Source organism: Cetorhinus maximus, unplaced genomic scaffold, assembly GCF_964194155.1.
Source record: "Cetorhinus maximus unplaced genomic scaffold, sCetMax3.hap1.1 HAP1_SCAFFOLD_480, whole genome shotgun sequence".
Classification (NCBI taxonomy): domain Eukaryota; kingdom Metazoa; phylum Chordata; class Chondrichthyes; order Lamniformes; family Cetorhinidae; genus Cetorhinus; species Cetorhinus maximus.
In genome coordinates this window covers 138776-191189 of record NW_027596422.1, presented here as the reverse complement: position 1 = coordinate 191189, position 52414 = coordinate 138776, and the positions used below count along the sequence as shown (strand labels likewise).

The following is a 52414-nucleotide window of genomic DNA, read 5'->3' as shown; positions in this document are numbered from 1 at the left end:
CGAGGGGTCTATACACTTCCCAGCCCCAAAGAGCGTCCTTCACCGAGTTAATGATCCTCCCGCATAGTTGATGTTTGTCTTGGTGTGTGTCCCTGGGAAGAGCCCGTAGAGCACAGAGTCCTGTGTCACAGAACTGCTCAGGATGAACCTCGACAGAAACCACTGCACCTCTCCCCAGACCTTCTTTGCAAAGGCACAATCCACCAGGAGGTGAACAACGGTCTCTTCCCCACCACAGCCACCTCGAGGGCAACATGCAGAGGGGGTGAGACTCCTGGCGTGTAGGAAGGATCTGACGGGGAGGGCCTTTCTCACCACCAGCCAAGCTACGTCTTGGTGCTTGTTGGAAAGTTCTGGCGATGAGGCATTCTGCTAAATGACCTTGACAGTCTGCTCGGGGAACCATCCCACAGGATCCACCCTCTCCTTTTCCCTCAGGGCCTCTAGGACGTTACGTGCTGACCACTGCCTGATGGACTTGTGGTCATAGGTGTTTTTCTGCATAAATTTTTCCACCAGGGACAGGTGGTACGGCACGGTCCAACTACTTGGAGCGTTCCGCGGCAGCGTGGCCAGACCCATCCTTCGCAACACCGGGGACAGGTAGAACCTCAGCACGTAGTGACACTTGGTGTTTGCGTACTGAGGGTCTACGCACCGCTTGATGCAGCCACACACAAAGGTGGCCCATCAGTATGAGGGCGATGTTGAGCACGTTTTTTCCCCCTTTGTCTAGAGGCTTGTACATCGCGTCCCTGCGGATTGTTGCTGTGTCAGCAGCAGCAGCAGCAGCAGAGAGCTGGCTTAAAATGTCGTGAGGCGAAAGGTGCAGCTGAGAGAGTGTTTGAGAGGTGTATTTGCAAGTGAAAGATGTTTTTGTAAGAGTGAGGTAGAGTGTTTGTGAGATTAGAGTGCTGTCTGTGAGTGTAGGTTGAGTGTGCGTGTTTTTTTGTGAGTAGCTGCTGCGGGCGGGCGGGTGGGTGAGTGAGAGAGAGAAAGAAAGAAAGAAAGTTGTGTTTTAGAACATGTACACGTTGAAAATTAAAGAAAGCAAATGTTTGTAAGAAAACTATTTTTTGTATTGAAAATCCCCTGGAAAGGGAGGGGGTGCACCGTTCCCAGAGATACTGCAATACCAGGTCGATGCGTGGAGTGGACGGAGCAAGCCCCTATTCCATCTCCCTGCTCCAAAAATCAATTTAATATATGGTCCCCAGATAAGGGACGTATCAGATATTAAACTGATAAGAACAGATACTTTTTTTTTTGCAAAAATATACTTAATTCATAAAATATCTTCAATCACATTCCAAACCATTCCAAAAACACCATTACAAGGGTACAATCCAGTTCAACTTTTACAAAATGTATCACCAGGTGCATCAGTACAAACAATATTACAATCATTTACAGCCTTTCATTTTGAGCTGTACAGCCCGAGGGGATTTAAACAGTTCCCAGTCCCTCGGTGCACTGTTGCAGAAAGGTCTTAGACAGCGACCCTTCCCCATTGCGCCTTTGCGGCAGCTGCCCCAAGCTTTAGTGCATCCCTCAGCACGTAGTCCTGGACTTTGGATTGTTCCAGTCCGCAACACTCGGTCGGGGACAACTCTTTGTGCTGGAAGACCAACAAGTTTCGGGCAGACCAAAGCGCGTCTTTCACCGAGTTGATGATCCTCCAACTGCAGTTGATTTTTGTCTCGGTGTGTGTCCCTGGGAACAGCCCGTAGAGCACAGAGTCCTGTGTCACAGAACTGCTCGGGATGAACCTCGACAGCAACCACTGCATCTCTCTCCAGACCTTCTTTGCAAAGGCACAATCCACCAGGAGGTGAACAGCGGTCTCTTCCCCACCACAGCCACCTCGAGGGCAACGTGCAGAGGGGGTGAGACTCCTGGCATGTAGGAAGGATCTGACGGGGAGGGCCTTTCTCACCACCAGCCAAGCCACGTCTTGGTACTTGTTGGAAAGTTCTGGCGATGAGGCATTCTGCCAAATGACTTTGACAGTCTGCTCGGGGAACCATCCCACAGGGTCCACCCTCTCCTTTTCCCTCAGGGCCTCTAAGAAGTTACGTGCTGACCACTGCCTGATAGACTTGTGGTCAAAGGTGTTTTTCTGCATAAATTTTTCCACCAGGGACAGGTGGTACGGCACGGTCCAACTACTTGGAGCGTTCCGCGGCAGCGTGGCCAGACCCATCCTTCGCAACACCGGGGACAGGTAGAACCTCAGCATGTAGTGACACTTGGTGTTTGCGTACTGACGGTCTACGCACCGCTTGATGCAGCCACACACAAAGGTGGCCATCAGTATGAGGGCGATGTTGGGCATGTTTTTTCCCCCTTTATCTAGAGGCTTGTACATCGCGTCCCTGCGGACACGATCCATTTTTGACCTCCAGATAAAGCGGAAGATGGCTCGAGTGATCGCCACCACGCAGGAGTCTGGAATGGGCCAGACCTGCGCCACGTACAGCAACAGCGAGAGTGCCTCACACCTGATGACCAGGTTCTTACCCGCAATGGAGAGGGAGCGTCGCTCCCACATGCCCAGTTTCCTTTTCACCATAGACACTCATTCCTTCCAGTTTCTAACGCATGCCCTGGTCCCTCCGAACCATATCCCCAGCACCTTCAGGCCGTCAGCCCTGACGGTGAAGGGGACAAAGGATCGGTCAGCCCAGTTCCCAAAGAACATGGCCTCGCTCTTCCCATGATTTACCTTGGCTCCCGAGGCCAGTTCGAACTGGTCGCAGACGTGCATCAGTCTGCGCACCGACAGCGGATCCGAGCAGAAGACGGCGACATCGTCCATGTACAGGGAGGCTTTGACCTGAGTGCCTCCACTGCCTGGGATCATCACTCCTCTTATGCCCGGATCCTTCCTGATGGACTCGGCAAAGGGTTCTATGCAACACACGAAGAGAACAGGCGAGAGAGGACAGCCCTGCCTGACCTCAGATTTAATCGGAAAGCGATCTGTTTCCCACCCATTGATTGAGACTGCGCTACTGATGTTAGTGTAGAGCAGTTGGATCCAATTTCGAATTCCCTCCCCAAACCCCATTTTGGAGAGCACATCCACCATGTAGGTGTGCGATATTCTGTCAAAGGCCTTCTCCTGATCCAAGCTGATGAGGCAGGTATCCACACCCCTGTCCTGTACATAGGCAATCGTATCCCTGAGCAGCGCCAGGCTGTCAGAGATCTTCCTGCCTGGCACAGTGCAGGTCTGGTCAGGGTGGATCACCAATTCCAGAGCGGATTTGACCCGATTGGCGATGACCTTGGACAGAATCTTATAGTCCACATTCAACAGTGAAATGGGTCGCCAATTTCTAATTTCCTCCCTTTCCCCCTTGTGCTTGTAGATGAGGGTGATGATGCCTTTCCTCATGGATTCTGACATACTACCGGCCAGGAGCATACTCTCGTACACTCCTAGCAGGTCTGGGCCGATCAAGTCCCACAGAGCCGAATACAACTCCGCCGGCAAGCCGTCGCTTCCGGGAGTTTTACTCTTCTCGAAGGACTCAAGGGCCTTAGTCAGTTCATCAGGAGTTAGCGGTTTGTCCAGGCTCTCCCGCTTACTGTCGTCTAAGACCTCCGTGATAGAGGACAGGAAGGACTGGGAGGCCGTGCTGTCCGTGGGCTTCACGCCATACAATCCGGCATAAAAGGATTTGCTGATCCTCAAAATGTCCGACCGTGATGACTTTACTGAGCCGTCTTCTTCCTTCAGGCTGCTGATCACAGAGCTCTCTCTGTGTACCTTTTTGAAGAAGAAACGTGAGCACGTCTCATCCTGCTCCATAGAACGGATTCTGGAACGGAAGATGATCTTGGAGGCCTCCGAGGCAAAGTGCGAGGCTTGCTGGCTCTTCACCTCTTGGAGTTCCTCCTTGACATCGACCCCCATCGACTGCAGCCGGAGCAGATTTTGCATGTTTTTCTGGAGTCGGGACACTTCCCTCTGTTCCTTTCTAGCTTTCTGGGTGTCTTTGAGGATGAAAAACCTCTTGATGTTTCCCTTGATCGCTTCCCACCAGTGTGTCAGGGACTCAAAGAGGGGTTTCACGGTTCTCCAACCTTTGTAATCCCTCTTGAGCTCCTCAATGTTCTCTGGGGTCAGCAGTTGCACATTTAGCTTCCATGCCCCCCTGCCCACCCTCAGGTCCTTCTCCAAGTGGCAGTCCGCCAGTAGGAGGCAGTGGTCAGAGAAAAACACCGGCTTGACGTCGGTGGATCTGACTGTGAATGCACGGGACACAAACAGGAAGTCTATCCTGGAACGAATGGACCCGTCTGGCTGCGACCAGGTGTATCTACGCTGCGCTCTGTCTGCAGGGTTGCTGAAGACATCGTGCAGCTTGGCATCCTTAACTGTTTCCATCAGGGATCTGGACGTAGCGTCCAATCTGCTGTCGGCCCTGCTGTATCGTCCAGCTGCATCGATGATGCAGTTAAAGTCACCGCCCAGAATGACCGGCCTGGAGGTCGCCAGCAGCAGTGGGAGCTGCTGAAAAACCTCCAGCCGCTCAGCCCCTCGTGCCGGGCCATACACGTTAATTAACCGGAGTGGAGCATTCTTGTACATTACGTCTGCTACGAGGAGGCGCCCGCCCACCACCTCCTTAACCTCGGAAACGGTGAAGTTGCCTCCCCGCAGCAGTATACCCAGGCCGGAGGAACGAGAGCCGTTTCCGTCCGACCAGATCGATGGCCCATGGGACCACCATCGTGACCATTGCCTGTAGGAGCTGAGGTGCGGTATCGCACACTCCTGCAGAAACAACAGGTCAGCTTTGACCTTGGTAAAGTAGTCCAAGGTCGCAACACATCGCGTAGTAGATTTAATGCTACGCACATTTATGGATACAATCTTTAAACCCATTTTAAGCCGTTTATTCTCCTACCAAACCCGTTGTCTCTGAGAGTCCCAGACCTTTAGTCTGCTCCTTCATACCCATTGTGAGCTCAAATTGCTTCACTTTGGATGGGCTGAGGTAGTTCTCCTTGGCAGTGTTCTGCTCAGGTGGCATCTGGGGGTTCGCGTAGAGAGCGGGTTTTGAGATGACCTTTGCCGGAGAAGCTTCTCCAAAACTCACCCCCTCTGGGGTGTTGCTGTTCTCGGCTTCCTGGTACGGCACGGTCCAACTACTTGGAGCGTTCCGTGGCAGCGTGGTCAGACCTATCCTTCGCAACACCGGGGACAGGTAAACCCTCAGCACGTAGTGACACTTAGTGTTTGCGTACCGAGGGTCTGCACCCAGCTTGATGCAGCCACACAGAAAGGTGGCCATCAGGATGAGGGCGATGTTGGGCACGTTGTTCCCCCTTTATATAGAGGTTTGTACATTGTGTCCCTGCAAACCTGATACCTTTCCAACCTCCAGATAAAGTGTAAGATGGCTCGGGGAATCACCACCACGCAGGAGTGAGGAATGAGCCAGATGTGTGCGAAAGAGCGCAGAAATCTCCAAGGCACAGAGCTGCCTGAGGGAAATTAATTTAAGTTTTAAACATGTAAATAAAGAAATTAAAACATTTTAAAACCTGTCCCCTCATGTGTCACATGAGTTGGGGCACATCAATGAATTTTTTAAAAAATTTTTACTCAATTTTTAAACACTTCATGAAGCCTCATCCCGCCTGTGGATTAGCAATAATACTGTGACGGGTGAATTTCTGGAGTGTGTACGAGATGGTGTTTTAGGCCAGCATGTCGAGGACCCAACTAGGGAACAGGCCCTAGATTTGGTATTGTGCAATGAGAAGGGGGTAATTAATAACCTTGTTGTACAGGGTCCTTTAGGGAACAGTGAGTATAACATAACAGAATTCTTCATTAGGCTGGAAAGTGAAGTAGTCCGACCTTGGATTTCCAAAAAGCATTTGATAGGGTGCCACATCAAAATATATCACATTTACAGGTTCCCCTAATCCACATTACTGGTCAAAGTACTCTCATAAATTAGTCAAACATAATATCCCTTTCACAAAACCATGTTGTCTCTGCCTAATTGTAATCAGATTGACCAGCAGCAGAAGTTCCATTCTCACCTCGTTAAGGCTGCCCCCAGCAAATCATCATTGTGGGGCAACCCTTTTTAATGTCAGCAAACTGCTGACAAACTTGTGAACCAGCAGTGGCGGGGCGCGAGCAATATGACCCCATGTATAATTCAGCCCATAAGAACATAAGAAATAGAAGCAAGAGTAGGCCATTTGGTCCCTCAAGCCTGCTCTACCATTTAGTAAAATCATGGCCTTAACTCCACTACTCCGCCTGCTTCCATTAACCATTGATTACCTTGTAGATCAAAAATCTGTAACTCAGCCTTAAATATGTTCAATGACCAAACCTCCCCTGCTCATTGGGGTAGAGATCTCCAAAGATTAACATCCCTAAGAGAGGAGCCTGCTCATCTCCATTTTAAATGGGAGACCCCTTATTTTGAACCTGTGATTCCTAATTGTACATTTCCCACAGAAAAACATCCTCTCAGCCTCCACACTGTCAAGCCCCTTCAGAATTTTATATGTTTCAATAAGGTCAACTCTCATTCTTCTGAATTCTAATGAGTAGAATCCCAACCTGCTCAATCTTTCCTCATCCTAGGAATCAACGAGTGAACTTCCCTGAACGACCTCAATGCAAGTGTTTCCATCCTTAAATAAGGAGACCAAAACTGTACACCGTATTCTAGGTGTGATCACACCAATGCCCTGTACAGTTATAAGAAAATTTCCTGACTTTTATTTGGGATCAATGGCAATTGGAAGTCCAGTCCAATGCAGGGTAGCCCCTCTGGTTTTCCCACCAGACCAAAACCAAGTCTCAGTTATTGCTCTAATCTCCAAAATACATTGAGCTAACTTTCTGATTGTAATGCTGACAGTAATCTGTTTTTAACATATAGCTTACTGCCAGGCCATGCAATTATTTTTTATTATGTTCAGGGCAGTCGGTAAATATACTGGTTGTTGTTGTGATACATTATCCCTCCTTCTCCTCCTAAATTTCTCAAGTCTTTAAAACAGTGGAAGTTACAGTTTTCTCAGTTACATTTGTTTGTTGCCCTTTAGAACAAAACTGTTCATGTTTCCAATGAGATGCTGAAGCATACTGCCAGAAAGCTTGGGTCAGTATCTCTAAAACTCTGCACAGCTCAGCTCATCCTGCATCTCCTGATCATGAGCTGTCTGTGAATGATTCTAATTGCAAAAAGGAATAGAGTGATGAATGGCTGAGACTCACTCCTTTGTTTATTCTTTCACAGGAAGTGGCCATCACTGGCTAGGCCAGCATTTATTGTCCATCCCTAATTGTCCTTGAGAAGGTGGTGGTGAGCTGCCTTCTTGAACCGCTGGAGTTCCTGTGTATCCACAGTGCTGTTAGGGAGGGAGTTCCAGGCTTTTGACCCAGTAATAGTGAAGGAACAGTGATATATTTCCCAGTCAGGATGGTGTGTGGCTTGAAGGGGAACTTGCAGATGGTGGTGTCCCCATGCACCTGCCGCCCTTGTCCATCTAGGAGGTAGAAGTTGCAGGTTTGGAAGGTGCTACCCTGCTGTTAGAAAAGCTGTTAAATGTTCTTACAACATTGTTGTCTCAGGAATTACTAGAGATGAGGTGTTTCTCAAAAAACTTTTTTGCTCTTCTCAAAGACTTTTAAAACACTTGATAAAACCTCATCCCACCCGTGGCTGAGGTTTTGTGAAAAATGCGAAGGCTGCCTGGGCTCTTCGCCTGCTCGACAACCTTAAAGTTGGATGGGCAGCTCAGCTAATTGAATTAATTACTATTTCAATGGCCTTAATAGGCCTTTGACAGTTCGGCGGGTGCCACACGAGGGGGCATATTTTAAACATTTTTATTTCCCTTTATTTAAATTTACAAATGTCAAACTGATCTCCCTGAGATCTCTGTGCCTCAGGGAGATCTCTGCGTTCTTTCGCGTGCATGTGGGGAAGAGCACAGGGAACGACTCAGGGAATCCCCCACTCCCTCCCCCGCACAGGGAACGACTCAGGGAATCCCCCACCCCCTCCCCGCACAGGGAACGACTCAGGGAATCCCCCACCCCCTCCCCACACAGGGAACGACTCAGGGAATCCCCCACCCCCTCCCCACACAGGGAACAACTCAGGGAATCCCCCACCCCCTCCCCGCACAGGGAACGACTCAGGGAATCCCCCACCCCCTCCCCACACAGGGAACGACTCAGGGAATCCCCCACCCCCTCCCCACACAGGGAACGACTCAGGGAATCCCCCACCCACTCCCCGCACAGGGAACAACTCAGGGAATCCCTCACCCCCACCCCCTGCACAGGGAACAACTCAGGGAATCCCTCCCCATCCCCACCCCCTCCCCGCACAGGGAACGACTCAGTGAATCCCCCCCACCCTTAATTGGCCCACCCACATAAAATGGCAACTCGCCCCCAACAAATAATAATGGATCTTTCTAATGGTGATCAGAGAAACAATGAGCGGGACATCCATCGATGTTTGTCCCCCTGTTGGAGCCACTGTCCTGAGTCATGGGAGAAACTCCATTTCCTGACCACTGTTTCCATCCCTGGCATCTGTCGAAATCTGAGCTCCTTTATTCACAAGATATCTTGACCCCAAGATGAGCTTCCGAACCCTGAGCTGGAGTCGGATTTTCCTCCACTCCTGTTTCTTTCCGCTCACCCAGCGTTTTTCCAGCTCCCTCTTTTATTTCCACAAACTTTAATTTTCCTAATGACGGTTTTCCTTTCATTCCCCGATACTTTGTGACTCCACCCCCTGCCCTCCCGGCCCCGCCCCCGCCCCCCCGCCCTGCCCCGGACCCGCGCCCCCGCCCCCACCCCGGCCCCCCCTCCCGCGCCCCAGCCCCGCCTCCATCTCTATATTTTAACCTCGACGCGTTTCTCTCCCGTTTGATTCTCCATCGCCGCGCGCGCCATTCTTTTTACCGCCAAAACCAACCACCGGTTCCCGATCCCCGGCAAAGGCCGCGTGACCCGGCTCAAACCTCGCGAGAGAACCCCGGAGCCGCCTCGCGATCCCCGGCAAAGGCCGCGTGACCCGGCTCAAACCTCGCGAAAGGGCCCCGGAGGCGGCTCCCGATCCCCAGCAAAGGCCGCGTGACTCGGCTCAAACCTCGCGAGAGGACCCCGGAGCCGCGTCACGTGACAATGGGTAGTTAAGGCGCCGCCGGAGCCTCCGTCCCTCCAGAGGGGAGGGTTTGGGAATTTGTTTCGTTGGAAACGCTCTTGGGGGAAAGTGAGGGGAGGCAGGGAGGGGGAAACGGGCCAAATGGTCTTCAGTCCGTTGAGGGTGGGTGGAGAGCTCGGGCTTGGCCAGTCACATCGACACTCGATGTCCGGGTCTCTCCGCTCTTTCCAAAGCTTCTTGTGACATTGAGGCTTTTTCTGCTGTTTCCATCCGGATGAAGCAAATGCGGCTGCAACAAAACAAGGCCAATGCGGTGAGACATTGTGTAGAATGTACTGCTTGGAAAGATGCTGGAAGCCGATGCAATAATTTCCCTAAAGGAATTGGACATGAGCTTGAATAGGGAAAATGGCTGGGGTTGGGGGGAGAGCAGAGGAATGGGATGAATTGGATCTTTTAAAGAGACAGCACAGCCTCAATGGTCGAATGGCTGCCTTTTTTTAATGTATGATTTTATACAGTGAAGAATCAATGGGAATCTGCATTGGTGCAAGAATTCATCAAATTAATCCTCATTAATTTAGCATTTAATTAGTTTCCTGTTTCAAGAAGCTGCTGAGAATTTCAGGAGAGTATTTATATTTTCCTGATGCTCTGGACATTGGTGAGAAGTTGTGTAAACATCAACAGCTTGTGTTTTTATGCAGGCTCTCCCCATAAAAGGATGCCCCAAACTGCTGAATTTTTTAAGTGCTGTCACTTATTGTAAAGAGTCAACACTAAAATGGAGGTCCTTTGGCAAAACTGTTCACTGATTTTAAGCTCCTCAGGAGTTCCCTCCTACTCTGAACTGTTTCCACCTGCCTGTATTTCTCTATTCCCCTCTGTCAATTATTCATTAAGGCTCCCCTTAAATGTTTGCAATCTCTTTTACTACTCCATGGTAGTAAGTTTCATCAGAGTATGCAAGTATTTTCTCTTTAAAATCTTGAATTTAGTGGTTCTTGTATTCATTTCAGCAAATGTGGGACCCCTTTCCCCCAGCAGACTGTCACTGACAGCAATGAGTGTTCATCTGTCCTTGTCGTGTAATTGATCTCCCTATATTTTCTGAACATCAACTTGAATAGGCAAACAAAGTACCCCTCTCAACATCTTTTGCTTCTGGGGGATTTCTGATAGTACAGTGGACACGTGTTGGGGAGTAAGAAGCTGGGGGAAGTCTGGAGGGGATTAAATGATGAAAAGGTACATGTGTTTATTGAATCATCTGATTTCTGGATTGTGTTTAAAAGAATGCAGTCTATTGCATTGAGCTAAAATGAATTGCTGCCAATATTCTACTCTTATTAGGAAGTGAAAACAATTTGGGTACAGTTTCCAAAGATGCTCAACTTGATTTCCAAACCATTAGTATTTTGGCTCTCAACACTGGCAGTGCACCTACAATCATGGACCTTAAGGGAGACAAAAAATCAATTTCCAGACTTTGTAAACAAACATCCAGCTCTTGCTGCATGAATGGTTTCTTCAGAAGAGCCATTGCAAATTGTTGTAAAGCCTTTTTTATGGTGAAGGAGGGGCATCACAAGAAAAGGGGCAGCATAGGAAGGGAACATGTCCCAACACAGTGCCCTACCCTGCATAGAATGCAATGTACAGGCAACAAAATCACAAGGGCCTTGGTGAGATGTGCATTAGAATTGTATGCCTCAACATAGGGGATATATGTCATCTCTGCCACTTACTGCATGAAGACCAGCAGCTTATCACCTGTCCACTTTGAAGGTGTTGACCAAAGTACGTTTCGAGCACAGACTCTGAAATGGGGGGGACCTCTGGGACATCTCTGTAATGCCTGAGTCTGTGAGACAGGACAGCAGGGAAACTGGTCACATTTGTCACCTCAGCAAAGTGGTAGCAAGATGTGGCCATTCAGTCTCACGAAGTCATTGGCTTACTTATGGTCCAGGCTACGTAACTAATGCCATCAATGTTGTGTTTCATTCTCAAATAGAAAAGCACCTCCAAAGGACTTTTACACCCAGAATATACATTGTGTGAGGCAACACATGAGGATCCGATGGGTCAATGTGAAGGATGCTGGAAATTATGATGTGTTCCTTCCAAATTTCTCTTGATCTCGTCTTCAAAACAAAATCATTTCAATGGATGTCTTGTGGGTGGCCTAAGTTTAGCTCCTCTGCCATGTCTCTGACCTCCAGAAGAGTGCTCCAAATGTTACCTGAGGTGTGCCAGTGTCAAATTGTGTGTGCCACTACAACAGGATTGGTCATTTACAGATTCTTTGGGATTTTAAAGGGGACACTTTTGATGCCTACACTAACCTGTAGAGGCTCTGCAGTATCTTTAGTTTGTGAATATGGGGGTATTTGAAACCTGTCACATGCAGTACAAATTCATCATGCCAAAAAAAGGCCTGAACTGCTTCATTTGAAGTGCTCGGTAGAACGCAGTTTACCTTGTTGTAGAAGGTGCTGAGCTTCTTGTGTTGTTGGAGCTGCACTCGTCCAGCCAAGTGGAGAGTATTTCATCACACTCCTGAGCTGTGTCACAGAATTCCCTACACCCATTAGCAATAGTGCCGGTCGTTGCAAACGTGTTACAAGAAATCAACAGCGAATTGTCAACTCCCCGATCTTTCCTTCTAGTAGTTGACCAGGCTGCTTGGCTAAGCACTTTTATTTTTATTTATTTATTTATTTGTAACAATTTTTATACCCTTGGGTGGGCAGGATGTTCCATTGACAGGGTCATTTTTTTGTTTTTATTCATTCACGGGATGTGGGCTTCGCTGGCTGGGCCAGCATTTATTGCCCATCCCTTGAGAAGGTGGTGGTGGTGGTGAGCTGCCTTCTTGAACCACTGCAGTCCATGTGGTGAAGGTGTACCCATAGTGCTGTTAGGAAGGGAGTTCCAGGATTTTGACCCAGCTACGGTGAAGAAATAGCAATATATTTCCAAGCCAGGATAGTGAGTGGTTTGGAAGGAAACTTTTAGGTGGTGGTGTTCCCATGTATCTGCTGCCCTTGTCCTTCTAGATGGTAGTGGTCGTGGGTTTGGAAGATGCTGTTGAAGGAGTCTTGGCGAATTCCTGCAATGCATCTTGTAGATGGTACACATTGCTACTGTGTGTTGATGGTGGAGGGAATGAATGTTTGTGGACAAGTGTAGCTTAAGCTCGATAGGACAATGTGCTCCTTCACTGATCTGACGGGTACAATGTCCTCCAGTGCTCTAACCAATGATATTAGATAATCTGTCCATTTGACACTGTCCATATCCTAGGCTTTCCCTGGCTATCATCCCAGCTGTTTATGATCTGATGGTGTTCCCTTCACAAGCCCCTGTCGAGGTGCTATGTGTTTGCCTTATTTCAATATTAACTGTGTGCAGTCTCTTTGACTTTATACTGTTACTGAGTGCTTGAGAGAACAGTTCATACATCACCTTCCTCCCTCTTGAGACTTTGGCCTGATCTGCAGAGCGCTTTCCATATCCAGAGTATTGATCTCAGTCAGACCTCCCACTCATGCCAGAATGCTAACTGGCACTAAGTCTCACTTTCTTATGCTGTGCTCAACATTAAATTTCTTGGCGTTGTGGGTGTGTTTGTCATAGCTTGGCTCTTTCTTTCCCCAGGAAGCCTTCATAAACGGCCTCAGCATACAATCTGACAACGTGCTCTCTTTTCCCCAGCTGCTCTACATAGGTGACAACTTCACACCCCTGGAGGCAGAAATGTTATTCTTGAATCTGCAGCCTTAGCTGAATGCAGCAATTTCTCAGTTGCAGGATCATCCTTGTGTACCTTTTTTTCCTGAGTGAGCTCGGGAATGAATGAAAATTTTTCAGAGCAAATGGATTTGCCGTCCTCCTTCAAATTCCTCAGGAAGCGGACCCTTTTGTGAGCAGGGCTAGAAGGGGTGGAATGTACAGAAGAATGGGTAAAGAGCGGTCTCCTCGGGTGACTCAAGGGGTTCACACAGACTCGAGGGTCAAATGGCCTCCCTTTGCATTGTTACATTCCATGGTGACTCCAAAGCAGGATGGTGTGTTACTCAGCAAGGCTTGCAGGCAATGCTATCGTGAACTGGGACAATCAAGATTGTCTGTACAATTTGTTGCAGCATCAACTACAGTTGTCACCTGAAGCTTCATATGGCAATGTTCATTTAGTGAAATGCTTCCTTAGAGTAGATCAGGCAGGCATCAATTTGCCCTAAAACCCTGGAGCTGTGTAAAGTCTGAACAAGTGACATGACATAGATGTTAAGTGTTCTGAATGGGTGCACCACATTTACAACACTTGCATTCGGCAGGGCAGTGATGAGTTAATTTTTTTTTAAAGAAAGGAAACATGGGCTAGGGCGAGTCCTGAGCTCTGTTGGTAATTAGGACACAACTGATGTGGTGGGCAGATGCTGATACTGGTCAGATGGAATATTGGAATTGGAAATGGAGGTGAAATGGGTGCAATGCCACCACCAAATTTAACATCATTTTAACTTCCCAGTGTTTAATGCAGTTTGTTCGTGTAATACAGGATTAAGTTTAAAAACAAAGACTGGAATATGACCTTGGAAACTCTCAAAAAAATGTCCAAATTTTTAAAGAGCACTACTCTGGTTTGGTTTTCCCTTTTCTTTAACAGGTGGAAATGCAGCTGTAACATGGGCCTTCTAAGCAGTGGCTCTTGGCAGAATGTTTCGTGGCCAGTTTCTGCTGTGTGATTTCTAGCATTTCCAGCGACTTTCTGCCCTGGGGTTTCACCTCAGCATACGTATTGTGCACCTCTTGTGCACACTTCACAAGCTTGCTACTGCCAGGATTACTACTTTTGCTTTACTTTGCAAAGTAAGCTACACTTGACTGATCCTCTGCTCTGCTAATTTTGCAGTTTGGATGGTGCCGAATATGCTAAAGTTCATCCAGAGGCATCCAAGTCCATGATATTACCCTCACTGCTTAAGCAACCCTTGGCCATAGGCACATACCCGCTGTATAATCCATTTGGTCAGCGTCAGCCCTGATAATTTTTGTGTATTAAATAAACCAATATCATTAGAGAATGATGGTAACACTCAAAAATATAGTACACACGCAATTTCCCTTCTTCTCCAGTCTGAAGTTGCTGGCCATTAGTGACTGATACTGATAAACATTTTGATTATTATCAATGATGCAGAACCCCTGCATTTGAAGAACACTCTTTTTTGCAATTTGTGTGGTTACATCTAATAATGACCCTGGAACAAATTCCAGGCAGATTCTGTGAATCTGCTTTTACAAGCTCTGCTCCTTCTTCCAATCACAGCACCTCTTGCAGACGGAGAGCTTCAAATGCAAAGGGGAATGAGCTGGTTGATTGGGTGAACCTGCTGAAAGTAATGTCTGGGAACAGTGGAATCAGGTTAAAGCTTAACTGTTTTTATTGTTAATTCAACAATTTACAGACTTTATTACATCCTTTAGGAGGAAGGGACTTGCCTGAAGGTGGCAGCTCCAAGTTTTACTTCGCAGACTTTTTTTGTACAATTATCACATGAGAGATCTGGATGGGCATTTTGCTCATCGTGTCCAGAGGTGAAATGAGAACTAGCAGAATGTTGACTGAAGCTTTGCACTTTCACACCGATTTTAATTTGGCGGGGAGGTTTTCTTTCCGGGACAGAGATGGGCATTTTACAAGATGCAGGCAGCAAATCAACTTGCAGATTCACACTGTCGGCATGAAGCTTAAATGACCAAATAGTGTCTATGGGGGAGAATTGTTGATACACGTACCTATAGGGTGTAGTAGACAGAGATACCTTGATGTCCACTGGCCCACAAGTTTCAGTTCCCAGCACGTGCACCTTCGTATTGAAGCTCAGAGCTGGCAATGTGAATTCATAACTTGCACCTTTTATAGAGCCTGCTATTACATACTGACTCAGCTACAGTTAAGAATTAATGTTTTCAAAAGCACTTGAAGTTATGAAGCCACAAGATATTAAGTAATTGCATAAAAAGACAGACAGTTAAGCACAGCTTGCTTTTGTGTCTGTCTGGGGGTTGAGTAACTGGAATTTTGAAATTGTCTGGAGTTGGATTCCAGACTTTGATTTTTCTTACATCCCCTCCAAAACTTTCAAGAAAAGGATCATTAAAGGAAATTGCATGATGGTTCAAACCGCAATGCAGGTGCTGTAGTGTCCGGACTGTCACATGACCGGCTGCGAGAGAAACGCAGCTGGGAAGATGCTGTGTTAACAGCAGTGCAGTAATATCTTAACAGGAGCAATTACAGCACGAAGATATCGGGATTGGGAGGGTCCAAAATAACAGGCAATACTGAATTAACGCAAGAGTTATTTGAATTCATCTCTGAAAACAACACTGTTGTGACTTTCTGAATTCACTGGACCACTTCTAATGCAGTAACTTTAAACTGGTGCTGAAAACTGACAGGTATTTTGGCTGTATATTTCTGCTCTGTTTCTCTGCAGGATTCCTTTCTGTGGCATATCCCATGGGTGCTGGGCTGGCCCATTCCTGTGAGCTGCCCACTTGAGCAGATTTCAGTTGCACAAAGCGCCATTGTAACTGAATACTATTTTATCTACATTCGGACTTACACCCACAGGGGTTACTGGATAGCGCGGTGGGAATGTGACTCCTGGTCCAACTTCCCCTTTGCGGCCATAGGGCACGGAGGCTAACTGCAGCATCCTTCCTGCAGGTGACGATACAGCTACCTCAATGTCTGAGGTGCAATGACGAATGAGGCACCATCTCTAAAGGGAGACAGTGACCTCCATCTGTCAGAGGATCGGCCCTGAGATCAGCTCTGACTGTGTGGGTGGACACCCCATGCCAGTGTCGCTGAAGGTCACTGTGGCCCTCAACTTCTATACCTCTGGCTCTTTCCAGGGGTCAGTGGATAATCTTTGTGGAGTCTCCGAGTCAGCTGTCCACAGTTGTCAAGCAGGCGACAGACACTCTGTTCTAATGTAGTGGCATTTATTTAAGTTGAGTGCCATGAGGTTGACAGGTGAGGTGCTGAGCACCTTTTGGACAGAGTAATGTGGGTCGCACTGGCTGAAAGGGTGGTGGAGGTACAAACCCTCCTCAGATGCTATAAGTCTTTGTATGTGCAGCAGCGATGCCATGGCATGTTAGGCCATGGGGATAGGGGTCACACATGGGGTAAGGTGTCTTTGGAAGGTGCTAGAGATGCACATCCTCAAGGGGACGAGGGACCTTTTGTGTATGACCCACACGTCTGACTGTATCAGTCTGTGAATGAGCAGTGTTGCTGCATTAACGATTGCAGCAACCATCAGTGCTTTGGATGGTGGGAAGACAGAGTGGATGGGACTGTGACCCTCAAATACCTGGCTGCTGCACCCCAGCCTCGCCGACACCTGCCGACCTGGCCATCTGCCTCCTCCCCAGCTCCATGGCCTGCTCCTCATAAGTGGTGAGGTGCTGCAGCACGGTGTGCCCACCACCAGTCCGCAGACGCTCCTGGCTATTGTTCTGTTTGTGCCTGCAGAACAGAGAAGAGGATTTATTGGGGCTGATCGCTCATGTACTCTGCACGCCGCACCCTGCACCCCAACCACAGTGGCCCATCTGAGGCCTCCAGCGGCTCCTGTCCACACTACTGGTGATCAGTCCCCAGAAGATAGTCCGGCTGCTCCCAACCCCCTCCCCCAACGGACACCTTGGACACATTCGGCGTCCATCACTTTGAATAACACACGGGTCTTAGCGCTCATGGCAAGGAGGTGCAACTAGGTGCAGTGCCGATGCCAGCAGATGGCTCTTGGCCACGACACCTTGAGGCTCCCCTTCCACCATCTCATCACCATCAATAAGACATGTGTTGGAGTTCTGAGTATGTGTCTAGCTGCCTCCCCTGCAGGTTGCCCCCAGACTACTCAAATACCACAAACACCAACATATGCTGTGGGGAGAACCCATCTTCTCTTCAACCACTAAGGCTGATGTAATCATGGTCACTATGTGTTTGCCCACCCAGCGTGTGCTAAATGCCCAATGCAGTAACAACACTAAGACGTGGGGGAGGGGGCCTCAAAGGCTAACGCTACCTCCTGGGTAAAATGGCCAAGGCTGACATGGTCCTCACCCTTCCAGAGCGCAACAAATCATTGAAGCGCTTGTGGCACTGGGTTCCTGTGCGCCACACAGCATCTTGAGAGCTTACTGCCTCCGCCACCTCCTGCCATGCCCGCCTGGTCACGTGGGGGGCCCTCCTCCTCCCATCCTCCAGAAACAACACCTCCCAATGATTTGACACCTCTTCCAGGAGGGCAGCAAGGCAGGCATCGGGGAACTGAGGGGCACATTGGCCCCCCCGCTGGCCTACCCTTCAGCCTGCCCCCCTCCTCCTCCTCTACCCTCACCTCTTCTGGAGCTCGGTCGCTGGTCATGGTGAACAGCCTAAAGGAGGCTGCCTGGCCTTTCTTTATACAGACTGCCAGTTCTCCATTGGAACCAGCGGTCTGAACACGCCCGCTGCAGACTTGAATTTCCCGCTGAAGACGGGAGTCTGAAACACGCTGGGCGGGCCTTAATTGGCGCGGCCGCACAAATGGCGGTGCGGCCCGTTTCGCCAGCAGCGATTGGCTTCGCGCCCACTGCCGATTGGGTCGGGCCCACCCGCCCGACAAACACACAATTCAGCCCATGGTTGCAATGACAGATATTGTGACCTCGGTGCACGGCACTCTTCCCTCCCACTGGCACCCCAACCTCACTGCTGCCGGTAGACCTGGGCGCATGGCGCGCCTCCTGCTCGTATCTGGTGAGAATGAACAATTGTGCCAACCCTCCGCCAGTCTGCATCTGTTCAGCGTTATTGCGAGGTCTGAAAGGAGAGAGGAGCATTGATTAGTCCACCCTGTACCTGGATCGCCATTGCAGCCCTGCCACCCCCACCTGAGTGAAACATCGCAGGGCTCATGTGAATCTTGACCTTGGAGCTGCCGTACACTCACTCTAAGCAGCCAGGGCTGTGACCCCCTTGTCTAGATGCTGCCTCCATCACATTTACCACTCGCACTGTATCACCTTCCAAAGCAAGGAAGCACTACCACTTAGAACGCCAAGGGCAGCAGATGGATGGCTGCCCTGCTAGCTCGAAGTTCCCCTCCCAGTCAGTCAGCATCCTGACTTTGAAATGTTTCAGTGTTCCAGCAAATCCTTCAGGTCTCCCCCAAAACAGTCCTGTGGGTGCAAGTGCACCACGTGCAGCGGATACAGAAGGAAGCTCAGCAACACCCTCTCAGGGTCAGCTCGGTATAGGCAATAAATGCTGGCTCAGTCAGGCAAGGCCACATGCTGTGAAAGGGGTGGGGGTGGGGAACCTCCTCTTTTACACACCCCACTCCCCATCTCACCTGAAGATTCTATACCCCAGAATATTGAGCAGCCAGTCCTGCCCCTCCCTCAACCATGTCTCTGTAATATATCTCCACGTATTAATCAACACCCTCAACTCATCTGCCTTACTTGCAAGACTCCTTGCATTAAAATAAATACCATCCAGCCTTGCCATGCTCCCTTGTGCCTTAACTTGACTATATAAGCTCTGCCTTCCAGACTGACTCTGTTTTTCTTCTATACTTGTCTGTACATCACCCCTGCTATACCTCCACTCTGTATCCCACACCCCCGGCCAAATTCGTTTAAACCCCCATCAACAGCACTAGCAAATATCGCAAGTATGTTGGTCCTGTTCAGGTACAACCCGTCGGACTTGTAAAGGTCCCACCTTCTCTGGAAGTGGATCCAGTGATCCAGGAATCTAAACCCCTCCCTCCTGCACCAACTCTTCAGCCACTCATTTATCTGCTCCATCAGCCTATTCCTATACTCAGCTAGTACATGGTACGGGGAGTATTCCAGAGTGTGCAACCTTTGAGGACCTGCTTTTCAATCTGCTACCCAGCTCCCTAAATTCTTGTTGTAGGAGCTCATCCCTCTTTCTACCTATGTCATTGGGACCAATGGAAACCATGATCTCTGACAGTTTGCCCTCCCCCTTCAGAATGCCCTGCAGCTGTTCAGTGACACCCTTGACCCTGGCCCCTGGGAGACACACACCATCCTGGAGTCACGTCTGTGGCCAGAGAAATGCCTGTCCGTACCCCTCAGGATTGAGTCTATAATCACTATTACTCTTCCTCTCTTTCTCCTCCCACCTTGTGAGACTGGGTTCTGGCTTGCTCTCCCCAGAGGAGCCATCACTCTCTCCGTTTTCCAACACAGAGAAACTGTTCTTTAGTGTGATGCACTCTGGGGCTTTCCTGACTACCTGCCTGCCTCCCTTCTGACTGGTGGTCACCCATTCCTCCTCTGTCTGCACTTTGTAAACTGCAGGGTGACCATGTCTAAAAACATGCTATCCACGTAACACTCAGCCTCATGGATGCACTGCTGTGCTTCCAGCCGCCGCTCAAGCTCCAAAACCCGGCACTCAAGCTGGTCAAACCGGTGGCATTTCCTGCAGATGTGGTCATCCAGACTGCCAGGAGTGTCTAAGACTTCCCACATACTGCAGGCCGTACAACACACGGGACTGAGCTCTCCTGCTCAGTAAATATTCTTACCTTACAGTTAAGCCAAGTAGAGTAGAACATTATTTCAGTTTCGTTCTTTTATAAAAAGCTAGAACTCATGCCTTTCCTAAGTGTCGCTTTAAAGTGGAGAAAAACAACTTGCCCACTACCTACCAATCAGCTCCTTGCTTTGCTCTGATGTCACTTTCCTCAGCCTTCTTGAATTCTGGTGGGGTTAGCTGCTGCTCCGACCGGCTCGATCTGGGCCTTGACCCTCAGGATTTTATTGGACTAACCCTGGCCCCGTGAATAAGATTAAATATACTTAATACACACTGAATATTTCCTAATCAGTGATGGGAAATGTTTCCACAACTTCCTTCAAATTTGGAAGCTGTTGAGCACGTTGGGCAGAACCCACTGTGAATTTGGCCATGTGAGAGGAATGGCGTATTTCATAATGTCTCTTAACGTGTTTTTTTGGACTGATTTATCACCTCGTTGCAAATTAAGCAAAATAGCCTCCCTTTCTGTTCCACAACACGATCCAGCTCCCAACTCTCTCTTCCCATTCTGCCCTCATCGACGATTTTCCTCTTTTAGGCTACTTTTCCCTCTGTACTTTTTGATTTTGCACTTGATTCTCCTCCTTTATCAACACCACTTTGACACCGATCCATTATATAATTAGGGGCTAATTTAAATTACCGGCAAAAGTAACAATGCGCAACCTCCCACGTCCACCGGTCTTGTAACCAAGATGGTCTCGCGGGATAGGGTCATTTTGCTCACTGCACTTGCATGCCTGGAATTTGTGGGGTGTGCCGATTGAACCGTCAGGGTGCTTTGGATGCAGAGGGAGCGCACAGCTCTCAGTCAATGTTGTGTGCAATCAGCACACACCTCACTTCACGTGCCCCAGCTTTGCGTGAGTATCACTTCAGTAATACCAGTAAGAAAAGAACTACCCGGACAGAAACCAGCGAAATCTGGAAACCCAATGTGAGGGCAACAGTCAACAAAGTGAACTCAGAACCCTGATGGGCCTGCAGGTTGCCCACCACTGCTATAAACTCAATGCCGCATGATTACTGAATGGGAGGTATTAACCTTCTCTGACCCTGGGCAGCACACCTAGTTGGAATGACTAAGGTATTGTAACCTCTAACTCCCACGTCAGAGTAAGGTTTCAAAGGGAGTGACGAGGAATCAAGAGATATTTATTTGTGGGGTGCAAATGTTACAGGTTTGGACTGATAAATGGAAGTATGTTGTCCAGCTCTTAACTGTAAATGCACAAGGATTGCTTCAGTATCTGAGGAGTCGTGAATGATGCTGAACATTGCACAATCATCAGCAAACATCCCCACTTCTGACTTTGACAGAAGGAAGGTCATTAATGAAGTAGCTGAAGATGGTTGGGCCTAGGACACTACCCTGAGGAACTCCTGCAGTGATGTTCTAGAACTGAGATGATTGACCTCCAATAACCACAATCATTTTGCTTTGTGCTGGGTATGACTCCAACCAGTGGAGAGTTTTCTGCCAATTCCCATTGACTCCAGTTTTGCTAGGGCTCCTTGATGCCACACACGGTCAAATGCGGCCTTGATGTGAAGAGCAGTAACTCTCCCCTCGCCTCGGGAGTTCAGCTCTTTTGTCCATGTTTGAACCAAGGATGTAATGAGGTCAGGAGCTGAGTGACGCTTAATTATTGCTGAGTAAGTGCCACCTGATTGGAATGTGTCGACACGTTGCATCACTGCTGATGGAGAGTCATCTGTGCGGTGGTCATCGGCCAGGTTAGATTTGTCCTGCTTTTTGTGGACAGGACATATGTAGGCAGTTTTCTAGATTGCTGGGTCGATGCCAGTGTTGTGATGCTGAACTGAAACAGCTTGCTTAGGGGGCGTGGTTAGTTCAGGAGCACAAGTCTTCAGTGCTATTGCTAGATGTTGTCAGGGCCCCTAGCCATTGCAGTATCCGGCCTTCAGCCGTTTCTTGATATCATGTGGAGTGAATCAAATTGGCTGATGACTGGCATATGTGATGCTGGGGACCTCCTGGAGGAGGCAGAGGTGGATCATCCACTCAGCAGTTCTGGCTGAAGTCTTTTGTGCTGATTGTACTTGGCTCCCCCTTTAATTTAGGACGGGGATATTGGTGGAGCCACCTGTTCAGTTAGTTTAATTGTCCACCTCCATTCACATTTGGATGTGGCACTGCTGCCGATCTTAAATCTGATTCATTCAGGTTTGAAAAATATCAGCTGAACGTCAGTGAACCACAGGCTCTGCACAGTTGCTTTGTGGGACTCCATGAAGGCAGATGTTTGTGTGCTGCAGTGCCCATTGTGACCTGTGGGGTGTCTGGCTCTCCCAGTGTGACAGGACATTTGAGAGGAATGTAGCACAAAGGTGTTGGCAGAGCAAGGGTTAATGTAGGATTGGGGAACTGTACCACCCATGATATGATGTAGCAAGTCACATGACAGTAGACTATGTTGTAGAGTCTGAAAGGAGGCAGCAGGGAGACAGTCCACGCGTGACGGTACCTTGAATATGTATATAGTTATGGGTTACCAAATAAATGGTTTATGTTCAACCAAACAAGTGAGACACCAAGCAACCTTACAACATGGTGCCAGTGAAGGATGGAGCCCAGAATCCCAGAGAAGCTGGAGAAGAAACCTAGATTCTCAAAGCATGAAAAACTAAAGCCTAAGCCTGACCTGAGACACATGCACCTAAATTGAAGACACAGTTGGCGACAAAGCTCCATTGTAGACATGGAGGTGGAAGGACTCCACCAGGGCACACGGACTTCTGTTGTCAGACCTGTAGTGTCAAAGGTTCTAGCTAGATCAAAGTAAAAAGCAAAATTCACAAGTGGCCAGACGGGTCCATCCGTTCCAGGATAGACTTCCTGTTTGTGTCCCGAGCGTTTGTGGTCAGTTGTATTGGGCTCTGTGGGACTTGATCGGCCCAGACCTGCTAGAAGTGTACGAGAGTATGCTCCTGGCCGGCAGCATGTCATAATCCATGAGGAAAGGCATCATCACCCTCATCTACAAGCACAAGGGGGAAATTGGCGACCCTTTTCACTGTTGAATGTGGACTATAAGATTCTGTCCAAGGTCATCGCCAGTCAGGTCAAATCCGCTCTGGAATTGGTGATCCACCCTGACCAGACCTGCTCTGTGCCAGGCAGGAAGATCTCTGACAGCCTCGCGCTGCTCAGGGATACGATTGCCTATAGAACCATAGAACACTACAGCACAGAAAACAGGCCATTCGGCCCTTCTAGTCTGTGCCAAAATATTATTCCACTAGTCCCATTGACCTGCACCTAGTCCATAATCCTCCAGACCTCTCCCATCCATGTATCTATCTAATTTATTCTTAAAAATTAAGAGTGAGCCCGCATTTACCACATCAGATGGTAGCTCGTTCTACACTCCCACCACTTTCTGAGTGAAGAAGTTCCCCCTAATGTTCCCCCTAATGTTCCCCCTAAACCTTTCCCCTTTCACCCTAAAGCCATGTCCTCTCGTGTTTATTTCTCCTAATCTAAGTGGAAAGTGCCTACTCGCATTTACTCTGTCTATACCCCTCACAATTTTGTAAACTTCTATCAAATCTCCCCTCATTCTTCTACGCTCCAAGGAATAAAGTCCTAACCTGTTTAATCTTTCCCTGTAACTCAACTCCTTAAGACCCAGCAACATCCTAGTAAATCTTCTCTGCACTCTCTCAATCTTACTGATATCCTTCCTGTAGTTAGGTGACCAGAACTGCACACAATACTCCAAAGTTGGCCTCACCAATGTCTCATACAACCTCACCATAACATCCCAACTCCTATACTCAATACTTTGGTTTATGAAGGCCAGTATGCCAAAAGCTTTCTTTTCAACCTTGTCTCCATGTGACGCCATTTTCAGGGAATTATGTATCTGAACTCCCAGATCCCTTTGTTCCTCTGCACTCCTCAGTGCCCTACCATTTACTGTGTATGTCCTATCTTGGTTTGAGCTTCCAAAAATGTAAATGTAATCCTGCCTATGTGCAGGACAGGGGTGTGGACACCTGCCTCATCATCCTGGATCAGGAGAAGGCCTTTGACAGAATATCACACACCTACATGGTGGATGTGCTCTCCAAAATGGGTTTGGGGAGGGAATTCGCAATTAGATCCAACTGCTCTACACTAACAGCGCAGTCTCAATCAATGGGTGGGAATCAGATAACTTTCCAATTAAATCTGGATCCAGGCAGGGCTTCCCTCTGTCCTGTTTGTGTGTTGCATAGAACCCTTTGCTGAGTCCATCAGGAAGGATCCGGGCATAAGAGGAGTGACAATCCCAGGCAGTGGAGGCACTCAGGTAAAAGCCTCCCTGTACATGGACGATGTCGCCATCTTCTGCTCGGATCCGCTGTCGGTGCGCAGACTGATGCACATCTGCGACCAGTTCGAACTGGCCTCGGGAGCCAAAGTAATTCGTGGGAAGAGCGAGGCCATGTTCTTTGGGAACTGGGCTGACTGATCCTTTGTCCCCTTCACCGTCAGGGCTGACGGCCTGAAGGTGCTGGGGATATGATTTGGAGGGACCGGGGCATGCATTAGAAACTGGAAGGAGCGAGTATCTATGGTGCAAAGAAAACTGGGCATGTGGGAGTGACGCTCCCTCTCCATTGCGGGTAAAAACCTGGTCATCAGGTGTGAGGCACTCTCGCTGTTGCTGTACGTGGCGCAGGTCTGGCCCATTCCACACTCCTGCGTGGTGGCAATCACTCGAGCCATCTTTAGCTTTATCTGGAGGTCGAAAATGGATCGTGTCCGCAGGGACGCGATGTACAAGCCTCTAGATAAAGGGGGAGAAACTGTGTCCAACAAGTCCTCAAACTGTGTGAGGCTGTATCAAGTGGTGCGGAGACCCTCAGTACGCAAACACCAAGTGTCACTACATGCTGAGATTCTACCTGTCCCCGGTGTTGCGAAGGATGGGTCTGGCCACGCTGCCGCGGAACGCTCCAAGTAGTTGGACTGTGCCGTACCACCTGTCCCTGGTGGAAAAATTTATGCAGAGAAACACCTTTGACCACAAATCCATCAGGCAGTGCTCGGCTCGAAACGTCTCAGAGGCCCTGAGGGAAAAGGAGAGGGTGGATCCTGTGGGATGGTTCCCCGAGCAGACTGTCAAAGTCATTTGGCAGAATGCCTCATCGCCAGAACTTTCCAACAAGCACCAAGACGTAGCTTGGCTGGTGGTGATAAAGGCCCTCCCCGTCAGATCCTTCCTACACGCCAGGAAGCTCACCCCTTCTGCACGTTGCCCTCGAGGTGGCTGTGGTGGGGAAGAGACCGTTGTTCACCTCCTTGGGGATTGTGCCTTTGCAAAGAAAGTCTGGAGAGAGATGCAGTGGTTTCTGTCGAGGTTCATCCCGAGCAGTTCTGTGACACAGGACTCTGTGCTCTACGGGCTGTTCCCAGGGACACACACTGAGACAAACATCAACTGCAGCTGGAGGATCATCAACTCGGTGAAAGACACTCTTTGGTCTGCCTGAAACTTGTTGGTCTTCCAGCGCAAAGAGTTGTCCCCGACCGAGTGTTGCAGACTGGCACATTCCAAAGTCCAGGACTACGTGCTGAGGGACGCACTAAAGCTTGGGGCAGCCGCCACAAAGGCGCAATGGGGAAAGGTCGCTGTGTAAGACCTTTCTGCCATAGGGCACTGAGGGGCTGGGAACTGTTTACACCCCTCAGGCTGTACAGCTCAAAATGAATGTCTGCATTGAATACGAATTGTATTACAATTGTATTGAAGCACCTCAGAGAGCAACATGATGTATGTTGATAACTCCAATACCTTTGTCTGATTGTCTGTAATGACCAGAATGAAATGATTGTAATATTCATTGATTGTATTGATGCACCTTGTGATCCATGTGTAAAAGTTGAATCTGATTGTACTTTTGTGAGGGTGATTTTGAAATGTTTGTAATGTTCTTCCAGATATTTTATGAATAAAGTATATTTTTCAAAAAAAAAATCTGTTCTTATCAGTTTAATATCTGATACGTCCCTTATCTGGGGACCATATATTAAATTGATTTTTGGAGCAGTGAGTTGGAACAGGATCTTTCTCCGTCCATTCCACACATCGACCTGGTATTGCAGCGTCTTCAGGAATGGTGCAGTTTTGCCCTCTACAGGGTGAAAGGGAAACTGAAAAGATGAAAAAGTCATTCAGAGCATTGTCCTGCTTTCCATCATTGATCTGGTTGAACTGAACTTGTGCTGAGTGGCAGGACAGGCTCATTGGTGCCAGACTGAGTGATGCCCCCTCTTGGATATTATTGCAACTGCAGGGCTGCTGCTGGTGTGCACTTGTGCTGCTTGTCAGGGCGGAGACCGGGACTGGACGATGCCCCCTGTTGGATTTTGGTGCAACTGCAGGGATGCTGCTGGTGTGCACTTGTGCTGCTTGTCAGGGTGGAGCCCGGGACTGGACGATGCCCCCTGTTGGATTTTGGTGCAACTGCAGGGATGCTGCTGGTGTGCACTTGTGCTGCTTGTCAGGGCGGAGACCGGGACTGGACGATGCCCCCTGTTGGATTTTGGTGCAACTGCAGGGATGCTGCTGGTGTGCACTTGTGCTGCTTGTCAGGGCGGAGCCCGGGACTGGACGATGCCCCCTGTTGGGTTTTGAAGCTGTTGCAGGCGCTGCGTCAGGGAGGCAGCATCAAGCAAGAAATGTCCTGATGCTCAATGCTGGCTGTCGGGTCTTCAGCCCGTGTTTGGCCACACGCAGCAAAACGGACGGTGAAGCCGGAGGCCGAGGAAGACGGGACGGGCGCATGGGTTTCTGGGTTATCGCTTCTCGGCCTTTTGGCTAAGATCAGTTGTAGTGAAGCGATGGGTATAACCAAAGGAGCCCCAAACCAGGGGGTACGTAACACCGTTCGGGTCACGGTGAAGGACAGTGAAGGGGGAGCACCCATGGTTCGGGCCTTCCTCATCACGCGGATCCTGTTGAAGGCGTGTGGATTTGAAGCGGAGGAGATCTACTCCCTGTGAGACTTCCCCAGCGCTGGATATTTCGACGTGACCTTCAGGAATGTTGCTGCCTGCGTCAAGTTCCTGAAGGTGTTTGAGGAGAAGAGAGACCAGCCGGAGATGAAGATCCTGACGGTGGAGCCGCTCTTTGCTCTGCCGTTGCAACGGGACCGTGTGGTGACGGTGCATCTCTACAACCCCCACGTCCCTGTCGCTGACGTGTTCACCTTCCTCGCCAGGTACGTCGACAAGTTTGGGAGCTGCACCGAGGTTAGAGACGCCTTCGGGATTTGGACATGCAAACGCCAGGTTAAGGTCACGCTCAAAACCGACGGTAAGGGAGCCATCTTCCACCCTCCTTCCAGCTTCACTATCGGGGGAAGCCGTGGCTACCTTGTCTACGCTGGGCAACCCAAACTTTGTCGCTCATGTGGCAAGTCTGGTCATGTGGCGGCCAACTGCAGCGCCGCCCTCTGCAAGAACTGCAAACAGGAAGGGCACCAGACAAAGGACTGCAAACAGACTAAGTGCTGCAACCTGTGTGGCGAGGCAGGTCACCTCTACAGGACCTGCCCCAAACGCTGCCTCACTTATGCACGGGCAGCCAAAGCCGACGAGGGGGAAGCAGGGAAATGCTTCGTGTCACTACTGCCAAGGACACTTGCAACACTCCAACCACCTTGGCCCCCAGTGAGAACAACGGGACAAAGGAGGACACAGAGAGAGACAAGGTGGAGGAAAAGATTGAGGCAGCACACAGCCAATCAACAGCACTGCCCCTGAACCTCCCACTCTTCAGGAGAGCGAATCAATGGAGGAGGAAGCAGCGGAAAATCAGCAGGGGGAGTGGCAGCTGGTGAGGAGAGTCAAAAGGAAGAAGGGGCTAAGAAGGGACCAAGCCACTTCTCAGACAAGTGGCAAGAGGCGTCTCCCATCCGACACGGATGACAAGGGCAGCTGCTCTTCGGATGAAGATGTGCCAGGGCGGCACCTACAGAAGAAGCAGCAAAGCTCTAGGGAGTTGTAGAGCGAGACACCCGAGCTCCAGAACATTGGAGACAATGAGGAGACCAGCGCAACCCAACTTTGCCCACAACCCGAAGAGGCCAGCGCACCCCAGCCCCAGCAATCTGGGAGCAGTAAAGCGCTCAGCGCACCCCAGCTCCGGGAAGCCGGGAGCAGCGACGCCAAAGAGGGGGAGAGGATTGGGGAAGCTTCTCCAACAGAGGACATTTCAAATCCCGTCCTCTACACGAATCCCCAGATGCCACCTGAGCAGAACATCTCCAATGGGGAGGTTCAGGACAGTTTCCTCAGCCCATCCAAAGTGAGGCAATTTGTGAACACTATGGGTGTGAAGGAGCAGACCAAAGGTCTGGGACTCTCAGAGACAACAGGTTTGGTAAGAGACTAAATGCTTTAAAATGGGTGTAAAGATTGTATCCATAAATGTGCATAGCATTAAATCTACTACGCGATGCGTTGCGACCTTGGACTACCTAGCCAAGGTCAAAGCTGACCTGTTGTTTCTGCAGGAGTGTGCGATACCGCACCTCAGCTCCTACAGGCAATGGTCACGAAGGTGGTTCCATGGGCCATCGATCTGGTCGGGCGGAAATGACTCTCGTTCCTCCGGCCTGGGTATTCTGCTGCGGGGAGGCAACTTCACCGTCTCCGAGGTCAAGGAGGTGGTGGGCGGGCGACTCCTCGTAGCAGACGTAATGTACAAGAACGCTCCACTCCGGTTAATTAACGTGTATGGCCCGGCACAAGGGGCTGAGCGGCTGGAGGTTTTTCAGCAGCTCCCACTGCTGCTGGTGACCTCCAGGCCGGTCATTCTGGGCGGTGACTTCAACTGCATCATCGATGCGGCTGGACGATCCGGCAGGGTCGACAGCACATTGGACGCTACGTCCAGATCCCTGATGGAAACAGTTAAGGATGCCAAGCTGCACGACGTCATCAGCAACCCTGCAGACGGAGCGCAGCGTAGATACACCTGGTCGCAGCCAGACGGATCCATCCAATCCTGGATAGACTTCCTGTTTGTGTCCCGTGCATTCACAGTCAGATCCACCGAGGTCAAGCCGGTGTTCTTCTCTGACCACTGCCTCCTACTGGCTGACTGTCACTTACAGGAAGACCAGAGGGTTGGCCGGGGAACATGGAAGTTAAACGTGCAAATGCTGACCCCAGAGAACATTGAGGAACTCGAGGGATTACAAAGGTTGGAGAACCGTGAAACCCCTCTTTGAGTCCCTGACACACTGGTGGGAAGCGATCAAGGGAAACATCAAGAGGTTTTCCATCCTCAAAGGCACCCAGAAAGTTAGAAAGGAACAGAGGGAAATGTCCCGACTCCAGAAAAACATGCAGAATCTGCTCCGGCTGCAGTCGATGGGGGTCGATGTCAAGGAGGAACTCCAAGAGGTGAAGAGCCAGCAAGCCTCGCTCTTTGGCTCGGAGGCCTCCAAGATCATCTTCCGTTCCAGAGTCCGCTCCGTGGAGCAGGATGAGACGTGCTCACGTTTCTTCTTCCAAAAGGTACACAGAGAGAGCTCTGTGATCAGCAGCCTGAAGGAAGAAGACGGTTCAGTAAAGTCATCGCAGTCCGACATTTTGAGGATCAGCAAATCCTTTTATGTCGGATTGTATGACATGAAGCCCACAGACAGTACGGAATCCTAGTCCTTCCTGTCCTCCATTACAAAGGGCTTTGATAACAGTAAATGGGAGAGTCTTGACAAACATGGTGGATGTGCTCTCAAAATGGCAGCTGCTCTTCGGACGAAGAAAGGCAAGGGCGGCACCTACAGAAGAAGCGGAAAAGCTCTAGGGAGTTGGAGGACGAGGCACCCGAGCTCCAGAACATTGGAGACAATGAGGAGACCAGCGCACCCCAACTTTGCCCACAACCCGAAGAGGCCAGCTCACCCCAACCCCAGCAATCTGGGAGCAGTGAAGCGCTCAGCGCACCCCAGCTCCGGGAAGCCGGGAGCAGCAACGCCAAAGAGGGGGAGAGGATTGGAGAAGCTTCTCCAACAGAGGACATTTCAAATCCCGTTCTCTACACGAATCCCCAGATGCCACCTGAGCAGAACATCTCCAATGGGGAGGTTCAGGACAGTTTCCTCAGCCCATCCAAAGTGAGGCAATTTGTGAACACTATGGGTAAGCAGGAGCAGACCAAAGTTCTGGGACTCTCAGAGGCAACAGGTTTGGTAAGAGACTAAATGCTTTAAAATGGGTGTAAAGATTGTATCCAGAAATGTGCGTAGCATTAAATCTACTACTCGATGTGTTGCGACCTTGGACTACCTTGCCAAGGTCAAAGCTGACCTGTTGTTTCTGCAGGAGTGTGCGATACCACTTCTCATCTCCTGCAGGGGTCCAAGTGAGGCCTCACCCTCCCACTTCAATCCAGCTTCACTCTCTGCAACATCAAACATTCCAGTTAGAGAGGGGAAAGGGGGACGTCCAACATCTAGAGGATCAATGTCCCACCAGCTTCAGGTACAAGATCTCTCCTTCCTCTGGGACCTAACCACAACTCCCTTGTGGCACCACAGTTACCCACATGGCAACAGGCACAAATGTCAATGCTCGATTCCTCCAATGGGGTGCAGCTAAACAAGAGAAATAGCCCATCAACCAGGTTGTGCATCACATCCCCACACAACATCGCTGATGGTGAGAGGGGGAACTGACACATTCTGCACCTTCTGGAAAGTACAAGCTTTGTTCCTGGAATCCCTCTGATCCAATGGAGCAACTTTCAGGTGACAGGTGATGAAAATCTGAGGGACACATTCAACACAAGTCATGATTCAGTGACTCCCTCCCAACATGGAGACCCCAATGATCAGCTTCCTCTTACCAAGGAACGGTCATCTCCAAGGAAACGGAATGCATCCAGGTCAAACCGGAGCTTGTCCAGCTCCCGCTCGTCTCTTGGCAACACAAAGGTTGAAAAGGAGTCCAAGCTTTGCTGTCCAGGAGGCAACTGAAGAAAGATTAAAAAGGGACAGAAAGTGAATCAAGTGAAGCCATTGAGATGGGACCAGCTGGAGAAAGCAGAGAGCTCCTTACCCATTGTGGTCAATGAAGCTGTCTCTCGGGGTGGAGTCCTTGTCTGGGCTCAATGTAGCTACACAGCGGTCATTGTGGAGCTTCAGGGGCATGTGGTTGGTCATTGAAACAGAGGCCTCAATGTGAATGAGCTCACCCAGGTAGTAGACAGTCGAAGTGCGCTCTGTAAGCCAGTCACCTGAAGTACAAGAGGACAAGGGTTAGAGACAGTGGCTGTAACTCCCAGTGAGTGACTACAGGAAATCACTCCCCATCCACCCATCACATACCATTCATTAGGCGCAGAGAGAATGACAGATGCCCTTCTCCAGACTTGGTGGAGCTGAATGGGATCCAGGTGGGCTTGATGGGGTCACTGCTCACATTGCCCTTCCTGGAAAGGCAGGGGAGTCATTTTAGGACATCTTCAGAGACCACCAGCAGCTGTAGATCTTATTGACAAAGCGAGTAAAGATTCTCACCTCAAATAACGACACTCAATGGGAACGACAGCTCCATTCGTTCTCACAATGACAGATCCATGATACTCTGGGGTGTGGTTCAGGTGGGTGGTGTAGATGAGGAAATCTCCAATCATCTGAAAGAATCAGATGAAGGAATGAAGAACTGATCTGAAATGAGAATGTTCTCCACAGGGGTTAACAATGAAGTCATCCCATCCCCTGAAAACAATTCTGAGGAGGATTGACAGGGTCAGTGTGAAGAGGCTGCTTCCCACCAGCTGGAGGAGAGTTGATTATTAGGGGTAGGCGTCTCAGGTCAGGGGGTCACTTAAGATTAATGTGACAGGGAATTACTTCATTCAACAGGTGGTGAATCTTTGGGATTCTATCCCAGAGAGCTGTGAATGCTCAGTCACCGAGTACATTGGAGACAGATGGATTTATTTTGGGGAATGAAGGGAATGTTATGATGTGGCAGATGATGCTAGTCAGGTGGATCAAATCTACGAGGGAAACTTGATCAGGCACTCAACTGTTTTGCAATTAGTATTTTATTTTGAGATCAGTGCCCGGAATTCAGGAACAGCAAAGACTGCCACAAATTCAGGAGGTTTAGATAAAAATGTAAACATTTAAAGAAAAGATTAAGCACATCCATTAGGTCTACAAATTACTATAAGAACTCCCAAAATTATGATTAACCTGGCTCCCAGTGACACCTTCATTAAGGCAACAGTTAAAAAACAGATTTGTACAGACCCAGGCAAAGCAACACCACCTGGACAGGAGAATTCAATACGAATTGACATATCCTTGGTTCCTTTAGACAGGAACTTGATGCAGAGGCTGGAGGCTTCTCACATTTGTGAAAGATCTTAGGATGTCTTCACCACTGACTCAGCCTCATCCCCTCTACAGGTAAATTCCATTGTTCCCATATCTTGTTGCAACTTCACTTTTCATAATATAAAACTTGAGTACTAATTTATCAGTAACCTTTTGAAAAAAATAACACTTCAGCTTAGTTTCTGAAAGCTGGGTGTAACATCCCACCATCGCTTGGAAATTCAAGCTATCCAAATTTTATTGAGAAAGCAAATTTTCATCACATCTCATTCTAAACCTGGTTTGATTAAAATGGACTGAATCCTCCAGGTGGATTGATCTGAATGAGGGGAATTGAGATGAAAATCCTCAAAACAACAAAAGGAAAAGCTTGGAGGATCCAAAGAGAAGGTTCAAGACCAATGGGGCTGATGTCATAGGTTGGAGAGACTCAGGGACCAGTTAAAGTAAAGTACAATACAAGATAGAAAGCTAATTTGTAGTTTTATAAAGCAGGAGACAGCTATCTCCTCAATATCATTGACATCTCACCCATTGTTGGAATGAAGAGTGGGAAACAACCTACAGCCCAAGCTTAGAGCAAGAGCTGAGGATTCCCATTACCTGCAACCTGCTGCCACACTCATGGAGTCCATAGTCAAAGAGGACAGTGTGGTTCTGAGAGTAGATCCTGGCTGGCCGACAACCTGCTGTCCACCAGGGTCAGGTCAGCAGCTTTGATCAGGTGCCAGGTTCCAAATAAATCCAGCTGGACCCTGAGCAGCAGCTTGTCCTCTCCACACTGCACCATCACAGTCTGCAGTGGAGACACACTTCCACCCTCAGACACACGGAAATGGGAACCAAAGGGAGGCCCAGGAGGAGAGACTGTCTGAGGCACAGGGGTGGCTTTGACTCTGCTCCATGGAAACCTCTGGCCCAGAAACAGTTGCCAAGTATCAGAGCCACAAACAGCTCCAACTAACACCAGCACTGGGAACAAAGCCCTCACTACAAAATCCCCCATGATACCAAACAACTCAACCATCCCTTCAGCCACCGAGCAGCACCTTTTATACACACAAGCTGCACTCACCTGACACCAATGAGACCAGAAGCAGCAACATTGAACCAATTAACCGGCCCCAAACTCCACAATCTCCACCAATGACAGAACTCATGGATTTATTACCAGGAAGGCTGATTTTATTTGGACCAATAGGAGTTGGTCTGGGGGGGGGAATGATGTCGATGAACAAAAGGGAAGGTGCGTGATAGGGTGGAGGGCAGGAGAGATTAAAGGATAAAAGGTTTCATGGTGCAAAAGCCAAAGGCAGTGGTAATGGGTAAAGTAAAGAAACAAAAGATGTGTCCAGATGAGGTGTGAATGGCTGCATAGCAACCGTCTGAATGTAACGTAGAATCGTAGAATTTTTACAACACAGAAAGAGGCCACTCGGCCCATCGTGTCTGCCCCGGCTGAAGAACGAACCCCCCCCAGCCTAATCCCACTTTCCAGCACTTGGTCCGTAGCCCTGCAGCTTCCGGCAGTTGAGGTGCATATCCAGACACCTTTTCAATGAGTTGAGGGTTCCGGCCTCTACTCCCCTTTCAGGCAGTGAGTTCCAGACCCACACAATCCTCTGGGTGAGAAAAGGTTTTCCTCATCTCCCCTCTAATCTTTCTATCAATCACTTAAAATCTATATCGCCTCGTCAATGTGCTCTCTGCTAAAGTAAATAGGCCCTTCCCATCCAGTCTATCCAGGCCCTTCACAATTTTGTACATCTCAATCAAATCTCCCCTCAGCCTCCTCTGTTCCAAGGAGAACAACCCCAGCCTCTCCGATCTTTCCTCATATTTGCAATTTTCCAGCCCAGGCAACATCCTGGTAAATCTCCTCTGTTCCCTCTTGAATGCAATTACATCCTTTCTGTAACAAGATGACCAGAACAGCACACAGTACTCAAGCTGTGGCCTAACTAATGTTTTCTATAGTTCCAGCATAACCTCCCTGTTCTTATATTCTACACCTCGGCTAAGAAATGAAAGGATTCCATCAGCCTTCTTAACCAAATTCTCAACCTGTCCTGCTACATTCTGGGATCTGTGGACATTCACTCTATGACCCCTCACTTCCTCTACACCTCTCAGTTTCCTCCCATTTATTGTGTAATCCTTTGCCTTGTTTGACCTCCCCAAATGCATCATCTCACACTTCTCTGGGTTGAATTCCATTTGCCACTTTTCTGCCCACTTAACCAGTCTATTGATGTCTTCCTGCAGTCCACAGCAACTCTCCTCACTATCAACCAATTTTTCTGCAAACTTCTTGATCATTCTACTTTTATGCCCAAATCATTAATATAGACCACAAAAAGCAGGGGGCCCAGTACTGAGCCCGGCAGAACCCCACTGGAAACAGCCTTCCAGTCACAAAAACATCCATCCTTTGTTTCCTGCCACTGAGCCAATTTTGTATCCAGCTCGCTACGTTCCCCTGGATCCTATGGGCTTTTATTTTTTTAAGCAGTCTGCCATGTGGAACCTTGTCGAAAGCCTTGTTATAATCAATGTGTATCACATCAACTACACCACCCTCATCAATCCTACTTGTTACTTCCTCAAAAACTTCAATCTAATTAGTCAGATATGATCTGTGTACTATAGGCCCCCAAACAGTCAGGGAGAGATAGAGGATCAAATATGTAGACAAATTTCAGAGAAGTGTAAGAATAATAGGGCAGTAATGGTAGGGGATTTTAACTACCCAAATATTAACTGGGATAGTTTCAGTGTGCAAGGTAGGGAGGGAGTAAAATTCTGAAGTTGCATCCAGGAGAACTTTCTTAGACAGTGCGTAGAAAGCCCAGCAAGGGAGGGGGCAGTTCTGGACCTAATATTCTGAAATGAGCCCGGGCAGGTGGAAGGCATATCAGTAGGGGAGCATTTTGGAGATAGTGACCATAACTCAGTTAGATTTCGGATAGTTATGGAAAAGAATAAGGTTGGGCCAGGAATAAAAGTTCTAAACCGGGGAAAGGCTAATTTTACTAAGATGAGATGCGATTTGGCACAAGTGGACTGGGAGCAGCTACTTGCAGATAAAACTGTCAGAGCAGTGGGGGGTCTTCAAGGAGGTAATAGCAGAAGCACAGGGCAATTATGTTCCCGTAAAGGCAACGGGTGGGGGGAACCAATCCTGGAGAACCCTGGATGTCAAGAGGCATAAAGGTTAGGATGAAGAAAACAAGAGAAGCTTATGCCAGATACCGAGGGCTCAATACAGCTGAGTCCTTCCTGGAATGTAAAAAGTGTAGAGGGAACTTAGAAAGGAAATTAGGAAAGCTAAGAGAGTGCATGAGAAAGCATTGGTGGATAGAATAAAGGAAAACTCAAAGGGGTTATTTAAATATATATAGGGTAAGAGAATAACTAGGGAAAGAGTAGGGCCAATTTGGGATAATAGAGGTAATCTGTGTGTGGACCCGGAAGACATGGGTGCAGTCCTCAATGAGTCCTTTACGTCGGTCTTCACAATGGAAAAGGACGACTCAGATACAGATATCAGGGTGGAGGACTGTGAAATATTAGAGGAAATTAACATAGAGAGCGAGGGGGCACTTGCAGGTCTAGCGGCCTTAGAAATGGATAAATCCACAGGCCCGGATGAGATATATCCCAGGCTGTTGAGGGAGCCTAGGGAAGAGATTTCAGGGGCCCTGGCAATAATTTTCAAATCCTCTCTGGCCACAGGTGTGATGCCAGAGGACTGGAGGACTGCTAAAATTGTTCCAATATTAAGAAAGGGAGGAATGGATAGATCAGGAAATTACAGGCCAGTCAGTCTAACCTCAGTGGCGGGGAAGTTACTAGAAAGAATTCTGAGGGGCAGAATATATCTGGCCTTGGAGAGACAAGGATTAATCGGGGACAGTCAGCATGGGTTTGTTAAGGGAAGGTCGTGTTTGAAAAATTTGATCGAATTTTTTGCGGAGGTAACCAGGAGTGTTGATAAGGGTAATGCATTTGACTTTAGCAACGCTTTTGAAAAGATCCCCCATGGCAGACTGGGCATGAAAGTAAGAGCCCATGGGATCCAAGGCAAAGTGGCATGTTGGATCCAAAATTGGCTGAACTACAATGTCAGCATTCTCCCCCTCTTTTGTTAAGACAGATGCAAAGTATTCATTCAGACCCACACCCACATCCTCCGCCTCCACCCACAGGTTACCTTTTCGGTGTTTTATGAGCACCACTCTTTCCTTCGTGATCCTCTCACTCTAAATTGATCAATCATCTTTGTGTTGATTTTGCTTGCCAATATTCTTTCATGCCCTCTCTTTACTGTCCTAATTTCCTTTTTGATTTCACCCCTCCGCTTTCCCTACTTCTCTCAGCTTGATCTCTTTGTCTAAGTCATTAACAGGGATTGTAAATAGTTGAGGCCCCAGCTCTGATCCTTGCAGAAATCCCCTAGTTAGCGGCTGAGAAAACGAAAATGTCCCGTTTATCCCTACGCTCTGCTACTTCTCCATTGTCCAATCATCCACCCATGCTAAATGGATACATGGATCCATGTCAGAAGTTTAATGGTTAATTTGAGACAATGTCAGAAGAGTAAAAATACAATTTTAGAAGCAAACAAGCTCTAACAAAATGGCCCAGGGAACTTGTTTTCAATAACATCCATTGCATCCGTGATCCCGGGCTGGAGTAACAGAGAATTCCTCTGAATACATTCAGAAATCCTTGGATATACTCATCAGGTCTGACAGCATCTGTACAGAGAGAAATCGAGTTAACATTTCAGGCATCAGAACTGGACAAGTTTGAAATGTCATCGACTTTAAGCAACAGGAGGGTGAGAAAAAGGACAATAGGGAAGCTCTGTGATTGGGTGTAAGACAGGGAGAGATTAAATGACAGAAGAGTTAGTCGTGCAGAGTCAAAGGGAGTGGAAATGGGACAAGTAAAGAAACAAAAGATGTGCATCGAGCAGTTGTGCTGCATTCCGAATGTGAGAACAAGAGTAAGAGTGAAACATGAAAAGAAATGGAGACAGTATGGAGACAGAGATTCCAGTCTGTAATGGTTGAACTCAGTGTTGAGTCTGGAAGGCTGTAAAGTATCCAATTGAAAGATGAGGCCAGAATCTTCCGAGGAATGTCAATCACTGTCGGATTGCCACTCCGCTCCTACTATCCTCCAGCACACCGGAGCGCGGCGTTCCTGACCAGGTCTTCCCATCCCGGCTTCTCCAGAAATGCGGAGCGAGCCTGAAATGGAACTGCTTCTTCCTAGCGTCGGATCGTTGGGGGAGGACAGGCCACGCCCCCTTTTTACAACACCAGCTGCCGGATTTTTTGTTATTCATTCACTGGATGTGGGCTTCACTGGCTGGGGCAGCATTTATTGCCCATCCCTAGTGGCCCTCGAGAGGGAGGTGGTGAGCTGCCTTCTTGAACCACTGCAGTTCATGTGGTGTAGGTACACGCACAGCGCTGTTAGGAAGGGAGCTCCAGGACTTTGACCAGTAAGTAAAGAGTTTAAATGTCCCAAAGCTTCTTTGGAAAGCTACAGAGAGAAGGTAAGTGAGTAATGGGGGTGGGCGGGCAAGGGGGTAGGTTGTGTGAGGTAAATGGGTAAGGGGATAGGATGTCAGGTAGGTAAGGTGGAAGCTGGGTAGGTTGGCAGGTGGGTGAGGTGGGCAGTTTGGCAGGTGGGTAAGCGGGTAGCTGGGGCAAAGGCTAGTCAGGTTGAGTCGGGGGAATAGGGTGCGTCGGCGGAGTCGGGTGGAGCAGCTAGTCAGGTCGAGTTGGGGGTGTTGGGAGGTCAATGGGGAGTCAGGTGTCAGGGGGTAGTTGGGGGTCACGAGGCAGTCAGGTGGGGGGGACATGGTGAGTGATTGGTCGGTCAGCTGTGCAGTTACCCAGGAGTTAGACTAGGTTTTCATCGGTCTAACATTTCCTGGTTATCTATTCAGGTAAGTACACGGGAACTGTTTGAAGTTGGAGACTTTTGCGGAGGGTCCCAGTGAGCAGGTGAATTGCCCATCAGATGTTCAAACTTCCCTGGCAGTTCCCGCAGAGTCAGTGCGTTGGGACTTCCGATAATGTCCCATGGCGCATCTTCCGGGGTACATCCATCCGGACTCCGACTATCCGGAGATCAGAAGCTCTCTGCTGAGGAATTCAGAGCTGGAGATTGCCTGTGAAATCAACCTAAAAACTGAAAGCTGCCTCACAGTGTTTGACAAGGAGTTAAATACACCGCAGTGTTTATTAAAAGTTCATCTCATGGGGTTTGTTACTGAGCCCCCAGAGCAGGACAGGCCCAGGCTCCAGATTATGCTGTGTTAGCTGAAGTCTCCTGGTGTGATAGCGAGCCAAACGGAGCACGGAGCTCCATCCCGGGCCTGCGTTGAGTGAGCTGATCCCGTGCCAGAGATCACCCAATGCCCTCCCCTACGTCCTGTCACCATGTGGAAATCTCCCAATTCCCAGTTCCATGTCACCTTGGCAACAGGCCTCTCCCCTAATGCTTTTTCACCATGGGAACAGGCCCCACCCTCAGTCTCCCATCACTATTGGCCGCAGGCTGTACCCTCACTTCACTGTCACTGTGGGAAACAGGACCCACCCCCATTCCCTATCACCATGGGGAACAGGACATGGCCCCTGCTGGAAATGTGAAATAAAATGAGAAGGTGCCTGAAGCTCTCAGTGATTCAGTTTTTCTGATCAATGAATGAGTCGAACAATTTGGGTGAAGGGATATTTCAGCATATCCTTCAGATGTTCTCTAAACTTAGTCTGGGTCACGGCATAAATACAAGTGTTTGTGCAGCAACTCAGGAGCTGCAGCATGAAGCCCAGTTCCAGCACAACTTCATCAATCCAAACAGAATCATATCCCAAATCCCACATCCGGTACCACACAGAATAAACCATTAACGTCGTCCATAACAGGATGAAATTTGCCGAGATAACAAACAGTAAAATGTTGGATTTCCTTCGACTCTCCATCTCTGGGTCTCTGGGACTCTCCCCACTGCTGTCAGCCCGGAGTCTCCTGCGGGCTCTGCTGCTCACTAAAATGTGTCTGACAGTGAAAACATTGAGCAGCAAAATCACAACAAATGGGACCGCTGGGTTTAGAATATTATGGAGGAACTCAATTGATCCCCAGACTTGAGAATACTGAATACCCCCTGTTACATCACAAAACCAGGGGACATTCAACAGCAAATATTCACCTATGAACATAAAATACCAGAAAGTGTTCTTTAAACAGCTCAGCACAGTCACTGTTCCCAGAACCACAGTCGCTGTTTTCTCAGTGCAATATTTACTTTTCAGCTTCTGGACACAAATGGCCACAAATCGGTCAATGGTGAAAGTGACAGTGAACTAGACAGAACAGTCAGTGGCTACATAAAGGAAAACAGCGTGTATGTTACACACGGGAATGGAAAACAGGAACTGGAACTGCTCCCCATAAACAATTGGTATGTGTCTTAATATCAGGTCCAGGATAATGACCAGTAGATCTGCCACTGCCATGGCCACCAGGTAGCAAGTAACACATTTGGAGAGACCGCACTTTTGCTGAGACAGTATTCTAATCGCCATTAAGTTAACTGTGAAGAAGGAAAATAAAGTGGGGTAAAATACATCAGGTTGAGAACAACGTTACTAGCTTGATTGAGAACTTATTAAGGTTTTAACATTTGTTATTGAATTCAGTCATATATTGAAATGAGGCCCAAACAATCCTCATCCACCACCACTCTCCTCTGTCTGGCTGAACTTGTTCTCCCACTGAATAACTTTTCCTTTAACTTGTCTCACTTCCTCCAACTAAAAGGTGCGGCTATGGGAGTGGAGCAGAGGCAAGTCAGGAACCAGGATCAGCATAAATAGATACTTGGGCTCAGAGCACAGCCTTTCTTGCCTGAGAGTGGAGCAGAGGCAAGTCTGGAACCAGGAGCATTTCAGCTTCTGTAGAAGCTGAGTGGTAAAAGCAACTGTGACATCACATGAAACCAGTAAGCTGATTGGCTGGTAAGAGCTTGGTGTAAGGGTTAGTGTGTTAAAAGCCAGCTTAGGATGCAGGAGTTAAAGTAGGTCTTGTAAATAACAAGAAGTAAAACTTTAAAATAAAAAATATATATACAACAAAATAAGTAAAATAAAATAGCTAAAATAAAATAATTAAAATAAATACTTAAAACACATACCCGTGTAATTAAGGAATGTGTAACTTTTAGTTGTAATTGTGGGTGATGCTAGCATTTAATAAACACAGTACTGTACTATACGTGGGAAATATTCCAAATTAATTAAGAAAATAATTTTTTTAAATGAGTAATTTAGAATAAATTATAAAATAAATACCGTAGTAAATGCTTCATACAAAGTTTAAGGTATGTCAGCGCAGCTCGGCCATGTGGAATGTACATCCTGTGGGATGTGGGAAGTCGCGCAGGCACAGAGTGGACTCAATGATCATATCTGCAGGAAGCGTCACTAGTGGCAGAAAGTTGAGCTCTGATTTGGGGAGCTTGAGTGGCTGCTGGAGTCACTGCAGTACATCCACAAGGCCGAGGATAACGTGGATAGCACTTTTAGAGAGGTAGTCACACAGCAGGTTCGAAGAACACAGAGAGGGAATGGGTGACCGCCAGAGTATCTAGGAGAAACAGGCAGGTAGTGCAGGAATCTGCTGAGGCTACCTCACTCTCTAACTGCTTTTCCATTTTGGATACTGGTGAGCGAGATGGTTCCTCGGAGGGCGATATCAAGAGCCAAGTTCATGGCACCACAGGTGGCTCAGCTGCACAGGAGGGGAGGAGGAAGGGCGGGAGTGCTATAGTAGTAGGGGATTCCATAGTTAGAGGAGCAAACAGGCATTTCTGTGGCCATAGACATGACTCCAGGATGGTATGTTGCCTCTCTGGTGCCAGGGTCAAGGATGTCACAGGGCAGCTGCAGAACATGCTTTTGGGGGAGGGTGAACAGCCAGAGGTCGTGGTCCCCATTGGTACCAATGATATAGGTAGGAAAAGGGATGAGGTCCTGAAACCAGATTTTAGGGAGTTAAGAAGATAATTAAAAAGCAGGACCTCAAGAACAGTAATGACAGGATTATTCCCAGTGCCACGTGCCAGTGAGCACAAGAATAGGAAGATTGAGCAGTTCAACACGTGGCTAGAGAAATGGAGGAGAAGGGAGGGCTTTAGATTTCTGAGGCATTGGGCCAGGTTCTGGGGGAGGTGGGACCTGTACAAGCTGGACGATCTACACCTGAATATGACTGAGATGAATGTCCTCGCGGGGAGCTTTGCTAGTGCTATTGGGGAGGGTTTAAACTAGATTGGTATGGGGATGGGACCCTGAGGGGAAATTCAGAGTGGAGAGGAGAAAAACTGGCAGTGGGGAGTAGGGAAGCATCAACTGATACCAAGGATATATCAGCCAGTTGTATCAAGGTTAATAGAACCTTGGAGAGTTTGTTAGAACTAGAGTAGGCAACAGTAAGTCATTAGATGGGACCAGAATGAGGGGGAAAGGATAAAAAGCCTAAATCAGGGCTAATGTGCATGTGTGTGAAAGCACGGAGTGTGGTTAATAAGATTGGTGAACTGCAGGCACAGGTTAACAAATGGAATTATGTGATACTATTGTTATAACAGAGACCTGGCTCAAAGAAAGGCAGGACTGGGCTAAATATTCCTGGTACAAGGTGTTTAGGAGAGACAGGAAAGGAAGAAAATGTGGTGGTGGGGGTTAGGGTGGCAGTGGGAAGTGGCAATTCTGGTTAAAGATGGCATTACAGGATTGGAGAGAGAAGATGTTCCAGAGGGGTCAAGGACAGAATCTCTCTGGCTGGAGGTAAGGAATGAAACAGGTGCAGCAACATTGATTATATACGACACAGACCACAAACTAGTGGAAGGGATATGGGGAAACAAATTTGCAAAGAAATTATGGAGAGGTGCAAGAGTTATAGAGTAATCAGAATGGGAGACTTCAATTATCCGAATATGGACTGGGATAGGAATAATACAAAGGGAAAAGTAGGCAAGAGTTCCTGGAATGTGTTCAAGATAATTTTCTGCATCTGTATGTTTCCAGTCCAACTAGAGGACATGTACTTTTGGACCTGGTTCTGGGGAATGAGTTGGCCCAAGTGGATCAAATATCAGTGGGAGAGCCTCTAGGGGACAGTGACCATTGTATCATAAGGTTTAGGTTAATCATGGAAAAGGACAGGGAACAATCCAGAATGGGGATAATTAATTGCGGGAAAGCCAAGTTCGATGGGATGAGAAGGCATCTGAGATGAGTGAGTGGGAATCAAATGTTGGCAGAAAATAGGGTGGCCGACAATGGGCCACCTTTAAAGAAAAAGTATTGCAGCAAATGTCAAGGGATATTCCCTGAAGGGGAAAGGTAGGACAAATAAATCCAGAGAACCCTGGATGATGAGAGAGATAGAAGATGAAAAGGAGGAAGTGCGCACACAACAGATGTCAGTTGAAAATACAATGTAAAATCAGCCTCAATATGGCAGGACCGGGGGGAAATGAAAAAACTAATAAGAAAAGCAAAGAGAGAGCATGAAAAGAGGCCGGCAGCGAACAGAAAAGGAAATCCCAAGGTCTTCTACAAGCATGTAAATAATAAAAGGGTGGTAAAAGAAAGAGTAGGGTTGATTAGGGTCAAAAAATGGGACTTGCATATGGAGGCTGGAGAAATAGTGCAGGTGTTGTCCGAGTACTCTGCATCTGTCTTTACAAAGGAAGAGGATCCTACCCAGGCCAAGGTGAGAGAGGAGGTAACTGGTACACTAGAAAAACTTACAATCAAGAGGAAGGAGATGTTGGAAAGACTATCTTTACTTAAAATAGATAAGGTACCAGAACCGGATGAGATGCATCCAAGAGTACAGAGAGAAGTGAGTGGAAATTGCAGAGGAAATAATGATAATCTTCCAGTCTTCCTTAGACACAGGGGAGGTGCCACACGACTGGAGAATTGCAAATGTTACACCCTTGTTTAAAAAGGGGTGCAAGGATTAAGCCGGCAACTACAGAGCAGTCAGAATGACCTCAGTGGTAGGGAAACTTCTGGAAACTACAGTATGGGGTAAAATCAATAGTCACTTAGACAAGTACATGATAATGAGGGAAAGCCAGCATGGATTCATTAAGGGAAAATCATGTTTAACTAACTTGCTGGAATTTTTTGAGGAAGTAACAGAGAAGGTTGATAAGGGAAACACTGTTGATGTGGTGTATATGGATTTTTAAAAAAGGCTTTTGATACAGTGCCACACAACAGACTTGTGAGAAAAATTCTAGGTCATGGAATAAAAGGGAAAGTAGGCACTTGGATAAGAAATTGGCTGAGTGACGGGAAACAGAGAGTAGCGTTAAATGGTGGTTTTTCTGATTGTGAAAGGTTTGTAGTGAAGTCTCCCAGGGTCAGAGTTGGGACACTTATTCTTCATGATATATATTAAGGACATAGACTGTTGTGTGCAGGGCATGGTTTCCAAATTTGCAGATGATACGAAGATTGGAAATGTTGTCAACTGTGATGGAGATAGTCTTGAACTTCAAAAGGACATAGACACGTTGGTGGATTGGGTAGACAAGTGGCAGATGAAGTTCAATGCAGAGAAGTGGCAGGAAAAAGATGGTGAGACCATCTAAAACAAAGGGAGGTGCAGGAACAGAGGGACCTCGGTGTATGCGTACATAGGTCATTGAAGATGGCAGGGCATGTTGAGAGAGCAATTAATAAAGCATATAGTATCTTGGGCTTTATTAATAGGGACATTGAGTACAGGGGTAAGGTGATCATGCTGAACTTGCATAAGACACTAGTTAGGTCTCATCTGGAGTACTGGGTCCAATTCTGGGCACCATACTTGAGGAAGGACGTAAAGTCATTGGAAAGAGTACAAAGGAGATTAATGAGAATGATTCTAGGGATGAACAACTGCAGCTATGAGGATAGACTCGAGTGATTGGGACACTTTTCCTTGGAAGAAAGAGGGCTGAGAGGAGACTTGATAGAGGTATTCAAGATCCTGAGGGATATGGACAGGGTAAATAGTGAGAAACTGTTCCCACTCAAGAAAACATCAAGAACCAAAGGGCACAGATTCAAAATAATGGGCAAAAGGAGTAGAAGGAGGAAAATTTTTTTCACCCAGAGGGTGGTGGAGGCAGGTTCGATCAAGGTATTCAAAAGGCAATTGGATTGCTAACGGAAAAGAGAGAATGTACAAGGTTATGGGGATAATGCAGGGGAGTGGGAAGAGGTAGAATGTTCTTTCAGAGAGCCAGTGCAGACTTGATGGGCCGAATGGCCTCCTTCTACACTGTAAAGATACTGTGATACTGTGGGTACCCGCATGGGCCCCAGTTATGCCTGTCTTTTTGTGGGATATGTGGAACGTTCCTTGTTCCAGTCCTACTCAGGCCCCCTCCCACATCACTATTTTCGATGCATTGATGACTGTATCGGTGTCGGTTTGTACTCTCATCGGTACCTGGAAAACGTATCGATTTTGCATCCAATTTCCACCCCTCTCTCACCTTCACATGGTCCATTCTGACACTTCCCTTCCCTTCCTTGACCTCTCTGTCTCCATTTATGGAGGTAGAATGTCCACCAATATTCATTACAAGCCCACTGACCTCCACAGCTACCTCGACTCCAGCTCCTCACACCCTGACTCCTGTAAAGACTCCATCCCATTCTCTCAGTTCCTTCACCTCCGTTGCATCTGTTCCAATGGTGCTACATTCCAAAATAGCGTATCTGGCATGTCATTCTCTTTCCTTAACCAATTATTCCCCGTCACTGTGGTTGACACGGCCCTCAACCATGTCCGACCCCTCTCCCACACCTCTGCCCTCACCGCTTCCTCTCCCTCCCAGAACCATGATCGTGTCCCCTTTGTCCTCACTTTTCACTCCACCAGCCTCCGCATTCAAAGGATCATCCTCCACCATTACCGCCAACTCCAACATGATGCCAACACAAAACATATCTTCCCCTCACCCACCCCCCCTACCAGCATTCCGTAGGGACCGTTCCCTCCCTACACCCTGATCCACTCCTCCATCCCCTTCCCACGGCACCTTCCCATGCAATCACAGAAGGTGCAACACCTGCCCTTTTACCTCCTCCCTCCTCACCGTCCAAGGGCCCAAACACTCCTTTCAGGTGAAACAGTGCTTCACTTGCACCTCCTTCAATTTGGTCAACTGCATTCGCTGCTGCTAACGCGGTCTCCTCTACATTGGGGACACCAAACGCAGACTGGGTGACCGCTTTGCGGAACACCTTCGGCCTGTCCACAAGCATCGGACAGAGTCAGCATGGATTTACGAAAGGGAAATCATGCTTGACAAATCTACTGGAATTTTTCGAGGATGTAACTAGCAGAGCTGATGAGGGGAAGCCAGTGGATGTGGTTTATTTGGGCTTTCAGAAGTCTTTCAACAAAGTTCCACATAAGAGATTAGCGTGAAAAATGAAAGCACGTGGGATTGGGGGTAGTGTATTGAGATGGATAGAAAACTGGTTGGCAGAAACAAAGAGTAAGAATAAACGAGTCTTTTTCCGAATGGCAGGCAGTGACTAGTGGGATACCGCAGGGATCGGTGCTGGGACCCCAGCTATTCACTATATATATTAATGATTTAGATGAGGGAATTAAATGTAATATCTCCAAATTTGCAGACGACACAAAGCTGGGTGGGAGGGTGAGCTGTGAGGAGGATGCAGAGATGCTTCAGTGTGATTTGGACAAGCTGAGTGAGTGGGCAGATACATGGCAGATGCAGCATCATGTGGATGAATTAGAGGTTATCCACTTTGGTAGCAAAAACAGGAAGGAAGATTATTACCTGAATGGCTATAAATTGACTGGAGGATGAGGAGCATGATGGACGCTGGGCTATTGGAGGACTGGTGGATAGGAGGTTGTTCGAGTGGGAGAATCAGATCCTCTTTCCCTCCCCCTACCCGGATTTTAACCTAGCGGCAGATTTAAAGATAAATCTGTTGAATGAGTTAATAAATTTTATTTATTCTGAGAGGGGAATGTGCAACGAGACCTGGGTGTCCTTGTACACCAGTCGCCGAAGGTAAGCATGCAGGTGCAGCAGGCGGTAAAGAAGGCAAATGGTATGTTGGCCTTCATAGTGAGAGGATTCAAATACAGGAGCAGGGATGTCTTGCTGCAATTATACTGGGCCTCGGTGAGACCATACCTGGAATATTGTGTGCGGTTTTGGTCTCCTTATCTGAGGAAGGATGTTCTTGCTATAGAGGGAGTGCAGCGAAGGTTTACCAGCTGATTCTTGGGATGGCGGGACTGACATATGAGGAGAGATTGAGTCGATTAAGATTATATTCTCTGGAGTTCAGAAGAATGAGGGGGGCTCTCATAGAAACCTATATAATTCTAACAGGGCTAGATATGGTGGATGCAGGAAGGATGTTCCTGATGGTGGGGGAGTCCGGAACCAGGGGTCACAGTCTGAGGATACGGGGTGGACCATTTAGGACTGAGGCGAGGAGAAATTTCTTCACCCAGAGACTGGTGAGCCTGTGAAATTTGCTACTACAGAAAGTAGTTCAGGCCAAAATATTGTATGTTTTCAAGAAGGAGTTAGATCTATCACTTGGGGAGAAAGGGATCAAAGCATATGGGGAGAAAGCGGGAGCAGGGTTGGATGATCAGCCATGATCATAATGAATGGTGGGGCAGGCTCGAAGGGCCGAATGGCCTACTCCTGCTCCTATTTTCAATGTTTCTATGTTTCTATGACCCAGACCTTCCTGTCGCTTGCCATTTCAACACACCATCCAGCTCTCATGCCCACATGTCTCTCCGTAGCCTGCTGCAATGTTCCAGTGAAGCTCAACGCAAACTGGAGGAAAATCACCTCATCTTCTGATTAGGCACTTTACAGCCTTCCGGACTGAACATTGAGTTCAACAACTTCAGACCATAAACTCTCTCAACCATCTCTAATCCTTTATTAATCCCACTTTCTTTATTTCAATTTAATTAAAATTTTTCTTCTTATTTATTTTCATTTTTAGTTTTATATATTTATTTTTATTTATTCATTGATTTTTAAAATCCTTTTCCCCCCACCCCTGCTCCCACAGGGCTTTCTGTCACTTGTTTCTATGTTGTACTTTCACAGAGCGCTGACCCTTGTTCTGCTATTAACACATTCTGCCGCTATCAGCACCTCCTTTAGTCCTCACAAAAAAAGCAGCTCTGAAGAAGAGTCACACGGACTCGAAACGTTAACTCTGCTCCTTGCTCCACAGGCGCTGCCGGGTCTGCGGAGCTTTTCCAGCAGTTTTTGTTTTTACTTCAGATTTCCAGCATCTGCAGCATTTTGCTGTCATTTCATTGAAATGATTGTACCTGAAAGAACAAATGTTCTTTCAAAGGGAAGGTCTATGATATGATGGAAGGCAGGACAGATTAAATGCTAAAAGGATGATACTGAAATTGTTGATGATGTCAGTGTTGATCCAAATGCTCCTCTCCAGCCTTTCAATGTCTGGCTAAAATAATTAAAATTCCCCAAGCGCCCCCGGTAATGATGTAGATCCATGGACCGGAAACATTAGCTCTGTTTCTCGCTCCATAGTTTCTTCCAGCCATGCTGACTATTTCAACAACAATAACATGTTTACACAGCACTTTCAGTGTATTAAAACATTCCAAGACTCTTAACAGGAGCATTATAAAACAAAAGGTGACACTGGAGCCACACAAGGAGTCCACAGCATTAAGCTTTGTCTGAGTGCAGCGAGTTTAAGTGTTTAGCTCCGGGAATTTGGGAAGTGAAAGAATTTTAAGGATTGATTCCTTTCTAAAATCTAGTTGAGTTTGCATATTATGTTTAACTTAAGTGTAACAGAAAATTGTAGTTTCTTTCAGTGTTAGTCATTTATTCTTTCATGGGATGTGGGCATCACTGGCTGGACCACCATTTATTGCCCTTCCCTAATTGTCCTTGAGAAGGTGGTGTTGAGCTGCCTTCTTGAACCGCTGCAGTCCATGTGGTGTAGCTTCACCCACTGTACTACAAGGAAGGGAGTTCCAGGATTTTGACCCAGCAATAGTGAAGGAACAGCAATATAGTTCCAAATCAGAATTGTGTGTAGCTTAGAGGGGAACTTGAAGATGGTGGTGTTTCTACGCATCTACTGCCCTTGTCCGTCAAGGTGGGAGTGGCTGTGGGTTTGGAAGGTGCTGTCGAAGGAGCCTTGGTGAGTTTGTGCAGTGCATCCTGTAGATGGTACACACTGCGGGCACTGTGCATTGGTGGTGGGGGGAGTGGATGTTGATGGTGGTGAATGGGGTGCCAATCAAGCCGGCTGCTTTGTCCTGGATGGTGTCCAGCTTCTTGAGTGTTGTTGGAGCTGCACTCACTTCGGGAAGTGCAGAGTATTCCATCACATTCCGGACATGTGCTTTGTGGATGGTACAGGCTTTGAGGAATCAGGTGATGAGTAACTCACTGCAGAATTCCGAGACCCTGACCTGTTCTTGTAGCCACAGTATGTTTTTGGCTGGTCCAGTTCAATTTCTAGTCAATGGTCAGCCCCCATGGGGTGGAATTTTCCATGCCCGCTGGCACTGGGCGTGATCGGTGGCATGAGCGGACAATATGGCCACGATGGCGGGAAACCAGTTCTCGACCGTCTGCTCAGCCTGCCGACAGCGGCCGTGTTTCCCGCCATCGGACATCGGGAACCTCATTGTCATACATCAGCCCATCATTTTCCGGCTAAGCCGCCGGAATCACCCTCCCCCCAACACCTCTCCCGCTGGATTGTGCGTCCAGGTCGGTGGGAAAGCACGCCGACGTGTTTCACAACAGCACAGAATCGACCTGCACTTGGCGGCTGCACTTTGAGGGGAATTCGGAGTTGAATACCTCGTATTAGGGAAACCTGTATGAAGTGACCATTCCTCTGAAATTCAGACAGTTCAGGCACAGCCACATTGATATGATTGGGGTCGGGCTCCGAGCTTATCTGCCCACTCAAGCAACGCAGAGGCATCAAAGAGCCACCAAGTTCTCCAGAGCTCCCCCCAGCACAGACTGCACATTCAGGAGCACTTTAGTGGACTGCAGAGCAGTTGGACTGCACACGTTGTACAATCTCCTCGCTAAAGCTGGCCATGGAGCAGTCACTGCTGGAGGTGTTCACAGCCTCTTGCAATGTAAACATCCCGGTTTGGACCAGCCTCCCCCATGGTTCAAGCTAACAGGGCAGCCATGCAGCGCACTAATCTCTGGCCATCCAAGTGGGGATCAGCTCTCTCCGGGAAATGTTAAGGGGCCGTCACACTTAACCAGGACAGGTTCTTAGTACACCCATGCTAACCAGGTGTCTCTCTCTTTAACCCAGCAGGAGGAGTACATTAGGATCATGGAGCCTGGCGAACTAGCTGTATGCCTGATGGCCTACAGAGAGCGAAGACGACGGAGGAGAGAGTGACTGAGGCTCCTGGCTGCGCAGAGGCAGGAGCAGCAACCTCAGGAAGAAGTGGGGCTGTGGCTCCCGCACACGCAGCCCAAGAGCCAGAGCGAGCCCTGGCTGGTTGGCGCCTAGCGACACCCAGGGTCTATAGACGCCGCCTTTCATTCCTGCAGATGACCAAGAACCAGTGTCTCTGCAGACTGTGCATGTCTGGGCACATCTGCCAGCTACTGCAGGATTTGGCACCACAGGGGCATGGAGGGCATCCACTGCCAGTGGCCATGAAAGTGACCACAGCGCTCAATTTCGACACCAATGGCTCCTTTAAGAGCTGCACAGGTGACCTCTGCAGGGCATCACAAGCCTCGACCCATAAATGCATCCATGAGGTCACGGATGCCATCGTCTCGAGTTGCTAGATTTATGGAGGATGATGACGACATGCAGTGAGGAGACACCATAGTCCCTCACATCGCATTTGTGAACGTTTGACTCCTGTCTGGCTTATGGCAGAATGTGAGAATGCTCCTGTCATGGAGACGCAGGGGAGGCCCTAATAGTCACTCAATTACAGGAAGATGATGATGACCATGCACTGCGCACACTCCATAAATCTTCACACAGCCTCTGAGAATGTCTGACTCCTGTCTGGCCGAGGGCAGCTCACTTGTTCTTTGTGATCAGGGTCATATCATAGAGATGCAGCCATAAAACTGTTAAAGTATCTGATCCTTTATCCACCTTCAGCACCTGTTGCTGTTGCTGTCCATCCTGCGGCCAGAGCGGGCGTAGAGGACATCCTGGCAGGTCTCTACGGCATCCAAAAGGTTCTCGAGGAACGTGTGGCTGAATCTGGGGCTGCAGTTCTCTTTAGTTTCAGGGCCATGTCTTCCATGCAGCAGTGGTGGTCTGGATGAACTGAAATATGTGCTTGTGGCTGGACTTTAAACATGGTGCCCGGCGAGATGCAGCGGCTGGGTGATGGCAGGCGGGTGAATGGGAGCCCGTTCGCCATGGAAACAGCAGGTTTCCCAGGAATGCAGAAATAATGTGCCGGGTTTGGGATGATACAGTGCGAAAACCCGACATCGAGGCCCACGGGTAAAACATCATTTTACCCACCCGCTACCGCACTTAGTGCCAACCTGGGAAAATTCCACCCATGATGTTGATAGAGGGGGGGGAGGGGGGTAACTACCAGGACACTCCCATGGGTGTAACGGGACTGCCACTGGTAACTCTTGCAGCTGTTGACATTGCACACAGTGTTTTACCACCCGTCCAATATCACCTTCCATCCCCAGCCACCAAAGAAAACTTTGCGCTATCGTCTTCATGCGTGAGATTCCTGGATGGGCACGTGTAGCTCTACTAAGAGTGGTTCCCTTCCTTGTGAAGGAACTACCACTCATACACCCCATAATAGAATACCATCATGACTGCTCATCTCGTATCTTCGGTTGCAAAATGGCTTCAATTCATCAGAGACTGGTTCCTGGGACCAGCCATGTAACACTTAGTCTCTCACTCGAGACAGGACTGGATCACAATTCGTCCAGTTTCTTATCTGCCTGGCACAGACTGGCGAGGAATCTTGGAAATTCATTACTAATATGAGTGCTTGAGGAATTGGGATGTGGTCATTGTTCTCTTGTAAAGGAAGGCGACTTAGGGCATCGGCATTTGCTATATGAATCCCTGGTCTATGTACAGAGGTTATTCATATGCTGCCAAAATTATGGCCCATCGTTATATTCGTGCTGACGCTATGGGTGATATAGCCTTTTCCTCACTAAAGACCCAAAAGTGGTTTGTGGTCTAATACGATCGTGAAATGTCGCCTGTGCACGTATTGGTGGAATTTGTTTTATGCCAAAAATAATGAACACACTTTCCTCTTGGAGCTGAGAATATCCTTTTTCAGCTGTGATAAGTGTCCTGGATACATAGCCTAATGGCCTCTCGGTGCTGTCATCCATTTTGTGAGATAGGACCGCTCCTAATCCATAGGGGGACCCGTCACAGGTTAGCACCAATTCCTTTGTCTGGTCATAATGCACTAACAAATTTGAAGAGTATAAGAGCTGTTTTACTTTCACAAAGGCTTCTTCTTGGGGTGACTTCCAAAACCAACCCTGTTTTTTTCCTAGCAGAGAATGTAGAGGGGCTAGAACTGTGGAATAATTTGGTAGAAATCGCCCATAATAATTTACCATCCCTGAAAATGATTTAAGTTCAGAGATGTTCTTAGGTGCAGGTGCCTCTCTTATTGCTTTACCTTTCTCCACAACAGGGTGTAACCCTTGGGCATCTTCCCAGAGGCCCAAATAAATGACTTTGTTTGCCTGAAAAGTGCATTTTTCCTTCTTCAGGAACACTCCTGCTTCCAAAAATTGTTCCCAAACTTCCTCCAGGTTTGCCAAGTGTTCCTTTTCTGTGAACCCAGTTATCAGTACGTTGTCCAGGTAGACCATTACTTGAGGTAGGCCCTGTAGTAAGCTCTCAATTGTCCTTTGGAAAATGGCACAGGCCGAGGAGACACCGAAGGGCAGGCATGTATGTTGATACCCTTTGTGGGTATTTATGGTCACAAATTCCCAGGAGGCATCTTCCAACTCCAGTTGCTGATATGCATGACTCATGTCAAGCTTTATATACGTTGTACTTCCTGCTATAGGTCT

General features: G+C 48.2%; 3 pseudogenes; 1 reads left to right on the top strand and 2 right to left on the bottom strand.

Moving 5' to 3' along the window:
• Positions 1-1102: 1102 nt before the first annotated feature.
• On the bottom strand, positions 1103-1278 carry LOC144673808 (U2 spliceosomal RNA; annotated as a pseudogene).
• Positions 1279-25801: 24523 nt separating this feature from the next.
• LOC144673809 (U2 spliceosomal RNA) lies at positions 25802-25973 on the top strand (annotated as a pseudogene).
• Positions 25974-30474: 4501 nt separating this feature from the next.
• On the bottom strand, positions 30475-52207 carry LOC144673807 (zona pellucida sperm-binding protein 3-like; annotated as a pseudogene).
• Between the last annotated feature and the right edge of the window lie 207 nt (positions 52208-52414).